The sequence below is a fragment of the Ascaphus truei genome, chromosome 1, assembly GCF_040206685.1.
Source record: "Ascaphus truei isolate aAscTru1 chromosome 1, aAscTru1.hap1, whole genome shotgun sequence".
Classification (NCBI taxonomy): Eukaryota; Metazoa; Chordata; class Amphibia; order Anura; family Ascaphidae; genus Ascaphus; species Ascaphus truei.
Window position 1 is genome coordinate 499,668,187 of NC_134483.1, and position 72,089 is coordinate 499,740,275.

The 72,089-nt window shown below is 44.7% G+C and overlaps 1 protein-coding gene across 1 annotated transcript; it reads right to left on the reverse strand.

Moving 5' to 3' along the window:
• Positions 1-22,410: 22,410 nt before the first annotated feature.
• Positions 22,411-50,827, reverse strand: LOC142504012 (uncharacterized). Its single transcript, XM_075617136.1, has 6 exons — positions 50,586-50,827; positions 28,073-28,983; positions 27,782-27,994; positions 27,341-27,436; positions 23,880-23,957; positions 22,411-23,516 (listed from the first exon to the last, which is right to left on the reverse strand). The coding sequence occupies exons 1-6, from the start codon at positions 50,825-50,827 to the stop codon at positions 22,411-22,413; spliced, it is 2,646 nt and encodes an 881-aa protein (XP_075473251.1).
• Between the last annotated feature and the right edge of the window lie 21,262 nt (positions 50,828-72,089).

Genomic DNA, 72,089 nt, shown 5'->3' on the forward strand with positions numbered 1-72,089 from the left:
TGTGTGAGAGAGAAAGGGAGAGAGTGTGGGAGAGAGGGAGAGAGTGTGGGAGAGAGGGAGAGAGTGTGGGAGAGAGAAGAGTGTGTGGGAGAGAGGGAGAGAGTGTGAGAGTGTGGGAGAGAGGGAGAGTGTGGGAGTGTGGGAGAGAGGGAGAGAGTGTGGGAGAGAGGGAGAGAGGGAGGGAGAGAGTGTGGGAGAGAGTGTGGGAGAGAGTGTGGGAGAGAGGGAGAGAGTGTGGGAGAGAGGGAGAGAGTGTGGGAGAGAGGGAGAGAGTGTGGGAGAGACAGAGGGAAGAGAGGGAGAGACAAAGGGGAGAGAGGGAGAGAGACAGCGGGGAGAGAGCGAGAGAGACAGAGGGGAGAGAGGGAGAGAGACAAAGGGGAGAGACACAGAGGGGAGAGATGGAGAGACACAGAGGGGAGAGAGTGAGAGACACAGAGGGGAGAGAGGGAGAGACACAGAGGGGAGAGAGTGAGAGACACAGAGGGGAGAGAGTGAGAGACACAGAGGGGAGAGAGGGAGAGACACAGAAGGGAGAGAGGGAGAGACACAGAGGGGAGAGAGACAGAGGGGAGTGAGACAGAGGGGAGCGAGACAGAGGGGAGCAAGACAGATGGGAGCGAGGGTGGGTGACACACACACAGAGGGTGGGTGATACACAGAGAGATAGAGGGTGTGTGACACACACACACACACACACACAGAGGGTGGGTGATACACAGAGAGAGAGAGGATGTGTGACTGACTGGGTGGGTGGGTGGGTGACTGGGTGGGTGACTGGGTGGGTGGGTGACTAACTGGGTGGGTGGGTGAGTGACTGACCTTGACTGCCTTGACTGACTGACTGAGACAGAGGGGAGCGAGGGTGGGTGACACACACACAGAGGGTGGGTGATACACAGAGAGATAGAGGGTGTGTGACACACACACACAGAGGGTGGGTGATACACAGAGAGAGAGAGGGTGTGTGACTGACTGGGTGGGTGACTGACTGGGTGCGTGGGTGGGTGGTTGACTGACTGAGTGACTGGGTGGGTGAGTGACTGACTGGGTGGGTGGGTGACTGACTGACTGGGTGAGTGACTGGGTTACTGACTGGGTGAGTGAGTGACTGGGTGAGTGAGTGACTGACTGGGTGAGTGACTGGGTGAGTGAGTGACTGACTGGATGAGTGGGTGACTGACTGGGTTACTGACTGACTGGGTGAGTGACTGACTAGGTGACTGACTGGGTGAGTGACTGGGTGAGTGACTGGGTGAGTGACTGGGTGAGTGGGTGACTGATTGGGTTAATGACTGACTGGGTGAGTGACTGACTGACTGAGTGACTGACTGACTGAGTGACTGACTGAGTGACAGGGTGAGTGACTGACTGACTAGGTGAGTGACTGACTGGGTTACTGACTGACTGACTGAGTGAGTGACTGACTGGGTTACTGACTGACTGACTGGGTGAGTGACAGGGTGAGTGAGTGACTGACTGGGTTACTGACTGACTGGGTGAGTGGGTTACAGAGTGACTGGGTGTGTGTGTGAGTGACTGGCTGACTGGCTGACTGGCTGACTGGGTGAGTGACTGGGTGAGTGACAGGGTGAGTGGGTGACTGACTGACTGAGTGACTGACTGAGTGACTGACTGAGTGACTGACTGACTGGGTGAGTGGGTGACTGACTGGGTTACTGAGTGACTGACTGGGGTGGGTGACTGACTGGGGTGGGTGACTGACTGGGATGGGTGACTGACTGGGTGTAGAATGGGACAAATACATTAGGAATAACTGTAGACAGCATACAAAATTGTTACAGTCAACCAAACAATGTTTTATTTAACAGTGTATGTGGCCGGGAGCACCACCCCTTTGGCACCTCCCGTCCGGCGAGCCCCCCTTCCTCGTGGGCCCCCCACCCCCCAAAAGACCCACTTTATATTTTTAATTATAACCTGCCTTTTTATTTTTTTTAACTTTGGGATTAAAAAAAAAAAGGGGGGGGGGGAAGAATTCAAGGACAAAGCAATGAGGTTCTCTTATAAGTCACCACCCCCCCCTCTTATCCTAATAAATTATTGGGGAATGGATGGGCTAAAATCCTAACTGAGAAAGGCTGGGCAAGCCGGCATTCCTCCCACCTCCCCCCCCTCTCCCCCCTCCCCACCATACTTCACTTGGGCATAGTGGAAGCTTTGGTGAGGTGGCAGGGTGGGTGAGAGGCACGTGATGTGGTGTCCCCCAGCGGGCGCCCCAGGGGACAGTCAGCCCTGCCGTGGCCGCCACTGACCTGCTCCCCTCGCCAGCATGTCCCTCACGGCATGGAGCTAGTGGTCGGGTGGGCAGACCGGCATCCCCCCCCCCACACCTCATGCGGCGGCTGCGCCATCATGAAGATAGCTGGGCTTAGTGTAATCTTTGGGGAGGCGGCAGGGTGGGGGGGAGGCAGCAGGGTGGGAGGGAGGCACACTGTCCCATGCACACACACCCATGCACACACACACCCATGCATGCATACACACACACACCCATGCATACATACACACACACACACACCCATGCATACACACACACACACACCCATGCATACACATACATACACACACGACAGGGGGAAGAAGAGGAAAGGCCGCGCGACCGAGCACCACCACTGCCCGCTCTCCCCCCCCCCCCGTGACCATCTCCAGCCCCGCGCGGGGATCGGTGGGAAGCCGGGGTAAGCGGGGACAGGGAGAGAAGAGGGGAACACCCCCACTACCATCTCCTGCCCCGCGCGGGGATCGGCGGGAAGTCGGAGTAAGCGGGGACAGGGAGAGAAGGGGGGAACACCCCCACTACATCTCCTGCCCCGCGCAGGGATCCGGGGAGTAAGGGGGCTTGCAGGGAAGGAACAGAGGGGCCGCAAGATGGAGGATTGGAGAGTACTTACTCTCCAACAGATCTCCGGCCAGAAAAAATGGCCGCTCGTTGGGGGAGGGCTCATATAGAGCCTGGCCGCGCGCCCACGAAGCCTGGGAGCGCTCGCCAATCAGCTGTCAGGTAGGGGGAGTTTTTTGTTTTTTTCAGCGCGAGCAGGGAAAATTCAGCGCGAGCAGGGACAATTTCAGCGCGAGCAGGGAAATTTAAAAAAACAAACACGTGTGCTGCTTGGGCCAATATTTACTCACCCGAAGGTTAAATCCACTCGCCCTGGGCGTGTAAATGTATAGGATTGTCGAACACTGTATATATATATATATATACAGTATATATATGCAAATGTAAATACAACTGTATGCTCATCTGCGTGTCTAAGGCAGGTCTGCAACCCCGCCTTTCCCCATTATCACCCAGCAAATAGCACTTCCACTGCAGCAAGGGATATATATATATATATATATTTTTTTTTTTTTAAAGTTATGTTGGGTGAAAAAGGCAACAAAAAACCTCCACCATTAGCATATAGCCAATAAAGAATAGCACTTGTGAGCACATTCACATGTCTTAGACAGGTCTGCAACCTTGCCTTTCAACCATTATCACCTAGCATACAGTGCTTCCACTGCAGCAAGGAATTCTGGGAAATGACATGCAAATGAGCATAAAGTGTGTCACCTTTTTCCTTAAATCCATTTACATGGAACCCATTTAAGCAAATAGAGGTACATGAGAGTTGTGCAAGGTAGTGTTAGGACCTGCAGATTGGGCATGCCGTGATGTGGCTGCAGGCTTATAACCTTTTGGCCAAAGGGTTTAACAAAATGACCCTTTTTCATGAGCAGATAAGCACTGAGGTATTTCACTATATGCTGTGTCATTTTGTATGATGAGCTGGACTTTTTGTTTTTGTCCATATAAGCAAATGCTTTGCTGCTCACACAGCATTTAAGCACATCATGGGATTAAATGCAAAGCCAGTCAAACAACTCACCAACATGTTTCAACCTTAATGGGTCTCATCGGTGTGAGGTTTGTTGTACTAGCTTTGCAATTTTGAAGGCTGGGTAGGATTGCATGTTATTTCCCAGAATCCCTTGCTGCAGTGACCTTGATCCAATCAAAAATAATATTTGTGTGCTAATTTATTTTCTAACTGGCAACAGTTGTTTGGAGGTAAGTGGCCCCTCCTCCCAGAGCTCACCCCTCCCCACCTTTTTAACATGGGAGGTTTTTACATTTGGTTGTTTCTCTTCATACAGAGGTAAAAGGGAAAGGTTCACAGTTTAGTGTTAGAACCTGCAAAATGTGGTTATACCATGACGTTGGTATGCAGGCTTTTGACGCTTTGGCCAAAGGATTTAACTAAATAACAAAGAAAATATTATTATTGAAGTATTTACACATTGTACTTATTACCATATATGTTTTGTCAATTGGATATAGCATTGGCCTCCCCTGTTTTTTGTTACCAAGTTACCTCACATTTATTATTACTATTCTTGAATGAGACAATAATTCCTGTGAATTGTACCAATGCAGCATTATTAATCATACCCACTGTGACACCAGTAATTGATAAAATTCAGTTTATAGTTATAGATGAAACCATTTTGATTACTTTGTAACTGTCTCCATATATCTCTATATATTTCCAATTTATGTTAAAGCATAATTTTAATGATTTGTGAACATGCAATTATATATAGACTTCACTCCATACAAGATAGCTTTGTACTGTTATATAAAGTGTTTCTGCACGAAGATCTGTGATACTGTTAATCCCATACGTATTTAGATTTAAATATATTTGACATGCTAACATGATTGCTATATTTACAGATCAATTATACCAGGGGAGCACAATCTTTTTTTCCCTGCCCCCCCTGCCGATTGTATTTTATTTAATTGTATATAGTATTGTATGTCTTTATTTATATAGCGCCATTAATGTACATAGCGCTTCACAGTAGTAATACATGTGGTAATCGAATAAATAACAGATAATATAAATAACAGATCATGGGAATAAGTGCTTTAGACATAAACATAACATTAAGGAAGAGGAGTCCCTGCCACGAGGAGTTTACAATCTAATTGGTAGGTAGAGAGAACGTACAGAGACAGTAGGAGGGAGTTCTGGTAAATGCATCTGCAGGGGGCCAAGCTTTATGTATCATATGTTCAGAATGTTCACAGTGCTATTCGTATGCTTCTTTAAGCAAGTGTGTCTTAAGGTGGGTCTTAAAGGTGGATAGAGAGGGTGCTAGACGGGTACTGAGGGGAAGGGCATTCCAGAGGTGTGGGGCAGTCAGTGAAAAAGGTTTAAGGCGAGAGAGGGCTTTAGATAAAAAGGGGGTAGAAAGAAGACATCCTTGAGCAGAACGCAAGAGTCGGGATGGTGCATAGCGAGAAATTAGGGCTGAGATGTAAAGAGGGGCAGAAGAGTGTAAAGCTTTAAAAGTGAGGAGAAGAATGGAGGTTGAGATGCGGGATTTGATCGGAAGCCAGGAGAGGGATTTCAGGAGGGGATATGCTGAGACAGATCTAGGAAAGAGTAGAGTGATTCTGGCAGCAGCATTTAGGATAGATTGTAGGGGAGACAGGTGAGAGGCAGGAAGGCCGGACAGGAGGAGGTTACAGTAATCAAGACGGGAGAGAATGAGGGCCTAAGTCAGAGTTTTAGCAGTCGAGCAACAGAGGAAAGGGCGTATCTTAGTTATACTGCGGAGGAAAAAGCGACAAGTTTTAGAAATGTTTTGAATGTGAGGGGCGAATGTGAGAGAGTAGTCGAGTGTGACCCCTAGGCAGCGTGCTTGGGCTACTGGGTGAATGATCGTAGTTCCAACAGTAATGTGGAAGGAGGTAGTAGGGCCAGGTTTGGGAGGAAGTATGAGGAGCTCTGTTTTAGCCATGTTGAGTTTAAGGCGACGGAGGGCCATCCAGGATGATATAGCAGAGAGACATTCAGAAACTTTGGTCTGTATAGCAGGTGTAAGGTCGGGTGTTGTAAAGTATATTTGTGTGTCGTCAGCATAGAGGTGATATTTAAACCCAAAAGATTTTATTAGGTCACCTAGAGAGAGTGTGTACAGAGAAAAGAGAAGAGGTCCCAGGACAGAGTCCTGGGGTACCCCCACAGAGAGATCAATAGAGGAGGAGGTGTTAGCAGAAGAGACACTGAAAGTACGATGGGAGAGGTAGGATGAGATCCAGGATAGAGCTTTGTTCCAAATACCAAGAGTGTGGAGAATGTGAAGGAGAAGAGGGTGACCCACAGTATCAAATGCTGCAGAGAGGTCGAGTAATATGCGCAGAGTGTAATGACCTCTGTCTTTGGCAGCATGGAGGTCGTCAGTTATTTTAGTGAGGGCTGTTTCCATGGAGTGAGCAGTGCGGAAGCCAGATTGTAGAGGGTCTAGGAGAGAATAGGTGTTGAGAAAATGGAGCAAGCGAGAGAATACAAGACGTTCAAGGAGTCTAGAGGCAAAAGGCAGGAGGGAGACAGGTCGATAGTTAGAAAGACAGGTAGGGTCAAGCTTGCTGTTTTTCAGTAATGGTATGACTGTTGCATGTTTGAAGGAGGATGGAAAGGTTCCAGAGCAGAGGGAGGAGTTAAAAATGTGTGTGAGCTTAGGGATTATAGTAGGAGCAAGAGGTTTTAGGAGATGGGAGGGAATGGGGTCAAGAGGGCAAGTGTAGAGGGAGAAGAGGCGATCAACAGCGACATCCTCCTCTGAGACAGTGGAAAAAGAGTTAAGGAAGGCAGGAGGAGAGTTAGGAAGAGGTGTAGGATGGGAAGAAGAAACACAGGGGATGTTCTGACGTATGGATTCCACCTTTTCCTTAAAATAGTCAACAAAGTCCTGAGCGGAGATGGAGGAAGGAGAGGCAGCTGAGGGTGGTTTGAGTAGAGTATCAAAGACAGAGAACAGTCGGCGTGGGTTAGACTTGTGCATGTTGATTAGTGCAGAAAAGTAGGCTTGTTTAGCTTGCGAGAGGGCAGAGTTGAAACAGGATAGCATAAATTTGTAGTGAAGGAAGTCTGCGAGAGTGTGAGACTTCCTCCAGAGGCATTTAGAGGAACGAGTGGAGGAACGCAGCATGCGCGTGTGGGAATTTAGCCAGGGTCTAGGGTTAGAAGGGCGAGTGCGTCAGAGAGAAAGTGGGGCATGTAGATCAAGAGAGGAGGACAAGACAGAGTTGTAATTCCTGACCAGGTTGTCGGGGTCTGTAGCAGAGCTGAGAGAGGAGAGGGAGGAGCGTAAAGTGGACTCAAAGTCAGGTAAGTGAATAGAGCGCAGGTTTCTGCAGAACCGGGGGGTAGATGGAGGTGGAGAAGGGGAGAAGCGAGATAGAGAGAATGAGATGAGGTGATGGTCAGAGAGAGGAAAAGGGGAAATGGAGAAATCAGAGAGAGAGAAGTTCTTAGTGAAAACCAGGTCTAAGTAGTGGCCATCCTTGTGGGTGCTGGCTGCAGTCCACTGTTGAAGGCCAAAAGAAGAGGTTAGAGAAAGAAAGCGGGAAGCCCAAGGGAGAGAAGAGTCATCAATGTGGCAATTGAAGTCCCCAAGGAGATAAACAGGGGAGTCTGAGGAGAGGAAGAAAGAGAGCCAGAATTCAAAGTGAGAGAGAAAGGCAGAAGGGGGATGAGTAGAGGTAGGTGGGCGATAGATGACCGCCACATGAACAGGGAGAGGAGAGAAAATCTGGACAGTGTGAGCCTCAAAGGAGGGAAAAGCAAGAGAGGGAGGAATAGGAAGGGTTCGGTAACGACAGAGAGAGGAGAGCAGGAGCCCCACACCTCCACCCCTGCCATAAGTGCGCGGAGTGTGGGAGAAGGAAAGGCCACCATAGGAGAGGGCAGCTTCCAGAGCAGAGTCAGACTGAGTGAGCCAGGTCTCAGTTATAGCAAAGAGAAGCAGGGAGTGAGAGAGAAAGAAGTCATGCACAGAGAGGAACTTGTTAGAAAGGGAGCGATCATTCCAAAGAGCACAGGAGAAAGGGAGAGAGGAGGGAGGGTGGCAGGGGATGGGTATGAGGTTGGAGGGGTTGACACCAGAAGGAGTAGAGGTTGCAATTGGCAGGCGAGGATGAGCGCATGTAGGAATAAGACAGGGACCAGGATTGGGAGAGATATCCCCAGAAGCAAGGAGGAGAAGCATGGACAGAAAGAGGATGTGTGAGGATGATTTGTAGGGGTGTTTGTTAGTGCAGGGGATATAGCTGTGTGGTGTCAGAGGACGCAGGTAAGAAAGGTGTTCATGTGAACTGAGATGTGGTGAAGGAAGGAGAGATGGAGATATATGAATAGAGTTAAAGACATACTGAGGCTGGTAAAAAGAAGTGCATAATTTGAGAAGAAGTGAAGTCACAGCAAATATAAATGGTAAAGGCAGCATCACAGCAGTAATGATGCTGTCTGGTATTGATGATATCCTCCTTTCCAGCGTAGTTCAAATGCAGGAATCTGGGCCAGATGGGGTATCCACTTCTTCCTCACTTCTTTTGAACTTCCTTTTAAACTTCAGTTGTTCAGTAAGCATGCCACTTATAATGTGCCACTTGGATATGGGCTGCAGGCAGACTAGCTGTTCTGAATGGGTTTATATAGGCCTGAAAAGTCACCTGACAGTGTGGTTCTGTCTGCTTAATTAGCACATCTGAGGCACATTCAAACAAATGGTTTTCTACACAGGGTGTTCCCTGCCTAGGTGGCAACACTTAATTTGATTAGGGGTAGACAGAAAACAGCATTCAAATATGTTTTTTACCTAGCATTGTATCACTTGCATATACTATATAATATATAATACACGCACATTGAAAATCAATGTATTTTTTTGGCAAATATTTGCTTTTATTGAAATCTAATATTTTATATTGTGGTTGTTTTTTTTAGGTTGCCCATTTATTGCCATTGCGGCAATACATGAACATATGTGGGGATTTTTTTTATCACAGTGACAATCAATAGGTTTATTGGCAAATGTTTGTTTTCATTTAAATGTAATGTATTTCATTTGGGGTTGTTTTAAATTTGTAGGCTGCCCAGTCATTGGAATTGTGGCAATCCTTGCAGACATGGTTTACCACATTGACAATCAATGGGTAAAGGAGATGTTACCCATGGGAGGGTGGTTAGACTCCCAGGTTTGTAATGGGTGGGGTTAACCCCTTAATTACTATAGTTGTTACTAAACACTAAGGTGATTAAGGGGTTAGTGGCCCACGGAGGACGAGGACAGATGAGGATGAGGCTGACATTTATCCTGCCAGGGGTAAGTAGAACTTTAACTTATTATACACTGGATGGATAATGTTTTATTTTTAATGGCAAATGCCCTATTATTCACATCTGGATAATATAAATTTTGCCCATTACTGTAATGTAGATGCTGCAGTAGGGAGGTGTTGTTGGAAGTAGAGCGGGTGGTTTGTAGGGTTCTCATTCATTGCCATTGTGGCTATCTTTGCTCCCATTGAGGGCATACTGTAATGCCTATGAGTATTCTAAAACAAATCTGGGGCAATCACCAACAAGACCCAAGTACATACTGGGTACATGCTGAAAACATGCTGGGTACATGCTGCAACATTTCTGCAGACAGACTAATGGCCCATTGGATTAACAGCGGGGGTCCCTGGCAGTCCTATTCAAACTGAATGGGACTGCCAGGGACCCCTGCTGTGTTAATCTGATGGGCCATTAGTCTCAATAGTAGGCAAGGTGGTCTGCCAGCAAATGAATGCAGCAGAAAAAACTCTGCTCAAGCACTAGGAGGGAGGGAAACGCCAAACAGTGGATAAGGGCGGTGCTCACAGGGAATGAGGTATTAACAGGTATAGAGAAAGGAAAGAGTCCCTATTGTGTGGCACTGAAGAGAATACACCCTAATTAAAACTTAAACTTTATTATAAACTGGATTAAAATAAACTGTTTGGAAGAACCATATACATAGAACAAACACAAAATATTTATTAAAAGACGGGGAGGTGTGGTAGGGTGTTTAATGGGGATATTATATATATTCCCTTTTAATTAAACCTTAGTAAACCCTAATCCTGGGTGGTCTCTAGCAATGGATCACAAAAAAGCCCCTATAGGCAATGGGGTATGTGTAGTGAGATGCAAGCCTGTCTGTTGAATAGAGGACAAGGTTGCACTTAATGCTAATTGATATGAAGCAGCAACAAGTACCTTGATCAGCATATAGTCTGCTATTAACAGTACATGAATGCCACTAATGACAATGAGGTATATGCAGTAGAGTGCAGGTCTATATGTGAGATGTCAGGCAGAGCTGTGCTTGACTGTTACCGGAATTGACACAAACTTGAGCACCTCAGAGCCCCTTTATGCAGTGGGGTGTATGCAGGTTGAATGCAGGTCTGTATTTGAAGTGCCAAGCAGAGCTGTGTTTGGCAATTACCGGAGCTGAAACAGATTTCAGTGAATAAAATTGCACACAGGCTGTACACATATATTAGATAGAGATACCTGAGAGACTGACCCTAGAGTCTGAGTGCTTTTGCTGCCCACGGACGCAGTCTACGAAGCACTCAGACGGAGTATAGCCCACACCTCACCGATGAGCTGACGTCACGTGACGGTGACGTCAGACGTACCCTACGTACGTTTCACAGTAACTGGCTTCATCGGGGGGCCCGTCTTTTAATAAATATTTTGTGTTTGTTCTATGTATGTGGTTCTTCCAAACAGTTTATTTTAATCCAGTTTATAATAAAGTTTAAGTTTTAATTAGGGTGTATTCTCTTCAGTGCCACACAATAGGGACTCTTTCCTTTCTCTATACCTGTTAGGGCCATTAGTCTCTGCAGAAATGTCACTGAAATGTTTGCAGCATGTACCCAGCATGCAACTGGATCTTGTTGGTTATAGCTCCAGATAACCACACATACTGGAGCAACTACAACCTTCACCTGGCCACTCTACCCTCAAGTAACCGGGCACTGGTATTTAATCCCTTCAATACCTTAGCGGTTAGCTGCTAAGTTAATGAAGCTGCCTGTAAATTTATTTTTAAGACATAGGATTGAAGCAGGGAGATGATATTATTTAGTGTCAGCAACAGTGCATGAATAGGCCCAATAGAGTGTTCAGATTTAAACCTGATTTGAAATATAAGCATTTAAATAGCTATTTATAAACTTAATTTTACTAAATCGACAAGTGGCATCTGCCAGTCTTCCCCCAACGCACAAACATCCCTCCAGCTTCAAACACAAATTATCACACACTCTCACATTGCTTCATTCTGATGTGTCTTTCTCACAGGGGTGTAGCTTGGCTAGGGCCTTAGCGGGAAAGGACTGATGTAAAAGTGAAAACTAACCCCCCGCTCTCCCCCCCCCCCCACTGCTGCATACTGTGCATACATCGCCTCCTGCGTTATACACTGCTTCCCCATGTCACCTATTGTCCTCATGTCACTCATGGCCTGAATGTAACCCACTGCCCCCAATGTCACCCACTATCCTAATTTCACTCACTGTTCGATGTTATCCACTATCCCTCATGTTGCCCACTCTCCCCTTAATGTCACTAACCACCCACTAGTTTATCCACTGCCCCATGTCAAGTGACTGATATCTCTGACTCTGATGAGTGACTGATATTTAAATCTGACTCTGATTTCTAATTCTGATGAGTGATTCTAATATCTGACTGATGAGTGATGGATATTTAAATCTCAACCTATTTTAGTATGGACACTAATAAAGTATGTATAAAAATTCACTTGCAATATTTTTAGTGAGTCTGGATTTTTGTTTTGAAACTAATAATGTAAATTTTAATTTATAATAGTGAAACGTTGAAGAGAACTTAAAATATGATTATGTTGTATCTTGTATTACTAAAGTACAGTAATGTAGGACGTCCCAAAATTATTCATCCCAAATTGTGTAATAAATATTTTCTTCTGGATGAATAATTTTGGGACACCCTGTATTTTTGATTTCTAAGCTTACATACGGTGTGTTTTGTAAAAGATCGGCTTACAAATCCTTTTCCCCATTTAAAAAATAGGAATGAGTCTGAATTTGTTGATTGAAATAATTATTCAAAGTGACAATACTCAAACAAAGAGGGCTGCCATAACACAAATACTTGTAATGTGTTCTTGGACCCTAGTGCAAGTTAAGTTAATCAGCCATCTGAAATTACTTTGTATTTTTGTATCCTAATAGTCTTATAATGATTATTATTCCTGCATATCCCAGCTAGTTGTACTAAATGGCAAAGGCTGTAACATCAAAACTACAGGGTATACCTCATCATTCTAATTATCTGTTATCTTCTACAATGTGATTTAAACCCTTTGGGGTAGATCAACAGAGGTGCAATCAATTTTTTGCATTACATTATGACCATTTTATGTATCATTATCCGTAACGCATTCCATTGCGATATAAAGAGCCATTGCATTATAATGTACTTGCATTTTCATAAAAAATAGTGAATTGATATATTTTAACGGATGTTTGGCTTGCTCATATTCAAATAATATGGTAATGAGCAGTTTACCTAACGATGGATATCCTGAGACCTCCGTTCATGTTAGCGCATGGGAATTTACCATATTTAAGACCTTCTAAATGCTGGTGTTGCTCACATCCAGAACCTGATTATCGGTGTATTATTTCTACAAACAGCCTACAAGAGAAAAGAGCAGGTCTTAAGTGGTATCCACGTGAATTTATTGAGTGCAGGACTTTACCCTCTCATTATATGTGTCTGATTCTAGATATGAGAACAAGAATTTCCAGGAGACAGAAGCAAACTAAATTGTAATCACACAAAGTGTGTTGAAAAAAAATCTAAACAAATCTTAACAAAAGATACAATCAGAAATAACTAACATAGATACAAACAGAAACAACAACAATATACAGTACACAAACAAAATAAATCAGTGTCTCTTTTTTGCAGCAGGGTTGCCTGGCTAACTTGGCTAACACAGGTACCGCTTGACTACGCCTCAATGTCTGCACCCATGGGGTAAATATCATGGGCATCTCCATATATGACCAGAGACTGCATGGAGGCACAGGGGGTAGTGAACATGATGGGGGCACGGAGTCTCCAGCCCCTGTTGCCCAAGTAAGACCATTATTGGTGTTGTTATCTGCCTGTCAAGGATTGGACTTCGGCTGAAGTGGATCCCAGTGGCAGGAACAGCAGGGAGCGAAGTCAGGAAACAAGCAGGGGTCCGAGGCAGGCGGCAGGTAGCGAAGTCAGGAAACAAGCAGGGGTCCGAGGCAGGCGGCAGGTAGTGAAGTCAGGAAACAAGCAGAGGTCGGCAACGAGGAAACTGGAACAGGATGATAGCAATAGCTAGCACAGCAGTAAACACAGGAACCTTGCAGAAGCTAAGGAACCAGTATAAACAGGCAAAGAGGAACAGGAAAGGGAGATTTATATAGGCAGGCTGAGAGGTGGAGTCCAGATGCAGAGGTATCAGGTATCAGAGTCTGGAATGTTCCTTAGTTTAGCAGCATCACTCCCGGTGGGCAAGTACAGGTACGGCAGGCTAGAACCAGACATTGAGAGTGGCAGCATTCCCGGTGGCCAAGCATGGGAACAGCAGGCTATAGAATATGACATTACTCCCCCCTCCCTAGAGCGTTCTCCGGACGATCCTTGCTAGGCTTGTCTGGATATCTCCGGTGAAAAGCTTTGACTAGTCGAGGAGCATGTACAAAATCTTTGGGTTCCCAAGACCTTTCCTCTGGGCCATAGCCCCCCCAGTGAACCAGATACTGTAGTTTCCCTCGGTGTAACCTGGAATCCAAAATTCTCTCCACAGTGAATTCCTCTTCGTTATCCACGAGGACGGGTTCAGGGGGAGGAAGTCTCCGTCCAGAAAACGGATTCTCACGGAAAGGTTTCAGCAGAGAAGAATGAAACACAGGGTGTATTTTGATGGTCTCAGGAAGCTCTAATCTGAAGGACACTGGATTTATTAGTGCTGAGATGCGAAATGGCCCGATGTATTTTTGGCCCAATTTAATGGTTGGAACCTTTAGACGTAGATTTCTTGTAGAAAGCCAGACTTTATCCCCGACTTGAAATTCTGGGGAGGGTCTGCGGTGTTGGTCTGCTGCTTTTTTGTACTTTACTTGAGTCTCACGAAGTGTCTCTTTGAGGGTCTCCTGGATGTCTCGCAGAGTCTACAGTTTCTCTGTAACTGCCGGAATGGGGCCCGAAGATGGAAAACGAGGAATAAAGGTTGGATGAAATCCATAATTTGAGAAAAAGGGGCTCTTCTGAGTCGTAGAATGATGTGAATTGTTGTATGAAAACTCAGCTAATGGTAGGAAATCAATCCAGTCATCCTGGAGATGACAAACAAAACATCGTAAGTATTGTTCCAAAGTCTGATTGGTCCTTTCTGTCTGGCCATTGGATTGTGGATGATAGCCAGACGATAAATTTAAACGAATTCCTAGAGAGGAACAGAAGGTCTCCAAAATTTTGAAGTGAATTGTACCCCTCTATCGGATATGATCTCATCAGGAGCCCCGTGAAGCCGAAACACCTCTTTCACAATCAACTTGGCTGTCTGGTCTGCAGAAGGAAGATTCAGTGCTGCAATGAAGTGAGCCATCTTTGTAAGTCGATCCACCACTACCAGGATGGTATTATGTCCACTTGATCGGGGCAGGTCAACAATAAAATCCATTGATATGAACCCCTAAGGACGAGTTGGAACCGGAAGGGGCTGCAATAAACCCACAGGTGATGCTCGAGGGGTCTTGGTCCTAGCACAAGTCTCACAGGAGAGGACATAGGGCCTCATGCAGTAAGCGTTGATAAGGGAAATATGGCCATGTTATAGCCAAAATTGGGTTTGAGATTCAGTAAGCGCCGATAAGTGCTTCATATCGCCAGGTTTCGGAGCCGATAATTTGGTTATGGCCAGTCGCCTGCCGATAAGCCTGTTTTCGACACTGATCGCCACTTTTTTAAATCGGCTGGATTCAACAAAAAAAAACAGCTTATCGGGGCTGATCGGCACTACGAAATTGAGATGTTATGGCCGATTTCTCCCGCCAACTAAAGTTGGCAGTTTGGACGGGAGAACGATCGCTAAGGCTGCCGGAACGGCACTTAGAAAAAAAAAATCTTCTGTACATCAATGGAAGTCAATGGAGCGGGGACGTATAACAGTATAGTACTGTTTACGTTTCATTGCTCACAATACAAGGGGGATTTGCATTACAGTGTGGGGGCATTCCCTGCATTGTGTCACAGCTGATGTGTCTTATTTGCATAACATTCGACTTTTACATGTTTTCAGCATTTGCGGGTCACATTACTCATCATATGATGATGTGGCAAGGGAAAATACTATACTACACTCTTAAAGGAGAACCTCACATCATATCACACATTTTACTCAACTCAGCGACAATTATTTACATGATGTTACACATGTCACACATGTCACACATACACAGTATATTCATCTTCCTTTACATTACACAATGCTTGTAATGTGACACGCATCTTTAAACGTTCATGTACATCTGTCTTCTCATGTTTACATATACTTTTGGGTCCTCCCTATTTTCATGACGTCACTTATTGGACGCTCAATCACATTGCATGTTTACATTGTAACCGTTGCATTACAAGCACTTCAACCTAACTTATACACACATGTACAGTAATTCATCATTGGGACACCTTGTAAACTCATTCTATACCAACTATCCTCCTTACACAAATGCATGCATATGCACACGACTATTCATTGTTGCCAACATGTCACAATAACATGGATAATTACACATGTTACACAAAACTTTTCCCACGTCAATCTCAGCCTTTTTGTCTCATTACATGACTGACTCTTGCGTTCACAAGTGTTACATGCATTGCACATGCAACTATTTATTTGCAAGCAATCTTTGTACAAAGCTTCACGTCACATCATTGCCAAATATCATCATTCCCTGCAGAATACACACAACAAATACTTAGAACAACAAGTGCACACAGCTTGCCACAGAAGTACTTTATTATGTTAATGTAACACCTTGCATTTTACTATGTCACCTGACATCATCACATACCTATTTAAAGGACGCACATTACCTGCTCATTCACAGCTACTCATTTCAAAATGTTGCGAATGTTTAGGAGACGCAGGAACATTCTTTTCTATGACATGCTTGCTGATCAAGAGAATGATATAGGGCAAGGTAGGGACACACCGAGGGACAGTGACAGAGACGCGGATACGACAGGGACAGGGAGAGGGACAGGCCGAGGGACAGGTAGAGGGACAGGAGATCAGAGGAGAAGACAGAGGAGACAACTTGTGCCTCGTCCGCGTCTGTACAGGGAGAGAACCCTGTTAGATGGGATGAGTGAGGAGGAGATTGTAAGTCGCTATCGTTTGAGTTCAGCAGCAATCTTAGCTCTTTATGAGGAGATAAGGGGGGATTTAGATTTTTTCACAGCCAGAGGTCGTGCAGTCCCTGGGCTTGTTAAAATGCTGTGCTCATTACATTATCTTGCTTCCGCGTCATACCAGACAACTGTGGGCATAGTGGGCGGGGTCTCGCAATCTACATTCTCGCGGGCCTTGACCCAGTTTCTCTATGCACTCAATAGACGCGCTAGGAATTATATTCATTTTCCTACAGAGGCAACAGAGTGGCTGGAAGTCAGGACTGGCTTTTATAATATAGCAGGGATACCATCTGTGCTGGGTGCAATCGATTGCACACATGTTGCTTTGATTGCACCTAGTCAGAGTGAGCATGTGTACCGCAATCGGAAGCACTACCATTCACTCAATGTACAGGTGGTATGTGATGCCACGATGAGGATAATGCATGTGGTACCCAAGTTCCCTGGTTCCAGTCACGATTCCTCTATCCTGAGGAACTCTTCAGTCTTCCATGCGTTCGAAGAGGGACATTTTGAACCTGGTTGGCTGCTGGGTGAGTACATATTTACATGTTCTAACACAAAACACATGTTGATTTAGGAATGTTGGCATTGTACAATTTGATCACTAATGTCAGCTTATGTGTGCTCCATTCATTATAGGTGACTCAGGATACGGAATTAGGCCGTGGCTCTTGACTCCGGTGCTAAACCCTCAAACTGAAGCAGAGGACAGGTACAATGCAGCCCATATATCTACAAGATCTGTTATAGAGAGGACATTTGGCCTACTCAAGACCAGGTTTAGGTGTCTGGACAGAACTGGTGGGGCTCTTCTATACAAGCCTCAAAAAGTGTCTTATATTATCCTTGCCTGTTGCATTTTGCACAATGTTGCACTCAGGCACAATGTACAGTCAGACCTAGCTGAGGCTTTGGTAGACGAGCATCCCACCCATGTAGCTGCTGAAAATGAACAAACAGCCAGTGGTGGCCAGACACGACAGAATCTCATCAATTCATTTTTTTCTTGTAAGTACAAACTCATATGTTCCTAGTACTACTTTTATAGTTTAATTATGTTATATTAACAATAATGTTTCTTTATATAACCTTCTGTTAGGACACAGATGAATATGGGTTGCACACCTTTCTTTTCTCTGCTGTGTGCACAAAGGGATGTGGCACCGGTATGTTATTGTTGCACAGGTTATATAATCCCTCTTCAATTGTACTTTAGTTGTGTGTATGTGAATACAACTTGGGTAACAAAGCAATAATATTTTAGCATTGTGTTATTCCTTATGCTAAGACAAAACACATATTATGCCCATAATCATTCATGCTTCTAGTATGCTTACATACAATGTTATTGGTGCAGTGTAACATGTACATCCATATGATGTGTACACCAGGCTGATTTACATTTTGAATGTCATGAAATATACATGGTGTTGTACATTTAACACCAAATACACACTTTGCTGTGTTGTTTACGGTACTGAAGATGGCATGTCAATGTTTGCAATTTATATATTGTTCCTTTGCATTATAGGTATATCTCCAGTATGACTGATCATGGTATGTATATTTGCTGACATCTCACTTAAGATGTGGCTACCTCAATCTTCCTATAATTATTGGAACTAAAAACCCAACATATTGGTTTAAACACAAATGTTACATATATGTACTTTCTGTATCATGTATATGCATTTAGCTACTCTTGAGCTTTCATGTGCATTGTATTACAAAATGATTACTCACATTTCATCACATTTTATGTATGTTTCCTTATAATTTCCATTAATGTAATATAGAGGTGGTTGGAGAAAAGGGGATAACTGTACTTATTTGTTTACTTACGGGAGCACATTCATCACTAGCATAGACACACTTTTTAAGACAACTGTTTGTGTCTCTATCAATTGGTGTAGGATCCATGTATAACACCGACAAATGATAACACCAGCTTTATTATGGTAGCTTATATCATCATATTGACTATACTATGTATTTCTAAACGATTAATAAACACAGTAAACTATAGTTAGTTAGGTTAATGAAATATACACAGAAACGTACTTCATAACATGATGGTGATGTCATATTCAGAACATCATGCATTGGAGGGGACCATAACATCTGGCCAGTAACATTATTTGCTACAGTCCCAAACCATTTTATCTACATACCCATGTAACAAGAGATTTTAAAAATAAATGGCTACTTGGTTGTAAGTGTCCTTTACATTGGGAGAAGGAGTGGCTCACTGAGTAAAGACACACACTGGCACTGATAGTTTGAAGCAGGGGAGTCTGGTTCAATTCCCGGTGTGGGCTCCTTGTGACCTTGGCCAAGTCACTTTATCTCCCTGTGCCTCATGCGGCAAAAAAACATTTGTACGTTCCACGGGCCAGGGACCTCAGGCTGAAACATGTGTCTGTAAATCGCTGCGTACAACTAGCAGCCCTATACATGAACATGCTCATATTATTATTATTATTGTTACATAGTTTCGACAGTCATACGTTCCATTACATATTAGAATACACAAATGTGTTAGCAGAGTGGGAATGGTTGTTATATATAAAACACACCATGTCATAAAATGTTAGTAGTCATTAAAGAACACTCAATAAAAATTCATGAGGCACTCTTTTGCAACATCATTATGTTAATTAAGTGCTTATGCAATATAGGCATAAGGGTATCACATTTTTAATTGTTTGTTAATAAGCGCTGCAAGCAATATAAAATTAGTTCCATATGTAGTATAGTAGTCGGTGGCTCCTCCTCACAATCATCTCATATAAAGGTAGACTCTTCTGAAATCATACATTGATCCGATTGTATCTTCCCCGACATCTCTGAAATACAGCAAACACATGATGGTCAAAGATGGCACCTTACTAGATATGCATCCGTGACAACGCGTTACGCAGCTCTATATGATTGTGTAGATACACACGTCAGTCACTTATATGTTAGAAGTAAAACTGTTCATCAGTATGTAATGTTTCTTTAAATTTGTAGCAGGCATAACTATGTATAAGAAGTGAACGTTGCCTGTATACTGAAAGATGTGCGCGCACATCTTTGTGTGCGCACGCACTTCACGCTTGGCTCCACTAACTGTTAGCGCATGCGCAAAACAAAGCGTACGTTGTGCGTTCAATACATGTTGAAAATACCAGTAAACATAACATCTTTATTTCAAATACAATGAAGACGAAACTACATTCGTTCTAAACGAGTACATCTGTATTCTTTTTAAACAGACGTGTTTGAACAGAAAGCACGGCCGATAACACAATGCGCAAATGCAATACGTGTGACGTCATGTTAAGCCAGCGTGAAACGCACGCTAACACTCCTCCCACTAAATTAACATTCGGCTAACGCCCAGGGTACGCCTACAAACACTGAGCCGCACGCATCACACACTGCAGTTACCGTTACTATAACAAAACATGACAGCCAATAGGCTTTGAGGCGCGCACGTCACTTGGGGGCGGGACTTACATCACTAATCCTTTTTAAGGACGCCTTGGCCCATGACAAGGGTCCCACGTCATACGTGGTGGACCCGGTTTTCAATGTTGTAGATGTTGCATGATAACAAAACAGGTATGTGTTAGAGTAATGGTAAAATGTTGCTAATATGTTTAAAGGGATAGGAAAGTACGTATATTTATTCCGTCAGCAATGTGTACTACTCTTTCAGGTCCTACTATATTGTATTAGGAAACAATTTGTTTGTGATCGCTACATGTTATGCAGTCTGCAATGTTACGCTGTATCCACGCATTGAAAGTGAAAATGGTGGTTACAAAAAAAAAAAAAATTTAAACGCAGAGTCAACGCATAACGATTGTTATATTTACCATTCTTCTAGAATTAACTCTTCGCCTGGCTGCAACTGGTCGCTCCAGAAATGCAAGGCATTTTCATCCACGCTTAACCCAACCGCTGAATCCAGTATGGCACATATCTCCTCCAGGATGCGCTCATAGGAATCGCCACTGCTTTCTTCAAATAATTGGTCGGGAGGTAGGTTCATTTCTTCGGGTTCCCATTCCAATGCATTTTCAGCTGAAAGGCTTGGTACATAATCATAGTACTTTTGTTCTTGTACAATGTGGGTTTCAGGAATGGAGGCTGCAGATATTGCAGCACGTATCGATTCAAACGGATCAGTAGTAGCGGATACATTGCTATTGCCATTAGGAATAAATATGCCTTTCACGACAATATAAGTGCCGTCTTTCAGGAGAAATTGTTTTTCCGGGGCAATCTTCCAGAAACCATAGGTGTGTTGTAGCTTATCCTGGTCACGTTCAAAAAAGTCATTACTTGATAAAGTGAATCTTATTGAGGAATTAAAATTCCGTGCATGCTTACGGTCTTGGTAATAAGGATATTTTGCTCGAATGAAATCATCGATTTGGCGTGTGCTTGCTTTCTGTCCGCGACTGTTCAAGATGGCTTCACAGATCATGTACTTATACCCTAAAAGGGGATTAATATTGTTAACGAATTCATCAGCCATGTCTGAGTAGCACAAAAGCTGTGTGCAGGTCTGTGTTATTTGCTCATCAAAATGAATGTGCTGAATGGCTAACAAACTCCTGTTTTTCCTTGTCAAGGTCAACAAAACTAACTACTTTGACTCCTTATTTCAAACGCCAATTGGATTTGTTTGTCTAATTGGGTTAACAGTTGTGGTTCGTGATATGGGACTGTGGGAGAAACATTTCTCCTTCTTTTATCTCGTTTGTGAAAAACATCCCTAGACTTTGAATGCGTTCACATAGTGTTTTTTTGAAAACTAACAAAGACCAGTGTGTGAAAATATTTCTTAGCCAGGCATATCAGTAAAAACACACCTGCAAAAAGAAATGTTTTTTCCCCGCTTACATTTCTGTGTGTATGTGAAAGTCTGGTTAACTCCCTGTCTGCATGAGTTTAAATACGTGTGTATATATATATATATATATATATAAATATATCTCTTATAAAAATATATATATATTTATATATTATATTTTATTTTTTTTTATATTGCAGGAGTACACACAACATTGATGGCATTAAGTATACCTTGTATGAAACCTATTTAAATGGTGAGAAACATGATTGAATTAAGTAATAAACATTTGTTTAAGCACAATACTGTTAGAGTCTCATACTTAGGATATTTCTCAAACATTAGGCCTGTATTATTAAAATAGTGTTTTCACAAGGAAGCATGAAGTGTATTAGTTTGTGTATACCAGTTTATATAGTACTATATATATATATATATATATATATATATATATATATATATATATATGTATATGTATATATATATATGTATATATATATATATATATATATATATATATATACATATACATATATATATACATATATATATATATACATATATATATACATATATATATATATATATATATATATATATATATATATATATATATATATATATATATATATATATATATATATATATATATACACATATACATATATATATACACACTCACACTCACACTCACTCAGTGTGTGTGTGTGTGTGTGTGTGTGTGTGTGTGTGTGTATATATTATTATACATTCTGAGATGTTATAGAAACGAACACACAACTGATTAAAGGACAAAATTACAATGGCCAAGCAAGGCAAAGGTAAGTAATAATTTACACATAATCCTGCTGTACACGTACAAGAAAGATGTTTGCACTTACTTAGGTGTTTTAATAATTGCATGTGACTAATATGCATATGCAATTCTTACATCAATTAACACACCCAAATGCAATGTTTTGCTGCAAAGTCAATGGCAGCTTCTCTAAACTTAGCAACTGGCTCCTGGTGGACCATTACTGAACAGACGATTACAACATAAATATTTATAACACAATCAATTATGAGTGTTAACATTTCCAAAACTTCACGTGTACAAGAACATAGTTGAAAGTTTGGAAACAACACAGTCTTCAGCATACATACAATAGTAATTAGATAATCTGAAGTCAACAAAACAAGGCCAAAGACATATTTTCTGAATTATAACATTTATTTTTTTTGTTCCTTTTGCGAGCGAGTAACAGGCCTGCTTGTTGTCTCTTGAATTTTCCTTTTTCTTTTGCCACCAACTTTAGGCACAACAGAGCCACTTTGAGTGGCCTCTGGCACTTCACGGGCAGGGCTTGTGGCCAGTGACTGTTCACCTACGGGGCTTGTGGCCAGTGACTCACCTACAGGGCTTGTGGCCAGTGACTCACCTACAGGGCTTTTGGGCAGTGATTCACCTACAGGGCTTTTGGGCAGCGATTCACCTACAGGGCTTTTGGGCAGCGATTCACCTACAGGGCTTTTGGGCAGCGACTCACCTACAGGGCTTTTGGGCAGCGATTCACCTACAGGGCTTTTGGGCAGCGACTCACCTACAGGGCTTTTGGGCAGCGATTCACCTACAGGTCTTTTGGGCAGCGACTCACCTACAGGGCTTTTGGGTAGTGACTGTTCACGGACAGGGCTTGTGCCCAGTGACACATGTGAGCAAGTTGGTAGACACTGCACAAGTGATGGTTGGTCTGTTTCATGTGTGTCTTGTTTTGTTTTTGTCGCCTCCTTTGTAGGTGTCTGCTGCTGAATTTGTACAGATGGCAGCGGTAGGATGTCATCAGGAACCTGCACAGCAATGTCTGCTACTTGACCGGTAACATTTGGGCCTGGTGAATGAATATCAGATGAATGTGGTGAAAACTGACCTGCATGAACAGATCCTGGCTGGGAGGTGTTGAATTGTGGTACATTAGTCATTCTCCAGTAATTAGCTTGTGTTTGCTGAACAACTAATGCTTCGAATGAGGTGTTGATTTTTTGCAACTGTTTAGGCACTTCAATGAAGACTCTGTGGAGATGTGCCAATTGTGATACTGTTTCTTCCTGCAGTCCAATCATCCTTTCCAGCACTGTCATCATGTCTGAATGGCGACGATTTTCTGCGTCCACTATTTTTCCCTCTGAAGCTACAATTGCATCGTATGTGGAAGTTGATGGACGATTTGGCGGTACAACAGTTTCTATTGGCACCTCTTCATGGTCACATGATTGTATTTCAGTCTCTTCTGTGGCGTCATCCTCATCATACTCATCATCCTCATCACCATGATGTTCTAAAAAGAAATGTACACATTATTAAATGGCATGTTAATGTATGCTGTGTTACTATGTAATTGTACTGTGTCCTAAGTAACACCTAACATGTTAGCATACGTTTTATAACCTCATTAAAAACTACCTTGACTTACGAATAATGTTTGGACTCAGTATGAAATATGAATGAATGAAAAGTTGCTCTAAACTCAGAAGTCCTACATGATAATTAACATCACTAACACAATACATGTTGCCTTACACTTAATTTTCACTGACACTAAGTAATCCTATTTAAAGAAGATGTGCAAAACAAATAATGCACATGACAACATAACATATAGAAGAGCACATATTATATGGCCAGCAAATGATACACTCACCTTCTAGTAGTGTTGAGCTGGCTGACCCAGGTGAAGACACTTGTTCCATCTCAGGTGACACATGTCCTCCAGGGGCAACTATATATAACAATAACATAAGTTTTACATTTACATGTGTAAATATTGAACAAACACTTATTGTATGTTCTGTATTTATGATTAACTAACAACATCAGTTCCTTAACCGAAAATGTGTGTGAAAGTGAACATAAATAGTTGTAATAACACTGTACATGCCTGTGTACTTAGAATTTTTGAGTTCCCTAACATACAACATACTATGTTTCTGCAGTAATGCGTGAGGATAAATAGATTAAATGAGTACATAAAAATCATATGTTGTGTAGTGATATCAGTATCATAATGTACATAACTATCATGAGATGACCATTCACAATGGTTATCATGAAGGTGGTCATATTGCAAAAAGTGTTGTTTTTGGTAGAGGATATGTGTGGTACATTAATCGAAGATGTGGCACACCTGAATGTGGCTGTGACTCAACAAGACAACACATGCCGTGTGTGATAATGTGTCTTTCATAGTAGTTCAACTATAGATATGAGTGAACTAATGTGTGACGTACGCTTTGATAAGTAATGAGTTGTTGGGGCATTTAGTAGCTAGAGTTAAGCTTTCAAATGAGTGTGATTAACTTCAGTTGTGCTATTCAGGTTGTAAGAAAGGTATTCCCTTCCCCAAAAAGCCTAATCAGCCACACCTTTCAATGACTTGAAACAGGTGCAAATGGTGTGAACTAAGTTGACCGTGAAATGAGGCTGTAATTAGTGTGTGTGCTGAACCCCACCCCCTCTGTTGAAGTGTATGCTGTGATGAGATATTAATTGCAGCTGCTTTAACACAATGGTAGATGAGCTAAGTAGTCATCTGCAGTGTTTAAGTTATGAAAACAATGACATAACATATGATACGTGTGCCTCATTATGCTGTCTGTATATGACATAAAGCAAAAATGGACCTTTTCATAAGCAACTATAGATGTGTTAGTGCCAGTAATGTTTGTAGGCCGTTACATGCAATTTCTTTGATGCATGCTTAAAATAGGCAGTAATGTCATGTTTGTCGGAGTAAAATCAATAAAATACACAATAATATGATACATATTTCTGTTCTGTACCTGTAGCTACTAATAATTTCTCATGAACATGTGTTACACATGTGTACTACCCTGTTGTTCCCCATCTTCGCCCACCATCAATTGCTTCCACTGCAGCTATGCATTTTGGGAATTCACATGTAAATGAGCACGCAATGGCACGTGCTATATTAGTTACTGCTTTTAGTAGGACTACTACATATATGTCTATTTTGAGATATATATATACAGAATCAGACATATACATATATAGATGCAGGTATGCTTATATTGTGAAGACAGTATAAAAAGCAGTGTAAATATGCAAAATAACTGTAAGCAACGACACGCCTAGTACAGTAATATTTATCACCTGCTGGAAATTGTGACGGATAAATTCCAATGTCACGGTCACCAGCCAAGCCTTCCACGACGACGGTAAGTAATTTTGGCCGAAGCAGCTCCTCCAATGGAGTCAATATGAGACGTTGTGGTGTGGGCCCACCTCCAGTGCCAGTAGCATGCACGCGTTGGTCTTGTATTTTCTTTTTCAATTTGGACCTAATATCATCAAATCTTTTCCGACAATGATACTTGTCCCTGACACTATTCCCACAGGCATTGACACCAATGACTATTGTGTCCCACATTTCTTTTTTGCTTGCTGCACTTGTCCGCCCTTGAAAAACATATAAAAGATATGAGGTAAATGAATAATAATATAAGCACCAGTTTCCTACACTGCTAGCTGTTCCAAGAGATAGCAAACATGCTGTTTTATGTGTAATATGTGCAGCACATGAGCATTCACTACTAAACCTATACATGTAAGCAAGGTTGCATTCATATTGTATGCAGTTCTGGCAAATTGACCGCCTGTGTTTATTTGTCCTTGTAAGGCATGATAAAAAGCTGTGTTTCCACACTAATGAACATAGAAAGATATTGTGTACCCATATTTGCATATGAACAAAACTCAGATGACCTAGGATCACATGTATTTGAATAATAAATGTAAAGTTACACTTACCTACTAAATGTCCATAGAGACTGTCATAGTGCTCCAGAATGCCAGTGACAAGAGCCCTATTTTCCTGGTCATTGAAGCGAGGATTACGTGGCTTCTCCACACGTTTTTTCCGAGCAGGTTTAGGGTCAGAGCTTGGCTGGTGCTGACTGGACTCTCCTTCTTCCAATGGAAGAGCCTCCAAAAGCTGGCCACCAGCAAGCACGCCACCACCAGACACCCCATCAGCAACTGCGCCACCAGCAGCACTCCCAGCACCAGCACTCCCACTCCTAGCACCAGCACTCACACTCCTAGCACCAGCACTCACACTCCTAGCACCAGCACTCACACTCCTAGCACCAGCACTCCCAGCACCAGCACTCCCACTCACAGCAACAGCACTCCCACTCCCAGCACCAGCACTCCCACTCACAGCAACAGCACTCCCACTCCCAACAACAGCACTCCCACTCCCAACAACAGCACTCCCACTCCCAGCAACACCACTCGCAGCACCAGCACTCCCACTCCCAACAACAGCACTCCCACTCCCAGCAACACCACTCGGTGCACCAGCAACATCACTCCCCTGAACAGAACGTTCACTCCGACGCGTACTCCCAAAATAGTGGGGGGATTTTGAGCAACGCGTTTCGCCCTATGGGCTTCCTCAGGCTCAGGCTAACTACGGAGCCTGAGGAAGCCCATAGGGCAAAACGCGTTGCTCAAAATCCCCCCACTATTTTGATCCTTTGCGGCCACCGTCGGGAGCAGGAACAGGGAAGTACAGAGCTCCATCCGGACGCGGAGCGAGCGGCTGTAGCACCACGAGACTGCTAAACATCCCAGAGACAGGCCTCCCACCCCTTCCCTTACCGCAGCTCAAGAGTTGAGCAAGCGGAGGGTTTGTCACATACCCCTGTTTTTATTATTTTATTTGTTCATTTGTCTACTACTTCAATAAAGTTTCTGCCTGGTACCTTGGACTTATATCCTCATTTACCTACCTGGGAGCCAGAAATCCAGGACAGGAGTGGTTAGAATTTCTCCAGCACAGGACAGCAGGACCAATTCAAGATACCTTTCCAAGTGTGCACTCACACTTGGCCGTGTGAGTAACAATACTTTATATTTATTATTATAATAATCATCATTCACTTGCCACTTGGAACAGTGGGACTAACCCTGGGAGTCAAAAGATACCCTAGCCCTTGAGTACACCCACACATGTCCGTGTGAGTGTTTGATTATTCACCGTCTACCTTATAGATCACCCCCACTTAGATTGTTCTCATTGCATGTTATCTCATTGTCGCTCAACCTGTGTTCTTTAATTCCGAGGGTAACAACAAATACCAGAAACAGAAAAACCAGCCCGGACGAGAGGTGGAGTACTCCAGAACAAAACAGGCGAATCCACACCAACGAAGAAGAAAAAGCACAGACGAGATCCTTAAAGAAAAGAACATAGGACGTAAATATACCTTGATGCACATGCATTTGCACAAGGCCGTGTGAGTGTTTGAGACTTTATATAGATTCACATCACCCACACCAGCAGTTCAGAGTCTCACATACCTGAATTCAGATTATACACCATTCCACCTGTGCTCCCCCATCCCCCTTTTTCTGTCTCCTCTAGCTTTGAAGGATCCTGGGTAGATCCTCCTTTGGGGTTTGAGTCGCAGGAGGAACAGCAACAGAGGGACACTTTGCCCACTCTCAAGGTGGATAGTATACCCCAATCTAACTCCAATTTAGTTCCAGGTAGCGCCCGGGTTTCTCTGTTCTATTCACGGTAGGAGATGTGGAACTGAAATCTTGCAAAGAAGAGAGCCCACCTGGCTTGTCGCGCAGACAGTCTCTTTGCGGATCGAATGAATTCTAAGTTCCTGTGATCCGTAAAGACCGTAATTGGGTGATTGCCCCCCTCCAGTAGATGTCTCCACTCAGAGAATGCAGCTTTTATAGCCAAGAGTTCTTTGTTTCCGATGTCATAAATTCGTTCAGCTGTTGACATTTGGAATGAATAAAAGGCACATGGATGAAGGAGCATCTTGGGTCCAATTCTTTGTGACAGAATGGCACCAACAGCGGAGTCGGATGCATCCACTTCCAAGATGAATGGTAATTCTGGATTTGGATGGATGAGGATAGGGGCAGATGTGAAGAGTGACTTCAATTGTTCGAATGCCGCATCCGCTTCAGGAGACCATTTGAAGGGGAATTCCTTCTGTGTGAGTTGGGTGATTGGGGCAATAATGCCAGAGAAATTTTTAATAAAACGTCTATAGAAATTGGCAAAACCCACAAATCTCTGAATGTCCTTTTCATTCCGAGGGATTGGCCATTCCACCACGGCTTGAATCTTGCCTGGGTCCATACTCAAACCCTCGGGAGAGATGATGTAACCGAGAAATTGCATGCTGGTTTTTTCGAATTCGCATTTTTCTAACTTGATGTATAATTTGTACTTACGGAGACGCTCAAGGACAATTCGGACATGTCTCTGGTGATCCATGATGTTATCTGAGAAGACTAGGATGTCATCCAGGTATGCCACTACGAATTGGTCCAATAACTCTCGGAGGACATCATTGATTAAATGCTGGAAGGTAGCAGGGACATTACAGAGTCCGAAAGGCATCACCAGATATTCATAGTGCCCATAACGGGTTCGGAAGGCTGTTTTCCATTCGTCACCAGGTCGAATGCGGACTAAATTATACGCTCCTCTGAGATCTAATTTGGTAAAGATTTTGGCTGACCGAATTATTTCCAATAGTTCAGGAATCAGAGGTAATGGGTACCTATTCTTCACCGTTGTCTTATTTAGTTCCCGATAGTCAATGCAGGGGCGTAGAGAACCGTCTTTCTTTCCCACAAAGAAGAGCGCAGCGCCTGCTGGAGAAGTAGAGGGTCGGATAAAACCCTTTGATAGGTTCTCCTGTAGGTAGTCATTGAGGACCTTCAATTCCGGCACTGAGAGGGAATAAATTCTTCCAAACGGAATAGCAGCACCCGGTAATAATTCAATGGGACAGTCATAAGAGCGATGTGGGGGAAGCGTATCCGCGTTCTTCTTGTCACACAAATCTAAAAACTCAGAGTAAGGAGCCGGCAGAAGATTTTTTTGAGACGAGGAAATCTTATGTATTCCTACACACTCTGGTATAGGAGTTTTAGGTAGACAGGCTAGCTGACAGTGCTCCGAGGGAAACGTGAGTGTCTTGGTCTTCCAGTCAATTAGTGGGTTATGGATCATGAGCCATGGAATTCCCAAAATCACTGGAAACAAAGGTGATGGAATGAGACCAAATGAAATCTTCTCCTGGTGATTGGGCTCCATGATTAGTGTTAAGTTACTGGTTTCATGGGTAACAGGTCCAGAGCTCAAGGGAGAACCGTCAACGACTTCCATCCTTTCTGGCCATTCCTTGGCTACAAATGATACCGAATTGTTCTTGGCGAATTCTATGTCCATAAAATTCCCTGCCGCCCCTGAGTCGACCATTACTGTGGTTGAAAAACGATGTGTTCCTTCCTCGATGATAATAGGAACCAGGAGGTGAGGGTGTAGCGAAGGAGGGTTATTTTTCCTTTGAGAAGCAGAGAGAACAGTTTTTGAAATAGCATGCAGCTGATTTCTTCTAGGGCTCTGGAAAGAAGACCGCCTGGACTTGTTTGGGAAATCAGCGAGATAGTGCCCATCATTTCCGCAATATAAAAAGAGATCTTCTGTTCAGCGTCTATTCCTTTCCCCGGTTGAGATGGGTCCCCGCAGTGTATTTACTTGCATCGGCTCCTCCTCAGTCTCCCTGGAACGTCTTGGGGTACTGACATCTCTAAACCCGGGGTTGCTTGGCATGAACCCCTGTCTCTCCAATCGTCTTTCCGTAAGCCTGCGATCAATTTGGATGCATAAACGGACAAAGTCCTGAAATCTCTCTGGGGTCTCCACCCGGGCTAGTTCGTCTTTAACTTGCTCCGAGAGACCCTGCCGAAAATGATATTTCTGCGCGGCCTCATTCCACTCAGTATCGTTAACCCATCTGCGGAATTCAGCAGCGTACTCAGCTGCCGAGCGTCTTCCTTGACGAAGATTGTTCAGAGTTGCCTCAGCGGTTGCACTACGATTTGGGTCATCAAAAATAAGACTCATGGCATCGATGAACTCCTCCAGGTCCCTTAGTAGTGGGCTATCCTGTTCTAACATAGGGGAGACCCAAGCAAGGGCCTCATTCTTGAGCAGGGTTATGATCAGTCCAACCTGGGCTTCGTTGGTTTTATAGATGGTAAGCTGAAGCTTGAACACATGTCTGCATTGATTAAGGAAATCCCGAAAAGATTGTCTTTTTCCTCCAATTTTTTCCGGAAGGGTTACACGGGGCGCGGTTTGCACAGTCAGAGTCTTTTGAACAGATGCGGTGATTAAAGCTACACGTAGTTCGCGGTTTTCAGCTTCTGCGGCGGCAGCTCATTCCTCTGAGCGGAGGGCACATCCTTCCGCGCGGACGACACATTCTTCCCAGCGGGCATCAAGTTCTACCTGGCGGGCATCCCATTCTTTCCGGAGGGTATCCTGTTCTTCCACGTGACCAAGACGTTTGATAAGGTGTCCTTGTTGTTCTTGGAAACCAACCATGATACGTTGTAAGTCCTGCAGTGTCCGAGCCTGGGCCAGGTCTGTTCCGGCGGAATCCATGGTAGGGCCTGTTTATTCTGTCAAGGATTGGACTTCGGCTGAAGTGGATCCCAGTGGCAGGAACAGCAGGGAGCGAAGTCAGGAAACAAGCAGGGGTCCGAGGCAGGCGGCAGGTAGCGAAGTCAGGAAACAAGCAGGGGTCCGAGGCAGGCGGCAGGTAGCGAAGTCAGGAAACAAGCAGGGGTCCGAGGCAGGCGGCAGGTAGCGAAGTCAGGAAACAAGCAGAGGACGGCAACGAGGAAACTGGAACAGGATGATAGCAATAGCTAGCACAGCAGTAAACACAGGAACCTTGCAGAAGCTAAGGAACCAGTATAAACAGGCAAAGAGGAACAGGAAAGGGAGGTTAATATAGGCAGGCTGAGAGGTGGAGCCCAGGTGCAGAGGTATCAGGTATCAGAGTCTGGAATGTTCCTTAGTTTAGCAGCAGCACTCCCGGTGGGCAAGTATAGGTACTGCAGGCTAGAACCAGACATTGAGAGTGGCAGCAGTCCCGGTGGCCAAGCATGGGAACAGCAGGCTAGAGAATATGACACTGCCCCATACTGTTTGTCAAAGCACTTCTGTGCTGGCACATCATGTGCATGATGACCCGGTGGTTGAGCTGAGCAGCTTGATAATGCCATTGAGTTGCTGGCTCCCATCGGTGTGCTGCTTCCTCCATGCGGTGAGAGTTGACCTCCCTTTCATGTGCCTCTGTGTATCCAGGACACCGAATCCTGCTCTCTGTATTTCAAGCAGCGCAACCTGCTATTACATCAGCAAGACATGAGTGGGGTTGGGTCGGTATCTTTGCTGCAGCCGGAGTGGAAGCACGGGCAGCGGCGGGTGCAGCTGGCAGGGCTGCCGAGAGGGAGTGACAGCTGGGACTGCTGTCCCGGACCAAGACAGTCAAGGGGCCCGGCCTTCCTTCCGGCAACACATAGATTCCTCTCTGCAGGCAAGCTAGGCCCTCCATTTTTTCTCTCCCCTCCTGCAGGAAAGAAGTGCCCTCCCCTTTCCATGCTGCCGCCCCCCTCCCCTCTCTCCTGCAGGACTGCAGGTCCCACCCCTTCTCTCGGCACCACCTATCTTTCCCTCCCTCCGCAGTGTAACGGGTGTGCTTGCCACAAACCCGGTCCATGAGGCAGAAGTGTGAATAGGTAAACCATGACCTGAGACCACGAAGCTGGGTCCGGATTGCGGATTCTGTCATTGTGGGTAGCCAGGTCGGGGTTGGAGAAGGCAGGGTAAACGTTATCCAGTCTGGGGTTAAGGCAGGTGGCACAGGATCGAAGGTCAAGATCACAGGCCGGGGTGAGTACCAGGAAGGCTTCAGCAAAAAGCTTCAGTGTAGGGCTTCAGCGTAGGCGCTTCAGCGCAAGGGAAGGTCTCCGGAACAGAGCAGCTACAGTGCAGGGGATCCAGTGTAGATTCTCCAGCATGGGAGATCCTCAGGAACAAGGGAACAAGGTGACTGGAAGCTTCAGCAAAGGGTTTCAGCACACAAAGGCCAAGCGAGCCAAGCAGGGTTGCAGGGCACAGATGCAGGGCAGGAAGGGATGAAGGCCTCTGGAAGCAGGGTAGGCAGACAGGCCACAGGAACCAAGAAGCTTTAGTGCCGGAGATCCAGCACTACAGCACAAGAATGAAAAGACCCAAGGTAGGCCAAACAGAGATGCTTGTAGCAAGCACAGGTTACCAGGAATACAGCGATTTCAGAATTATGCTCAGCTACTTCCTGATGGAAGGGCTAAACCTAAATAGCACGGCAGCCACTATGGGCAGCGCTGAATATAAGGCAGAATGAAGCAGACTGCAGTGTTAGTCCAGAACCAATTGCCCAGTACAGGGAGGGATTTTTCTGGAAGCTCTATAGCCCTGTAAGGGTGAGTTCCAGCCAAAGCCAGGAGCGGAACCCTTACACGAGGGCCTGCTGGGCTCTGCCTTGTACTGGCCATGCTGCTCCAGCAGGCTCATATAAGGATCCCAGGTAATCTCACATGCCCAAGCCCCCTTTATACAACCCTTCCAGGCAGTGCGTGTCACTATGTGTGGGTGGGTGTCACTGTGTCTGTGTGGGCCTATATTGGGGAAGGAGGTTATTGAGTGTGGGGAGAAATACATGGGGGTGGGAGAGGTGGGGGTGTAAGAGAGAAGGGGGAAGGAAGTGGTGATGGGGGAGTGTAAGTGGGGGGTGAGAGCAAAGAGGTGTGTAAGAAGGGGGAGTGTAAGAGAAAACGGAGGTGGGGGGCTCTCGCAAGGTCCCCAACATGTGGATGGGGGGCTTGGTGGAAAGGTTAGTCCTGGGCCCAAAGAAACCTGTCTGCAGCCTTGGCAGCTGGTACAGCTGGGGGTTGGGAGCTATGGGTACATCTGAGGGTTAAGCTACTGGGGCAGCTACAGGTGCAGCTATGTAACGGGGCAAGGTTCAGGTGCATTGGGGGGGCTGCCATGGGTGCAGTTGGGACAGCTGGAAAAGAAGCTGTCACCTCCTCAGTCACATCCATGAGGAAGAGGGACACGGTATCCTCCTCAACAAGGGCCCCCCCACAGTCACTGGACGTCTGCATGATGTTCCTGAAAAAAAAAAATACATGATTTCATCAAATACATTCATACAGAACGTAGGTACATGTAAGCACATATGGATAGATTTGCTTTTACCTACACTGGCGACACACTTTATTCGAGCTCGGCTAGTCCCACGAATTCGGGTATACCCGGGTGTATTGAGGTTTGTGACTGTTTTCTGCCCGAGTGCATTGCGTTATTTTCCAGGCAGGGATTGAAGCATTTTATTCCCGCTGGCTGCAATACTGCACAGTATATATATATATATATACTGCATTACAATTCATGAATTTATGCCATCTGGTAGACACGCGAAGCATTGCAGCCTATTAAATCCTAATCATTATCATTTAACAGATCAGCCGCCCGTCAGCCAGACATGAACCCAGGCTGGGAAGGCAAATGCAACGGGGCTTGTCAGAGGTGAGGAGCGGCGCATTCCAGGTATCTGCCAGGTACATACTGGGTATTTGCTCGAATAAAGTGTGTCGCAGCAGTAACAGCAATTTTTTAACATGTATCTTTATTTCTGTAACATTTTACCAGAACAATAAAAAGATCCCACATACTGTTGCTAAACTTTTGAAGGACTTTACTCCCATGCTCTTGAATGAGAGCTGTTCAGTTTATCACCCGTTTGTGGAGCAATAACATGTTGCTCTGGGAACTAAGTTATGTTAAGTATTTTACAAGTGACTATTTCAAAGATGTATGCAATGGCTAACACCAAAAGTCTGAAATGCATTTATACAAGAATATGATTTGAGGGACACCGATAGATAGGTAAAGCATTGGGATGAACATCATTAGAAGAAAGAGCAACAAGACTAGATGCTGATGCTGATTATTAAAAGAAAATTGCTACTGTAGATACATTGGACATTTAGATACCTTTTATAAGATGATTAATCAGGCATTTTTTTTAGATACTGAGACTCTTTAAGTGTTGCTTATGTAACGGGTATTCCACCCCACCCAATCGCTTATATGGTGTGGGTGAGTAGAACATGCGGTGTTACCGGTGTGGTGCGTATACCTGCAGGCTTACAGGAGGTCTGAGCCTCCGCTAGTGAGAGCCTGGGGTGAATCCTCTGGAACGTATCTTCTTTCAGCGCCTCCACCTATGTAGGATTCTATGGGAATGTAGAATGATCCTACATAGGAACCCACTCAGAAACCACACACACAGTGATTATATAAGTAAGGACTTTACTAACATATAATAATAACCTGTGTCCCTCTCATGAGGAGACACTGACAGTGACGTCTCGCAGGACGATTCCCCGACACCAGGTGATCCCACCCAGTGTCCCAAGAACCCCACCCAATGTCCCGTACTCCTACAGAGATAGTCAATGGGTGATAGTCAATGGGTCACTAAGAACCTCTAGGCCTGTTGGTGCACATATGATGGTATAATACCTGCCGAGCACTCCGGTGCTCGGGTCAGCAACAATCTTCTCAAAGGATCAGTCGGGCGATGCCTCCTCCTGATCCTCCAACCGCCTCCTTGTACGTGGACCGCTAGAGCGGTCCCACTCCGGAACAGTCTATGTGGACCCCAACGTGGGTCCAACTGCTTCACGGGAACAGCGATACTTCTCTGTGTCCCTACCTACATAAGGGGCACGTGCTGCACTATAGGCCGTCCCTATAATACAGAAACCTATGGTGGCTTGGGATACTCCTATGGCCTAAAGGGTTAGGACCTGTCCCACTCCCCTAACTACCCACGTCCCTAAGCCTCTCTAACGCTAACAGCCAACGTGCTGCACAACAAGGTGCCTGCCTGTCAGACCTCACAGCACTGCCCGCTGTGACTCTGACAAGGCAGCACTCCAAACTAGGGGCCGCGTCCCTATCTAGGACCTCCCTAAGCAATTACCCACTCAACTAGTGGCGAGTTGGGGCCTACCTGGGGTGTAGGTACCTATATGGGGCAGAAGCTGCACTCGCTCCCCGCACCCTTCCTTCCCTACAGCTCCCTGACTCCAACTCTCTGTCACCTTCCTTTCCCAGCTCCCACTAATGTAAGTGACAGGGTCCCTAACCTGAGGGCTGCCCCTGGCAACACTCACCTTACTGGGGAGCTGAGCTATCTTGGACCAAGGGGGTGCTGGCCTAATACAGGGGAGTCCCTCTCTCCTGCACCCTACCTCCTTCCCTTGTCTGTTCCTTCCTCTGACCTTGCTCTAACTGACTCACGCAGCTCTCTGCCCGCGAAATGTATCCAATTCCTCTTAGACTCTTGGCCCTCATTGGCCACACTGTACCACCTGGTGTGCCTGGCCCTAAGCCTCATGGGAATTGTAGTCCCGAGGCCCTTACAATAACATTGGGGCTGCGTGCGCTCCTCCCCTCTGCCTATACTAACCCCTTAATGGCCGTCACAACCTCTCACTAACTATCCCTACTCTCGTGCGACTCTCCTGCACTTTCCCTGCCCTCACGCAACTGTTCCCTGCCTCTCGCAGCCTCCCTACGCATGCGCGAGCTATCGGGGCCGCCTGGGACCTACTGCGCATGCGCGAACCGAAGCGCAATGGCGGCGCCCTATCCGCCCGGCTCCGGGAGTGCCGGGAGCCCTGAGACGCGCGTGCGGCCTTGGCAACCGGCCGCACGCGTCCCCGGCAACCCCCGAGCCGGGACCTAACCGCCCTCTCCCCTGCCATCGCCGGATGGAGCCACCATTGGACGCGGCGTCCCCCGCGATCGGCAGTCAGGTGAGGGGGGTGCTGGAGTGCTGGGGAGACCTGGCTACACTTATGTAGCCCTTTTTCTGACGCACCCAAAAAGAGACTACGGGTAACTGCACGCACCTGTGACTTCAGGAGATCTGAGTCTCTGCTAGCTGGGAGCCTGGGGTAACACTTATAGCGCAGGCCTCCACTTACCCAGGATCCCTGTGATGTGAGATTCCCCTGGGCAAGAAACATATACATACACATATGATTTTAACTGGTTTACTGTAACGCAATAATACCTTATCACTTTATCATATCAATTCACGCACAACATATAACCTTTTGATAATGAACCGTGGCAATAACATATATCACATTACTTATAACACTATCCTTGGCAGCAAGGCCTAACACCCTAATAACTGGTACCGTCCTTATAACGGTAGTGGCTCAGCCACGCTCCTAATGAGTACTGTCTCTGTCCTGCCACCGCGTGCTCCAGACCGTGTCCATGTATGGTACTATATTTGTATAGGCTCAGTCCTTTGGCCACTTCACTAGTGGCCCCAAAGAGTTACGCCTAAGGCGGGATCAGCGCCTGTTGACCGGTGTTGGTGCACTTGATGTAAATAATACCTTCCGGTCACGGAGCCTTCAGCTTCAAAAAGTATCCGTCGATCCGACACGTGGCCTCCAGATATCACGGTGTCCAGCCGTCTGATCCCAGATGACTGCAACCGCCGCAACTCTGTGCTTTGTCCCTAACCTCTACTCAGTAAGGGGTGATGCTCGCTACCACTATGGGATGTCCCTGCAGCACTGCAACCTACTGTATGGTGACTTCAGGGATTCTCCCAGGGGCCTGCGGGGAATAACTGTCCTATGCAGGCAGTCCCTGACCCTCTGCACCCACACTACCTCTTTCTTCACCTCCCGGATCCCCTCTCACTAGCTTCTCTGCTTAACCTGCGACAGCTGCACTGTACACAACCCTGTGTCCTTCTTGTCAGCGCACACAGCACTGACAGCTGTGTCACTGACAATACTACACCCATACACTCACCTAAGGGCAGGGTCCCTACCTTAGGGGCCTTCCCTCAGCACCTACCAACTACCCTAATAGGGATTGGGGCCTGCCTGGGACCTGGGGATTACCTTACCTGGTGTAGGAGCCACTTGCTCCCTACACCCTGCCTCCCCCTTTCTGCTCCCAGCTCCAACTGACTCGCTCCTAAGCCCACGAAAAGTATCAATCTGCTCTCTCAGTAACCTTGCACTCCCATTGGCCGCCCTGTAGCACCTGGGGTACCTGGCCCTAAGCCTCATGGGAACTGTAGTCCCGTGGAGGCTGCTTTTGCCTTGGGGCCGCGTGCGCAATTCTCCTGTGCATGCGCGACTCCCTAATGGCCACCGCAACTCCCTAGCTTCTCCCGCGCATGCGCAATCATGGAGCATGCGCGTGCAACTATAATGGTGGCCCCCGCTAGCCGGGTGCGTTGCAGAGCCTCGGAGTGCTCCCTGCTCCGGCCCCCACCTTCTCGGCATGCCGGCGGGTCCGTCTCTGCCTCCGGCGGCACCCGCGACCGCTTGGCACGCAAGGGGGGGGGGGGCACATTTAAACTACTGTTCTTGTAATTAGTGAGCAGCTATATGGTCCTTAAATAGGCAAAGGATCACTTTATACTGATTGATCCCTTAATGCAACATGGAAGGCATGGTATGTTGTAATTTTATATGGGCACACATGTAAGCATGTCACATACGTTATTTAGCTAAGTGCTCATCACATGTGTGAGTACACTACAAAAAAGACAGTAATGTTTGTTCTGATGTTTAAGTTTGTGCTTAAAGTGACATGTACAGTATGCATGAGATTGAAATCTAGTGTATTATATATGTATTATATATGTACTATATTGTGACTTACCAGCTCTCACTGCATTCTGAGAGTCCACAAGGCCAGGTAGCCACCTCCCAGATAGTGGGACTATCATGGAGCTGAGACGCTTGTCCATATGGGTCAGGTGCAATAGGTCAGGTGGTCCCCTTTAGTCTTCCGTGCTTGAGCTGCTTGGTCAGACAACTTATTTTTTATGTACCTTTACTTTCTTTATGGGAGTGTCCAAAGCATACAGGAAAGCACTTGAGCACTCGGGTCACGCTTCTTACCTATCCTATACTAGTCATATACTGTAGCAATCCACAAAATCCACAGAAAATGAGCACATACATATGACATAGCTACTACATAAAGGGGCCTCTAGAGTGCCAGACCTTATGACAAGGTAGCTACTATAAGTAATGAGGAACTCAAATTGTTACGTTCTAGGAGTTCTATATAGCATATAAAAACAGTTTACCTGATATTGACATTATTGTGTGGATTCAATCAATTTAGTGTGATGAGGCACCTCAGACATCAGCATTAAATATAAGAAATGTTACTAGGAATATTTTTATATATGATACAAATTGCCCAGGAAATTGCTTGCACTATGTCAAGGTGAAAACTATATCCGTTTGAAAAATGTCACTGTACTGTAAGTTTCAAAATACCTAGTATGAGTTGGTAGTCTGAATGATGAGATGTAGTGGCATTAAATAAAGATAAAGAACACATTATGTAAAGGATACAGTATTTCCATATGATGCAGTATCTTTGCATGCATTTATCAAAAGACATCTGGCATTTAAAACAATTATACAAACTATCTGGTTTTATTATGTATGTATGTATTTCTTTATTTATATAGCCCCATTAGTGTACAGAGCGCTTAGTACTACACGTGACAATCATATAAATAACAAATAATACATATTACAGATCATGGGAATAAGTGCTTCAGACATAAAAGTAACATTCCCCACATCCCTCTCTCTCACCTCCCCCACATCCCTCTCTCCCCCGTTCCCCTTTGCCTCTCTCTCCTCCGCCCACCTCTCTCTCCCCTCACCATTCTCTCTCCCCACCCCTCTCCTTCCACCCACTACACAATCTACCCCCAAATCTCTCTCCTAGCCACCTCTCATCTTCTCCTAACCCATTTTTCTCCCCAACTCTCCTCCACCTGCTGGCCCTATGTCTATCCACCTCCCCTCTGTATTTACAATTCCCCCTCAGTTTTTACGTGCACCCCATCCATTTTTACATCCTCCCTCCTTTTATTGCATTCCCCTTTCTGTTTTTACACACCCCTTCCCCCTCCCCTCCTCTGCCCCCTCCCCTCCACCTGAATAGCAGTGTCCGCTCCTACAGTAATTCCTGCTACAGTGGAGCACGGCAGAGGTAAGCAGCCTTCTTTACTCCCAGCCTCCCTCAAGTCGTGCCCCTCCCCCCAAAAGTGCCGTTCTGGTTAATGCCTAGTGGCCGTACCGAAAAAGAAGATGGAAAGGTCTACGCATTTGATAAGATGCTCAAAAAACAGAAAAATATTCAATGTAAACTTTTTTATATTAGAAATGTATATTTATTAGTTCAATAATACAAAAAAGTGGATCTTAATGAATGTGTTGATCTACATTAATACACTACCTCAAGTCGTGGCCCCCTCACCCCAAAAGTGCCTCCCTAGGTAGTAGCCTAGTTCGCCGAGTGGCTTTACCAGCCCTGGTGTACAGCTCATCAAGAGAAATACAGAAAATAAAGTGTTCTTTACAAAGAAACCTAAACATCTAAAATAAGATAAGATGCTCAAAAACAGAAAAAAATTAGACATGTATATTTATTAGTTCAATAATACAAAAAAGTGGATCATAATTGTAGCTCTGGTAAGAAATGGGGCTATATGTCTTTCCTCCTACTGGTATAAGCCATGTTAAGGGCAGGCTGCCAGTAGTTATCATGGGTTTCCCCAACATCAAGCCCTGTTCTGAGTGGTGGAAGTAGGTCACCTGACCCTGTGTAGAAGGCATAGACACAGGGGCGGTACCTGCTGATGTCATGAAGGCGAGGGCTGTCTCTATTTAGAGTGTGCTTGTTCCTGTCAGTGACAGAAGTTCAGTCCTGGGTTCAGCCCTGTGCAGTAGTGTTGGAGTGTCTGACTGGACAGTCAGACTGTGTGAGCTAGCTAGGTTCCTGAGGAGTAGGGCCTAGAGAGCTATAGGTGGACCAGTGCCTCTCACCCTGCCTAGGGGGTGAGGGAAGAGCTAGCCCCACCCTGAGTGCCCGTGACTTGGGGTGGAGGCAGGGAACAAAGAGCCCAAGAGACCACCCTGAGGGTGTGCAGTCTGGTGAGAGAGAAGACCCTGTACATTGAAGGCAACTGTGTTGCTGTTGTCGCTGCTATGCTGCTGTGTGCTGTGAATAAAGAGCTGCTGCTACTTCTTAAGTAAGAGACTGTGTGAGACTCAAATCTCTCGCATCTGAGTGGGGCTCTCTGGAAGGATTTCACCCTACTGTGCTAGGGCTTACCAGAGATGGAGGCGTTGCACACTGAGTAAAGATGGAGGCATCTACCCCAATAACCTGGCCCTGTTATCCCCCATACCATCGCGGGAGACTCAGGCCCTCCTGTTGCCAGCAGGTATGCACCACCCAGACACACGTAGCCAGACCCTAGTACAGAGGGGGGGGGGGCAATCTGCAATTGGCCCCGGGAAGAGGGGCTACATTGGAGGCGCTGCTGAGATATAGAAACAGGCCAGGTTTTAGCAAAGCAGAGCTGGAAGCGCTAAGTTCACCTTCCATGCCAGTACTGTAGAAAGTAGGGCGCAATTGCACATCAGGGGTTGTCAGGGGAGCATGGACTCTCGCACAGTATGCCCTGGGTGCCCTAAGAGGGTGTTGTAAATTGGGTGCATGGCTATAGCTGTTCTAGTCCCTTGAGGCAGATAGTGTGAGGCAACTTGGGGGATTAGTCTGTTAACTAGTCCAGGGACCATGGCCCAGGGCCCGCACTATGAGAGGCCAAAAGTAGGAGATGCCTAGTACTGAGGAGATGCCCAGTACCCTAGCCAGCACCTAGAAAACGCACCACAGAGTACTTGTACTGCTGCGGCAGCTTTTATTCTTACTAATAACTGGCATGTACCTGGCATGTTCCTGGAATGTGACACTTTTCACCCGGAGCATGCCGGGCTACTTTTGCCTTCCCAACCAGGAGCGTGCCCGGCTGACGCTCGCTTGATGTGTTAATTAATAGTATTGACTCCTACATCAGAGACAGTAGTCATCTTATTAGTTGCCTGGAGGGCTTCAGATGGAGACCCAATCTGCTGTGGGTGACATTGGATGTCACCTCCCTTTATACCGTTATTTCCCATGAACATGGATTGACAGCTGCTGAGTATTTCCTCAATCGGTCGGACTTATCACCTGCACAAGTCACGTTTATTTTAGATTCAATTCACTTTCTTCTCACTCACAATTTTTTTCTTTTTAATGGGGTTCACTATCTCCAGACGCATGGAACGGCCATGGGTACGAGCTTTGCTCCCTCGTACGCCAACCTCTTCATGGGCTGGTGGGAGCTGTTCCACGTGTTTGGAGCAGTGAACAAATATAGGGAGCACATTTTATTTTATAGACGTTACATTGATGATTTGCTTTTGATTTGGGAGGGTGATGTCACACTTTTAGATGAATTTATTCTGTCACTTAATACTAATAATTTTCACCTACAATTCACTCACACTTACTGCTGTGGCCGAGTTTATTCGAGCATTTGCCCGTTCTCGGCCGCAGCAGTAACCTGCCGTGCGCCGGAGGGTGCCGGGCGCGTGCCGAAGCAGCGGAAGAGCGCCCTCCGATCGGGGCGCTCTCCCTCCCGCTGCCGGGTCCGGCGGGTCCCCCGGAACCCCCTGCCGCCATCCCCTACATCGCGGGACACAAGGGCTCCCTCGGGGAGCCCTGGACGCGCGTGCAGGGGGCGCAGGCACCCGATGGCGCGTGACCGCGCATCGGTGATGCACGGCACGCTGAGGGAGTGCGGCTAGCACGCCGGGGCATCCCCCGGCTTGCGGTGCTAGCCGTGCTCGGATTAAACGTGTCGATAGTGTATAATGCACAGCACATTAACTATTTAGACTTATGTCTATATGTAGACACCACTCTAAATATTCAAACGACACTGTATCGTAAACTCAATTCACACAATACCCTTTTGAGGCCAAGCAGCTGTCACCCTCCCGCCATGTTCAGAGGGATACCAAAAAGTCAATTCATGAGGGCACGCAGAAACTGTTCTAATGAAGAGGACTTTATGATACAAGCATCAGACTTACATACACGCTTTCTACAGAGAGGGTATAACAGAAGGGACCTAGATAAAACACTTTTAGAAGTGTCCTCTATGAAAAGGAAAAAACTATTGGTTAAACAACCTAAACAACCGAGATCTAATATGAGTCCTTCCTTTATTACCCCCTTTAGTAAGCAAGCTGGAGCTATTAAACAAATTCTTAAAAAACATTGGGACATTTTGTCTCTGGATCCCGTGTTAAAACCTTATATAGCTACAGGCCCCAATGTTATCTTCAGAAGGGCCAAAACCCTGTCAAACCACTTGTCTCCTAGTCTCTTTGAATCCATTAACAAAGACAGATCTAGGAAACCACATGGAACATATCCATGTTCCCATTGTAAAGCATGTTCAAAAATGAGTAAAAATAGAATCTTTACCTCTACGAATACTAGAAAAAACTACACTATAAAATCATTTATAAATTGTAACTCTTCTTATGTTGTTTACTTACTGAAATGTGGATGTGGCCTACAATACGTGGGACGGACAACTAGATTCTTAAAAGTTAGAATTCTTGAACATTTAAGACTTATCAATAATGCGGATCAGAACCATCCAGTTGCAAAGCATTTCTCTAGTTGTCCGAACGGCGGTATTGGCTCATTCACATTTCAGGGTATAGAACATATTCCTATACCTATAAGAGGAGGAGACAGGACGAAACAACTTGATAGACGAGAATCCTTTTGGATCTTTACCTTAAGAACAAGAACTCCTTTGGGCATGAACACCGACTGGGATTTGAGTCACTTTCTATAAATTCATATATCTAAATATTTTTAGTTTTTGTTTATCATTAAACTTAATAATCAATTGCCATTAGTGATACTTATATTTTACATTTTTTCTATAGATCACTTTTTTATATATTAACCTTATTGCCATGTGTAAACTACAATATACAGTAGCTCACTACTTTATTATTTATATATTGGTTATATTATCACTGAAGATGAATTGATAGAATTCGGATTTCCCACTCGGTGTTCATCACATTAATATTATTAATAAGTCATGTGAGCGAATCAGTCTTTATGTAACATATATCCATTCATAAATGGGATATAATTTCTATTACATTCGTATTCTCCTCTGCTAATTACAGTACAGATGTCAATATTCTATATTGTATTTTATGTGAATCTATTACTGCAAGGATGCCACTATTGTTATGAATATATGTCAATTGCATTACATGATTATTATGCTGTGTACTGTTCTGTCCTCTGGATAACAAGGTGTTTTAATTCTTGCCTATGCATATTTAGTGTATGGGTACACTTTAGGAATTAATACCAAATATATGTATTTAAAACAGTTGTTGATGGATCATGGGATTTATTAGCTATAGTTCACTGGACTTGCATTGCTAAATTTTAGATACTTAACGGTGTTTATAAAATCCATTTATTATATTCCATATTAGTATCCCTTTATGATCCATTCATCACTTTAATATATATAGGTTTTTGAATGTACCCCTTTTCTATAAGTTTGTTTTATTTTGTTTTCCCCATACCAATGCATAGGGCTGCTGTCTATATAGCATTTAGTTGTTTGTTAACTTCCTTATTGTCGTTGTATACATTTTTCTTCATATATTTTCACTTATTTGTTTGCACATTTTTTGTCTAATAAAGTTACTTGTATTGTAAAAAACTGTTCACTTGAGTTTCGGCCGGTCTCCTGTACGTGACGTCACGCGGGCGCGCCCACTATGTTTGGCACGCGGCTGTGACGTCACTCGGTGGACCGAAGCCGAATTCACAGCCATGTTTGCACTGATTTGCCCACACTGCCCTCCCTCTAGGTGCGCGCGCAACGCTCTCGCGAGATTTCGCATGCACTGACACTGCGGGACGCGCGAAGGCTGCGCGTTACCCTATTGGCCTGGCAGGGATTTAGATTAGTATAAAGCAGCAGCTTTTTAAGCACCATGTCACCTTGATAAAGTACATTAAGTACGAAACGCGTAGGTGCCTTTTCCTGTCCACTTTGTGTGTTTATCAGCATGCAATAAACTTCACATCACTTTTTTCATCTTTTGGAGTGGCCTGGCTATTTTTTTGTTCCTGACTTATCTTCTCAGGACTTTCTGGCAGTGAGCCATCAACGCTCTCTATATAAGGATTTACTAGGCTGCAATGCTTCGCGTGTCCGCCAGATGGCATAAATTCATGAATTGTAATGCAGTATATATATATACATATATATATATATATATATACTGTATAACAACAACCCCTATAACCCCTAACATAGAGTACTGTACATTTTTATTCAAAGTGTACATGTACAGGGGGTCTCCGGAACTGAACCGTGTTGGTTTCATGTCGGGGGACCCCCTGCTCCCCGAGATACAGCCCCCTTTATGAGGTGCCAGTATCCCTCTGCGTTTCAAGGTCCCGATCACGTGACCGCGGCCTGAAAACCAGGCAGAGGGATACCGGCACCCCCTAAAGGGGCCTGTATCTCAGGGAGCAGGGGGTCCCTGGACCTAAAACCACAGCGGTTCTGCTCCGGAGACCCTCTGCACATGTACAGTATGAATAAAAAACATATATAAATAAACACTCGTTCTTTACCTTAGCGGCTATGTGCTATGGTAACGAAGCAGCATTTCTGTATTTTAATAATATTGTACAGTGAGCAGGGGGTTCCCTGAGCCAGAAATTAATGCTCAGGGGACCCCCTGCTCCTGCACAATATTATTAAAAATACAGAAATGCTGCTTCATTACCTTAGCTGATAGCCGCTAAGACAATGAAGGGGTTAACTCACCGTGCCCGCTTTATTGTGGGTAGCGGGGGTGGGTGAGGGGGGTATTTGGCCCTTGGTGTGAGTTTACGACTTGCGGGGGGGTTGCGGGTGCACTTAACCCCTTCACGGCCGTAATACCGCTACGGTCATGAAGGGGTTAAGTCCTCCCGCTACCCCCCGCAAGCCCTAAACAGCCACCGTTGGGGCTAAATACCCCCTTCACCCACCCCCACTACCCACAATAAAAAATTATCACACACAGCAGCTGCCAAAAAATAAATAAATAAATCTAAATAAATAAATAAATAAATGACTATAAATAAATACATTTGAAATACATTTTTATTTATAGTGTAGATGTGCAGGGGGTCTCCGGAGCTGAACCGCATTGGTTTCAGGTCGGGGGACCCCCTGCTCCCCGAGATACAGCCCCCTTTATGAGGTGCCGGTATCCCTCTGCGTTTAAAGGTCCCGATATCGTGACCGCGGCCTGTAAACCAAGCAGAGGGATACCGACACCCCCTAAAGGGGCCTGTATCTCGGGGAGCAGAGGGTCCCCGGACCTAAAACCAACGCTGTTCAGCTCCGGAGACCCTCTGCACATGTACAGTATAAATAAAACACAAAATCGTTCTTTACCTTAGCGGCTATGTGCTATGGTAACGAAGCAGCATTTCTGTATTTTAATAATATTGTACAGTGAGCAGGGGGTTCCCTGAGCCAGAAATTAATGCTCAAGGACCCCCTGCTCCTGCACAATATTATTAAAAATACAGAAATGCTGCTTCATACCTTAGCTGATAGCTGCTAAGGCAATGAAGGCAGAATAGCATGTTTATTGGGGACATTTGATTTGCCCCCAATAAACATTGCAATAAATTACATACAGTACACCCCCTGTGTATTTAAAATACATAAACAATAAATACATGACATACTGCTGCGGCCAAGTTTATTCGAGCATTTGCCCGTTCTTGGCCGCAGCAGTATCCTGGCGCGCGCCCGAGGGTGGGTATCGGGCCTGTGTGGCTTAACCCCTTAATCACCTTTGCGGTTATTATCTGATAAGGTGTTTAAGGGGTTAATTGATATCTGAATGTACTTGCAATGTATTGGCTTTGTATTTGCTATGTATGTTGTGGGCAAGACAAGGATTTTGCTGGCGACGGACACTTCATGTTGATGAGGTCAGTAGTACTTTATTTATTTGTATATGCTAGTTAATGTTTTTAATAATGGGCAATTAATCTATTATCCATATCTGGATAATAGTTATTTTGCACATTATTGTACTGTAGGTGTTGGGGGGGAGGGTGTATGTATTGAATGTATAGGCCAGGTTTATTTTTTTTACATTCAGGGTTGGTTCTGTGGTTCTGCGTGGGACCTCTGGAGACCACCTGTGGGTATCCTCGGGTATCCCAAGGGTATCAGGCTGGTGGTTCCACGGGTGACACATGCGGGGATGATGATGTGTGGTCCCACTTCTGTGGGGGCACCGCGGACCCGTAGTCTGCGGGGATGACGATGTGTGGTCCCACTTCTGTGGGGGCACCACGGACCCGTAGTGAGCACCCGTGAGTTCCCCAGACCCCCGAGGGAACCACCCGAGGCCCCGCAGACACCTGTGGGTCTGACCCGGGGCTCCCAGACATCCGCGGGCCTACCGTGGGGACCCAATTGTGGCCCAAGGAGACCACCTGGGGGCCATGGTGCTGGCGGGATCCACCAGCAGGCCTCCAGAACCTGTGTAAAAAAGGCTGCTGGTAAACTGTAGGTCTGTCCAGGTGCCCCGCCAGCCCACCGGGGACTCACGTGGGGCTGCGTTATGAACCCTGTATGGAAAAGAATAAATCATGTATTTATGGGGGGGCACAGGGGGTGGGTAATGTATTTAATAAATAGAATGATGTGTATTGTGGGTCACTGTGTTGTTTTTATTGTGGATACTGGGGGTGGGGGGGGGGGTGTTTCCCCAACGGTATGTGGGTAGGCCTCCCTTGTGTGTAGTGGGTGTGTGGTTAGGCCTCACGGGTGGGGGGGTTAGTGTGGGAGGGTATGTAGGCGTCCCGAGTGGTGGGTGAGGGTGTGTTGACCCCTTAATGACGTTAGAGGTTAATAACCGCTATGGTGATTAAGGGGTTAGGGGACATTACTTTGTATGTTTTAATTTTTGTCTCTTTTTTGCAGCAAGCAGCGGAGGGGCCGTGGGTAGTGGGTAGTTGGTGTGGGTGTGGTTATTTACACGGGATCCCCCTCCCCACATTTACATACAGTATACTGCACTCACAGAAACACAGGCCAGGCAGATTTTACTGACACAATAGGGGAGGGGGGCTTACACAGATTAGTCAAAGCAGGGAATCTTAGCAGGCACAATCGGGGGAGTTTTTTTTACATAGATTACAGTGAAGGCAGGGAAGCTTCACACACAATAGGGGGAGGGTTTTTTACATAGATTACAGTGAAGGCAGGAGGTTTAAAACACACAATAGGGGGAGGTTTTTTTTACATAGATTACAGTGAAGGCAGGCAGGTTTAAAACACACAATAAAAATATGTATGTCATGTATTTATTGTTTATGTATTTTAAATACACAGGGGGTGTACTGTATGTTGTTTATTGCAATGTTTATTGGGGGCAAATCAAATGTCCCCAATAAACATGCTATTCTGCCTTCATTGCCTTAGCGGCTATCAGCTAAGGTAATGAAGCAGCATTTCTGTATTTTTAATAATATTGTGCAGGAGCAGGGGGTCCCTGAGCATTAATTTCTGGCTCAGGGAACCCCCTGCTCACTGTACAATATTATTAAAATATAGAAATGCTGCTTCGTTACCATAGCACATAGCCGCTAAGGTAAAGAACGATTCTTTATTGATGTGTGTGTTTTATTTATACTGTACATGTGCAGAGGGTCTCCGGAGCTGAACAGCGTTGGTTTTAGGTCCGAGGACCCCCTGCTCCCCGAGATACAGGCCCCTTTATGGGGTGCCGGTATCCCTCTGCTTGGTTTACAGGCCGCGGTCACGATATCGGGACCTTTAAACGCAGAGGTATACCGGCACCTCATAAAGGGGGCTGTATCTCGGGGAGCAGGGGGTCCCCCGACCTGAAACCAACGAAGTTCAGCTCCCGAGACCCCCTGCACATCTACACTATAAATAAAAATGTATTTTAAATGTATTTATTTATATTGATTTATTTATTTAGATTTATTTATTTATTTTTTGGCGGCTGCTGTGTGTGATTATTTTTTATTGTGGGTAGCGGGAGTGGGTGAAGGGGGTATTAGCCCCAACGGTGGCTGTTTAGGGCTTGCGGGGGGTAGCGGGAGGGCTTAACCCCTTCATGACCGTAGCGGTATTAACTGCTACGGCCGTGAAGGGGTTAAGTGCACCCGCAACCCCCCCGCAAGTCCTAAACTCACACCAAGGGCCAAATACCCCCCTCACCCACCCCCGCTACACACAATAAAGCGGGCACGGTGAGTTAACCCCTTCATTGCCTTAGCGGCTATACGCTAAGGTAACGAAGCAGCATTTCTGTATTTTTAATAATATTGTGCAGGAGCAGGGGGTCCCCTGAGCATTAATTTCTGGCTCAGGGAACCCCCTGCTCACTGTACAATATTATTAAAATACAGAAATGCTGCTTCATTACCATAGCACATAGCCGCTAAGGCAAAGAACGAGTGTTTATTTATATATGTTTTTTATTCATACTGTACATGTGCAGAGGGTCTCCGGAGCAGAACCGCTGTGGTTTTAGGTCCGGGGACCCCCTGCTCCCCGAGATACAGGCCCCTTTAGGGGGTGCCGGTATCCCTCTGCTTGGTTTACAGGCCGCGGTCACGTGATCGGGACCTTGAAACGCAGAGGGATACCGGCACCTCATAAAGGGGGCTATATCTCGGGGAGCAGGGGGTCCCCCGACCTGAAACCAACGCGGTTCAGCTCCGGAGACCCCCTGTACATGTACACTATGAATAAAAATGTACAGTACTGTATTTTAGGGGCTATAGGGGACGGCTTTAAAGACAACAGCTCGCAAACGCCCCCATGCGTTTTTACACGGCATTGCAGTATTGCAGCCAGCGGGAATAAAATGCTTAAATCGCAGCCGCGAATATAACGCTATATACCCCGGGAGAAAACGACACAAAACCGCACATCACCGGGGTCCTCTGAAATTCGCGGAGCTAGCCAAGTAAGAATAAAGTTGCTCGCCAGTGTAGGAACCGTCAACGACTGCGGTGTACTAAGAAGGAGTTCTGCCTAGCCTGTGGTATGCCATACGTCCTATTTGTGGGTAAAGCATGCAGAGAGTATTTAGAGAACATTCAGAGAACAGTCAGTGTCTAGGAATGTGTTGCAAAGTAGACACTGAGAGCACTATTGTGGGCTCAGAGGGCTCACTAAAGATGGCGGCCGGACATACATGTGCTCTGCGGGGCAAGGAGGATGTGAAAATGGCGACAGCAACGTCATTCGCGGCAAAGCAGGTTGCAGCCGATCCAAAATGGCGACTCCCGCCAAGCCTAGATCACGCATGTGCTGCGTGCAAGCAGGCTGCAAGAAATATGTGGCGAGAGATGTGCAGAGGTTTGGCGCCAAAACCAGATCCCCAGCAGACAGAGCGGAGCGGAGCAAAAGCCGAAAGCCCACCCACCTGTGCAGTGACTGGCCGACAGACAAAGCCACGTCACGCAGAGCGAGAGAGTGCCCCTCCTCTTGTTTCCACCAGAGGGAAGGGGCATGACAAGAGCCAATCAGAGTTGTCCTCTCTAGAGAAAGGAGGGACAGGAAGTGAGAGCGAGGAACTTCACTTCAGCTTGACTATTGAAGAGAGAGGAGCTAAGAGTGAGCTGAACTATTCAACCCCTGCGCAAAAGATGGCTGATTTGAGCGTGACCCCATTTCAGTTTCCAGGAGGCCTCCTGGTTGTGGAGGTTGATGGCCGAGAGTATCTCCGTTGCCTGTGCGTACACTGCAGGATACCTGGACCGGCCCCGAGCATGACAGCACGATACCCTCAATGTGGCACGTTCTACTTGTGGCCTGTCGAGCCATGGCCTATGCTTAAGACACCGTGAAGTGCCTCTCCGGGAACCCTAACAGAGGTGGCGGAGACAGAGGAGAAGGCTGTCCTGGTTCCCTGTATCCCTGCTGAAATGGGAACCGAGGCCCAGCCAATCAGAGATGTACCAGAGAAGAGCGCGACCACAGTGGAGGTACCGGAGCAGGCCCGTTTCATACCACTACCCACTGGCAGTGCGGCAAGAGATCCAGGTGACTCCCAAGCGGAGGAACCGTTAAAGGCGTCTTCGGTGGAAGGAGATGGCCTACCATCGGTGGCGATGTGCCTACCGGTGAACCACCCCAGCTGTAACAAAGATGGTGGTCCACTTACCGGTGAGAAGGAGCAGACGAGTCCGGAAACCCCCCGACGGCGAGCGCTGGTGTGGCCTGAGCCGCGTAGAAGTCCCCCGACGGTGGCGACTCCCAGTGCGGCGGAGACGGGATCCAAGACGGCTCCGGAGGAACCAACGATCACCAGCCAGCAGCTGAGCGGTAAGGAGACACCCCCACCCCCTTACTCCCGCCAGGTGAAGACGGAACATGCAGAGGGAGAGAGAGAAAGGTTTGCGGCCTACCTGGCCGTCCGCGAGTCGGATGGTCCACCACCGCCACTTCCGGTCCTCGACGCACTTCCGGTGCGAGACCACGGAACGGATGGAGATTCCCCCTGGAGACGAGGCTCGGAAGCTTTGTTTTCTTCCAAGAGAAGAGCGGCTATGGAGGCAGCGCTCGCGACACTCAAGGCCCAAGCCGCCACAAGAGGAGCACGAAGCACGGCGGACCGGGCAAGTCGTAAGATGCCCACTGGTCGTGGCATTGCCCGACTCATAGACACTGTACCGGACATTGCTGATCCCCTGGTCACCGCCCCTAGCACCATTGCCCCGGCCACTGCCTCTGCCTCGTCACGTGTCAGGTCACCGGGTCCTAGCGGGGCATAAGCTGAGCAAGACACCCAAATATTCTAAAGATTGGAGGGATTGGGAACTTAGTGAAGAAAGGGTCTGATGTTGAGATACCATATTCAAGTGTGATACATGTGTCTAACCCTGTTGCTTTTTCTCCTGTACCTAGAGGTAGGGCCCGAGGGTCCCAGACATCTGTTCAAGCGGGTTCAGTGAGTTTGATAGTGCATAAAATGAATCCCACGATCTACACCAATGAGACACGATGTGGAATCAAAGGCTCACACTCTGCTTAGGCTTTGACGTCAGGTGTGTCCTCACAAGCAGAGTCAGATACCGATATGAGGGTGGTATCAGGGTATGAGCACCAAGATAAGTGGTGGGCACCGCTGTTTACAGGGTACCATGCAGGTATGGACCGTACCCGGTTCTTACTCATTAAAAACAGTATAGTTGACCATTGGTGGGCTGTAGGCACCTTTTCTCCCCAGGATGTTGCTAATGAGCTAGAAAAGAGGTATATGGAAATTGAGCAGAAGATTATCATTCCCAAAGGTCCCGCCATTTTGTATGATGATGTTGCCCCAGAGGAGCCTCAGTTTTGGGTACTGCCAAGCAGGGCAGTAGACCGAAGACTGACCAAGCTCAGTAGAGCAGACAGGGCCATAGTGGCCAGGTATAGGCAATCCCATGGCTATGAGTTCCCCTATGTACCTGAGCCCATTATGCAAGAAATAGAGGAGCAGAGAGATACCTGGCTCCGGGAGGCTGTTATGGAATACATTCGGACTAAGTTCGGTATTGTGGCCTATCATAATGATGACAAAGGGGGCTATGCACTAAGCTCCGTTAAGTCACTTTTAGACCGCAAAGTGCTCTTCGATCGTGATTTTTTGCTCAACCCGATGCACTAAGCAACGCAAACAGGCACTTTGCGATCTAAAAATAACTTTTTCTGGAATTTTTTCTAAGTCCAACTTTGTTTGATCGCAACCCTGTTTGCGTTAAATTCTGCCCTTAAGCGGGATGCACTAAGCAACGCAACCTTAGCAAACGTGAAAGTTGCGTTGATCAGAACACGTCAGGTCAGAGTAGATGCAAAGAAATCTGCACTTAGAAAAAATTCTTACTTTTTATTTTTGCATGCGCAAAACAGATACAGCAGGCTGGCGGGTGTCCCTGGCTGACCCCGCGGCCGTCCCGGGGTCCCCGCGGCCCCGAGGGAGTCGCGGGGTACCCGCGGGCCTGCGGTACCAATGTTGCATTTCCAAAAATAATAAACAATAATTTTAACTAAATACACCACCCTAACACATACTATACAGTAAGGGCCAAAATTACTATTATCCAAATATAGATAATAATGCATTTGGCCATTTTAAATACATATAACATTCAATAAATACAGTAAAAACATTTTACACTTACCTTTAACAGCCACCCACGATGAAGGCCGTCTTCATCCTCATCTTCATTCTGCCCATGCCCCTACGGTGCTGCAAAACATGCACAACAATTACAATAGCCAATGTAATGTCCCCTAACCCCTTAATCACCATAGCGGTTATTAACCGCTACAGTCATTAAGGGGTTAACCCACCCTCACCCACCACTCGGGAGGCCTACATACCCTCCAACACTAACTCCCCATTCCATGAGGCCTAACCACCCCTCACCCATTACCCACAAGGGAGGCCTACCCACATACCATTGGGGCCAATACCCCCTCTCCCCACCCCCAGTACCCACAATAAAAACAATACACAGTCCCACAATAAGCATCATTCTATTTATTAAATACATTACCCACCCCCTGTGCCCCCCATAAATACATGATTTATACTTTTACATACAGGGTTCATACCCCAGCCCCACACGAGTCCCCGGCAGGCTGGCAGGTCACCTGACAGACCTACAGGGTAGCAGCAACTTGTTTCACACACAGGTTCTGGAGGCCTGTTGGTGGGTCCCGCCAAGCGCCATGGCCCCCAGGTGTTCTCCTTGGGTCACCGTGGGCCACAAATGGGTCCCCACGGTAGGCCCACGGATGTCTGGGAGCCCCGGGTCAGACCCACAGGTGTCTGCGTGGCCTCGGGTGGTTCTCACGGGGGTCTGGGGACTCACGAGTGCTCACAACGGGTCCGCGGTGCCCCCACGGATGTGGGACCACCGGTTCTTCCCCGCACACTACGGGTCCGCGGTGCCCCCACAGATGTGAGGCCACCGGTTCTTCCCCACAGGTGTCACCCGTGGAACCACCAGCCTGATACCCGTGAGATACCCGAGGATACCGCATGTGGTCTCCAGAGGTCTCACGCAGAACCAAGGAACCAACCCTGAATGTAAAATAAATAAACCTGGCCTATACATTCAATACATACACCCCCCCCCCAACACCTACAGTACAACAATGTGCCAAATAACTATTATCCAGATATGGATAATAGATTATTTGCCTATAATTAAACACATAAAACATGCATAAATCAATCCATGCATTTTTAATCTTAAAATCACCACATTGCATGTTAAAATAAATCCAGCAGTCATTGTAAATATAAACCAACAAAAATGCAGCTACACTGGCGACACACTTTATTCGAGCTCGGCTAGTCCCATGAATTCGGGTATACCCGGGTGTATTGAGGTTTGTGACTGTTTTCTGCCCGAGTGCATTGAGTTATTTTCCAGGCAGGGATTGAAGCATTTTATTCCCGCTGGCTGCAATACTGCACAGTATATATATATATATATATATATATATATATATATGAACAACAAGAAAAGAAAGCGCCCGATCCTAGTGCAGCATGAAAAAATACAATTTAATAAAAATGAATATGAATAAAACCAACAAATGCGAACTCACAAACACAGGATAAATAAATGCATATAATGAGTATACTCATTCGCCAACCGCCCACGTTGTGCCTTGGATGGCGCGCCCTCTCTCTGTCTGGGTTTTCTCAGCTCTGCTGAACCGACATCCAGCAGGGGATACAGGAAAAAGCTCACCACAATGTGACCCGGAAGTCCTCCACAATGTTAGTGTATCCGGATATGAGGTCTGTAGTCCGTGACCCCGCGATGCAGGGGCTGATCAGAGAAGTCTCTCTGCACTCCCAAAGGCAGTCCGTAATGAGGTGGGCAGTGAGGATAGAGTCAAAATATATATCACAGTGTGACAGCAGCTAAAAAACGCTCTTCTCTACGCGTTTCTTCACATAAAGTGATTTCATCAGGATCCTGATGAAATCACTTTATGTGAAGAAACGCGTAGAGAAGAGCGTTTTTTAGCTGCTGTCACACTGTGATATATATTTTGACTCTATCCTCACTGCCCACCTCATTACGGACTGCCTTTGGGAGTGCAGAGAGACTTCTCTGATCAGCCCCTGCATCGCGGGGTCACGGACTACAGACCTCATATCCGGATACACTAACATTGTGGAGGACTTCCGGGTCACATTGTGGTGAGCTTTTTCCTGTATCCCCTGCTGGATGTCGGTTCAGCAGAGCTGAGAAAACCCAGACAGAGAGAGGGCGCGCCATCCAAGGCACAACGTGGGCGGTTGGCGAATGAGTATACTCATTATATGCATTTATTTATCCTGTGTTTGTGAGTTCGCATTTGTTGGTTTTATTCATATTCATTTTTATTAAATTGTATTTTTTCATGCTGCACTAGGATCGGGCGCTTTCTTTTCTTGTTGTTCACAGATTTCTGGGAGTTCGTTGGTCCTTGATGAGAGCAGCCAGATCCTAGCATGGACCCTTGGTTTGGTTGATATATTTTTACATTTTTCACATTTTTTATTTTTATTTTTATCTTTGACACACTTAGTGTCATTTTTTCTGTATTTTTCCATTCATCATTCATTTAGTATCATTCAGGAGGGATTCATTAGTGCAGTAGTCATAACTACCAACACATGCCATTTTATTATATTTGTATTGTTCACTGGCATATATTTGTGTTTACAGCAGCTTTTTAAACATTGGCACTCAGCATTTTATTATAACATATTGCATGTATTTTTATTAGTGTGAGTCAATCATCCATAATACTGTTGCATTCACTTTTGCCATTCACCTTTGCTATATCCATTTAATACAATCATTTGGTAATTAGTCTGATTTTACACCTGAGGAGCGCAGTCTATTCTTTGTTTGTTATATATATATATATATATATATATACTGCATTACAATTCATGAATTTATGCCATCTGGTAGACACGCGAAGCATTGCAGCCTATTAAATCCTAATCATTATCATTTAACAGATCAGCCGCCCATCAGCCAGGCATGAACCCAGGCTGGGAAGGCAAATGCAACGGGGCTTGTCAGAGGTGAGGAGCGGCGCATTCCAGGTATCTGCCAGGTACATACTGGGTATTTGCTCGAATAAAGTGTGTCGCAGCAGTACACAAATGTCTATGAAATGTCACACAATTGCATAGAGTGTGCATGATGCAATTAATCTGTGCATCATGTAACACTATGCAAAATATATGTAACAATAAAATACAATATGAACAATGTCCCCTAACCAGCAATGCCATCATGAAAATCAATTATAAACTAAGAAACATCAATACAATTAGCATCAATCAATTAATCCATTTCCTCAAACAATTACAATACAAATCAATTATACAATTCCCTATTCAATTCCTAAAGCCAAACCATTGCCAAAACAATTCTAATTTAAAGTAACCACCATCATTCTAATCTAAGTACCATAAAGAAGCCATTACCTAAATACAAATTACATTATTCACAACAATTACAAAATAAAGCTGATAAATACATTAGCCATACATGAAAAGAACATAAACATTAGCAAACCAATCAATTTTTATCCCTGTATGTCTATCCATACAGATAGATATACATAAAATACAGGGGCAATAATACAGCATAAAAAACAATGCATTTCCATACAAAATTCACATACAATACACCCATTCAGTGTCCGTGATTGGTGATCTAATGGTGAGAAAACAAAAGAAAAGTATATTATTTTTACTTTTACAGGTTTTTATGATTTTTCATTCATGTCTTTTATTTTTTCAGTCCCATTTAATGCCCGTTAATGTATCTATGTATATACATACATTCACAGACACTGAATGGGTGTATTGTATGTACATTTTGTATGTAAATGCTTTGTATTTTATGCTCTAATATTGCCCCTGTATGTTATGTTTATCTATCTGTATGGATAGACATACAGGGATAATAATTGATTGTTTGGATCATATTTAGGTTCTTTTCATGTATGGATAATGTATTTAGCATCTTTATTTTGTCATTGTTGTGAATAATGTAATTTGTATTTAGTTAATGGCTTCTTTATTGTAGTTAGATTAGAATGATGGTGGTTACTTTAAATTAGAATTTTTTTGGCAATGGTTTGGCTTTAGCAATTGAATAGGGAATTGTGTAATTGATTTGTATTGTATTTTAATTGTTTGAGAAAATGGATTAATTGATTGATGCTAATTGTATTGATGTTTGTTAGTTTCTAATTGATTTTCAGGATGGCATTGGTGGTTAGGGGACATTGTTTATAGTGTATTTTATTGTTACATATATTTTGCATAGTGTTACATGATGCACAGATTAATTGCATCATGTACACACTCTATGCAATTGTGTGACATTTCATATACATTTGTGGAGCTGCTGATTTGTTGGCTTATATTTACAATAGATGCTGGATTTATTTTAACATGCAATGTGGTGATTTTAAGATTAAAAATTCATGTTTTGATTAATGCATGTTTTATGTGTTTCATAATGGCCAAATAATATATTATTCATATCTGGATAATAGTTATTTTGCACATTATTGTACTGTATGTGTTGGGTGGGGGGTGTATTGGCCCCAAGGATATGTGGATAGGCCTCCCTTGTGTGTAGTGGGTGAGGGTGGTTAGGCCTCACGGTGTGGGGGGTAGTGTGGGAGGGTATGTAGGCCTCCCGAGTGATGGGTGAGGGTGGGTTAACCCCTTAATGACTGTAGCGGTTAATAACCGCTATGGTGATTAAGGGGTTAGGGGACATTACATTGGCTATTGTGATTGTTGTAAATGTTTTGCAGCACCAGAAAGGCATGGGCAGAATGAAGATGAGGATGAAGACGGCCTTCATCGTGGGTGCCTGTAAAACGTAAGTGTAAAATGTTTTTATTGTATTTATTGTCATGTATATGTATTTTAAATGGCCAAATGCATTATTATCCATATGTGGATAATAGTAATTTTGCCCATTACAGTACTGTATGTGTTAGGGGGTGGGGGGGATGCGTGTTGTTTATTGGGGGCAATTGTCCACAATAAACATGCTAATGTGCCATAACCCCTTCATTGCCTTAGCGGCTATCCGCTAAGGTAATGAAGCAGCATTGATGTATTTTTAATAATAGTGTGCGGGAGCAGGGGGTCCCCTGAGCTGAACCGCATTGATTTGTGCCTCTTAGACCCCCTGCTTCCCGAGTTACAGGCCCCGGTTTGGGGCATCGGTGCCAGTGCGGACGCCATCTTTATAGAGCCCACGTCGCGTCTTGGATGCTATAAAGATGGCAGCGGCACTGGCACCCAATGCCCCATACCGGGGCCTGTAACTCGGGAAGCAGGAGGTCTCTGAGGCAGAAATCAATGCGGTTCAGCTCAGGGGACCCCCTGCTCCCGCACACTATTATTAAAAATACATTAATGCTGCTTCATTACCATAGCATATAGCCGCTACGGTAATGAATTATTGTATTGTTATGTGTGTTTTAATACTAGTGTAGATGTGCAGGGGGTCTCCTGAGCTGAACCGCATTGGTTTCAGGTCCGAGTACCCCCTACTTCAGGAGATATAGGCCCCTTTATGGGGTGCTGGTATCCCCTGCAGAATGTAAATAACCCGGTCATGTGACACGGGAGCTTTAAACTGCAGGGGATACCGGCACCCCATAACGGGGCCTATATCTCCTGAAGTAGGGGGTCCGCGGACCTGAAACCAATGCGGTTCAGCTCCGGAGACCCCCTGCTCATGTACACTATTATTAAAATGTATTTATTTAGTGTACGATCGCCTGTAACAGTCTTGCATGGAGATGGCAAATCTCCATGCAAATGTTACATGCGGCTTTTTTTTCTATCAGCTAGCGTACGTGAAGGTTAAGAACGCTAGCAGGGGGGAAAAAGAAACACATACGCTGTGGCTGTTCTGAGCTATTTTGAGCATGTACGTAAAAAAATGGCCGCAAGGCCTTAGTGCATCGCGTCCCCGGCTTCACTTTTCAACGAACATGCTTTTTGGCCAAATCAGAACGCAAGGCCATTGAGCTTAGTGCATAGCCCCCAATGTGTACGATGTCATACGGGCATGGAGTACTGGGAGGAGTATTTACATGAATAGCGTGGTGTATAGGCCGGAGTATGGGTCTGTACAGCCCTATTATGTTAAAGTTATAAACCACAATGGGCGGGAAGTTAGAAAGCCTGACCCGCGCCATTACTACTAGTTAGGTTCTCCATGTTGGGAGGTACCTTATCTTTAATTCGCCATCCGGGTGGGACGGTCTGATGTTATGCACTAATCAATTGTGTTGTATTTCCAGATTGCTCACCTGCAGGATGGTACGTAATTAGGTCCAAGTGGGGACCATTGGATTCCACCTGAGGGAGAGTGTAGCCCTGGTAAGAAATAGGGCTATATGTCTTTCCTCCTACTGGTATAAGCCCTGTTAAGGGCAGCAGCCAGTAGTTATCATGGGTTTCCCCCACATCAAGCCCTGCTCTGAGTGGTTGAAGTAGGTCACCTGACCCTGTGTAGAAGGCATAGCACAGGGGTGGTACCTGCTGATGTCATGAAGGGGAGGGCTGTCTCTATTTAGAGTGTGCTTGTTCCTGTCAGTGACAGAAGTTCAGTCCTGGGTTCAGCCCTGTGCAGTAGTGTTGGAGTGTCTGACTGGACAGTCAGACTGTGTGAGCTAGCTAGGTTCCTGAGGAGTAGGGCCTAGTGAGCTAGAGGTGGACCAGTGCCTCTCACCCTGCCTAGGGGGTGAGGGAAGAGCTAGCCCCACCCTGAGTGCCCGTGACTTGGGGTGGAGGCAGGGAACAAAGAGCCCAAGAGACCATCCTGAGGGTGTGCAGTCTGGTGAGAGAGAAGACCCTGTACATTGAAGGCAACTGTGTTGCTGTTGTCATTGCTACGCTGCTGTATGCTGTGAATAAAGAGCTGCTGCTACTTCTTAAGTAAGAGACTGTGTGAGACTGAAATCTCTCGCATCTGAGTGGGGCTCTCTGGAAGGATTTCACCCTACTGTGCTAGGGCTTACCAGAGATGGAGGCGTTGCACCACTGAGTAAAGACGGAGGCATCCACCCCAGTAACCTGGCCCTGTTATCCCCCATACCATCGCGGGAGACTCAGGCCCTTCTGTTGCCAGCAGGTATGCACCACCCAGACACACGTAAAGGACCCTAGTACAGAGGGGGGGGGGGCCCAATCTGCAATTGGCCCCGGGAAGAGGGGCTACAAAATGAATAGGTGTTGATCTATATTGATATCTTCTCGTATGGAGCTACAGTGTATTTTGACAAGTATATTTCTTTGTGTTTTGCCATTGACTCAAGAGTTTAGTTAATTTGAAGGGAGACTCTCCGAAAGTGTGTTACCTTATTAAATGCTTGAATTTTCCAAATGTCCTTTAAGACAAGCTGGAATAAAATTATTTTGACTTTTGCAGTTTTTGCTTTTAGTGCAGACAGATGTAGAACATATCTATTTATCAAGGCTAAAAAGCTTGTTGTACATTTACAAATTAAATATTTTAAAAATATGTATTTTAATGTTTCCCCCTCTGGATTTTCCCCGGTCCCTTCGCTTACCTTCGTTAGAGCGGTGACCTTGCTGGCAGTCAGGGAGGCGAGCCGGTCGCATCTTGAATTACGTGCGCATGTGCAAAACGATTTCATGCGCGGCAGCAATTAGAGCACTTTGCGCATGAGCAGAAGGGAACTACAAACCCTATGAGGCCTAGGGGATTACACCACCTGATCCCAAACAGCCAATTTGGCTGCAGCATCCCCTGCAACCAGGAATTGATACCTTTGGCGCACCAGGGACCACGCCAGTCAGAAGAGGGACTTCAGAGAAGCTGGTAGTGTCCCTGGACAAGGCCAGATCTTCCCCTTTAGGCCCCAGCTAGGCCCCGACTCACTGTAGCTTGTGGCTGTTTGTGCTTGTGGCTGCTATAGGGAAAGTCCATAGTCAAGGACCTTTATCCTGTAGCGGCATTTAGTCAGGTATAGCACCGGTGAGATGCCACGCGGTCACTGCAGCCTGTGGTCAGGGACCAGACCAGTAACGCGGTAAAGACGGTAGGGTGATATTATCCATGCCGAAATTCACCCCCATGCTGAGGCAGACGCCTTCGCAGACAACAACGTTGGATCAGACGGATTCTTCTTTTTATTCTGCAACACCCGGGTGCGGGAGCCTCGGGCAGGTACCTAAACAAGTTCACTAACACTTCACGGGATAGCGCTATCTCCAGCACTTTGGGTGGACCTTGACATTGGGGAATGGACATCAGGGAATTGGTGCCTGGCACCCAATGAACTCTGGGGACACTCACTGTTGGTTTCAGGTTGGGGCCTATATGACTGTGTGGTACAGGTTACCACTATTATTATTGTGTATAGTTAAGGTTGTTAGCATATATTTGTGTGCGTGCATCATTAGTATTGTTCCTGTAAGAGGATCATCCTATCCTGTTGGGATCCCTTGCAGGTGGAGGCGCTGTCACCCGACGAATCAGGTACACCCCAGGCTCCCAGCGGCGGAGGTTTAGGCTTTCTGTGAGCCACAGGTAATGCACCAAACACACAGTAGCCTCCACATCTTTCACAGGGGGTGGGGGGGAAGTGTGTTACATAAAGATTAAAAACTTTAATGACTAATCATTGCACAGTTACAAGCACAAAGCAGTTCTTGACAACAAAATGTTAGAAACATGAAGTTAAGTTAAGTTAAGTTTACTTAGTTTGTCTTCCTGGGTAATAAAATTAATATGTTCTTGTCATCTTATAGCCCACTATCTCATTTGCTAAATTACAATTAGAAAACACCCCAAGAATTATTTGTCTAAATGTTGCAATCACGTATGAAATTAAGTATTTCTATAAAGTATAAATACAAAGTATAAAGCATGATCTCAATAGACCCTATAATAATAAAAGGCCTTACATTTTGTTGTTTCAAGGTAAAGCATATACTTGAATGCCATTATCTATAATTATTATAAATAAAATGAGCTACTACAGATTTGTTATTTTTATTCAAAATACAGTATGATTGCAAAAAATATGCAATAACCACATATAATGTGCTTATTTCAAAATAAATTAAACAAAGATAGTTCTTTACAAAGTATGCTTGATAACAATGAACACTTATATTTCACATATTTTTCCAAATTGCACTGTAATTTAAAAGACTATTAGCATTTAAAATGAAGAATTGAAAATATAATTATATCTCATTATGTCAGCTGGGTTATTGAGATGAATAACATGCGCTACTGGATAGCTATGGCGGAGTGTAATCATATGATGTGACACATTAAGCAGCATCTTGATTACTGGCTGCATGGGATTTCTATATGACTATTAACAGTAACAATGTACTTTATCTTTACTCCTGAGCTTAACCTGTAAAGCAGAATTTGACAATCCAGAACCCGATACGGTATGTTGTACATACTGATCAGATGGACAAAATGAGAGGTGCAAAATATGTTCTGCACCAAACTACTGTAGCTTGCAATATTTGTCAATAAACTACCTGCTGTACATAGGGTACATAGGTCAGAGGCAAAACCTTCTAGCCTCTGGTTTGACAGGAAATACCATTGATAGAATTGACTAGATTCAAGCCTCTAGGGATCCAGGTAATAAAAACCCTTTAAATAACAGGATATTGAGTACTGAAGAGTGGAGGAAAAATTTGTTTTAACTCAGGCCAACATTTTGCACACCAATTTGGAAATTAAACCCTTGTTTCGCACGCCTTTTTTCTTCAATGGAGCTTACTAAATCCTTACATGAGTAAGTGCAGGAAAATAATGGTGTTGGTTTCTGCAATGTATTTTGATCTTTTTGTTTCTTTTTCCTTCATTGAAGATTTTCAAATGACTGAAACATAGGTTCAGTACAATACATGTGTGCAAGGGGAATTAGAAGGATACCGAATTCACAACAGGAAAGGGGTAAGGAAAAAAGAGTTACAGCACAGTGATTGTTTACAAGATGTTGTTCAACAGATTTGCATTGTAGAAGTACATATATCTACTGTATATAAATAAATTGCAAGTTTGGAAAAATGTATAAGCTTACAAAGTATTATCAAATAGCAGAGGAGAGGAATAAACCTCAATGGTAGGCGCAACTAACCCCTTAGACAGACGCACATAGCGCAGAGACATCTACATTTAACCCTATAGATACTGGAGCCAGAAACACATAATCCCAAAGCACCACTGCAGCCGCGATGATTAAAGCCAATTAGGCGATCACAGAGGTTGGGGACAATCTGACCACGGCGATCGTGAGGTCCCCCAACGGGAACCAGCAGACCCACGTAATGCCAGAAAGACTCCCTTATTGATGCACAAAGCGATATAAAGCAGTCAACGGTCGGCGTACTCACGAAATCATTCACAGGTGAACCGAGGGCATCCGGTAGGTAGTGTGCATCCACAGGTAAGCAGTAACGAGATAGAAGTGTAGAGAGGACTAGGAGCACAGCAAAAAGGAAAGAGAGAACTGGAGGCCAATAGAAAAATAACACAAATGTAATCCTAATTAAAAAGAGAAATTTCTAACACGTTTCTCGCATGGGGCGCTTTTATCTTTGATAAAGCGCCCCTGGCGAGAAACAAGTTAGAGATTTCTCTTTTTAATTAGGATTATGCTGTAATACATTTTTGTTATTGTTCTATTGGCCTCCAGTTCTCTTTTTCCTTTTTGCTGTGCTCCTAGTCCTCTCTACACTTCTACAAAGTAATAACCAATTGATATTCCTGAAGCTCCAGAACCCATGTTATATAATGTCCAACCTTCTTCTGTTAGACAGAGGAGCCAGCAGCCAATCATCCCTTGAAGAAGTCACTCACGTGACGAAACGCGTCGGACGTCGTGATGCATGACACACTGACGTCATCAGCCGACCAGGAACTGTTTGTAGAGGAGTTTGCAGCATACACGTGTGGGCTGGAGTTGGTGATCTCTACCGGTCTGACTGAGAGGAGAGAGGCTATCTGTGTTACACTGCTGGGGCAGTGCTCTCACACTGGAGGTACAAAGAGTGAATACCAGTTCATACTGACATTTGGATCCTATCCTATGGCGCTATACGAGTGCTGTTTGTTTCCGGGTCCATTAACACCACCATTGATGTGAAGGAACTCCCCTTCCCCTCTCCTGGTCTGACATCCATTCATCACGGATAAGTACAGTATCTGCTTCTTATCACGCACACCACTAGCAATATTGTTTACATTACTCCTTGGCTGCAGCTTCTCCCTACAGTTCCTGGAAGCTAACAGATTGTCTCCCATTAATGTTTTTTATATATTTGAAGTGAGTGCATGTCCTCGCAGCCTCTCATGTTTCTAAATAAATTTGTGTTTTACTCATACAGTATTATGCTAAGGAGCAGGCGCTTCTTCTTTTCTTTTTCTTTTATATACAATATATATATATATATATATATATATATATATATATATATATATTATATATATCAAACACACATAGTTGGTGCCGCAATCAAAACCATCCCCCATAAATCAAAATAAATCACTAGGCCAGATGTATTAAATTTACCTTCTAGCGGTGCTAACAACCCAATATGATATACGAACACAAAAAGAAAAAGAGGGTTTGTTGAAAGCACACGAAAAATATGTGAAAGTACAAAATATTTTGGATCTGTACATTTTTATTGTGTACTCTTTGGTTCAGCAGTGTTCATTTAGTATGTGTTTAGGTATATTTTATTATTATTTTTGTGTTTTGTATTGCTAATAAAATCCATTTTGTACTTTCACATATTTTTAGTGTGCTTTCAACAAACCCTCTTTTTCTTTTTGTGTTCGTATATATATATATATATATATATATATATATATATATATATATATATATATATATAGAATCCAATGCACAGTCAGCACACCATATGCAAGTAAATAAGTTTTGGTGCTTATCCCATAAAGCAATAACAGACCATACGATACCGGTTGCAACACGACATCAAGGGACAGCACGCAGGTAAGTAAATCATAAATTTTCTATATTTGATAGAAGAAACAAAAACCGAAGTTTCGGTCCCCCAGTGGGACCTTTCTCAAGGTGGTGCTTGAGAAAGGTCCCACTGGGGGACCGAAACGTCGGGTTTTGTGTCTTCTATCAAATATAGAAAATTTATGATTTACTTACCTGCGTGCTGTCCCTTGATGTCGTGTTGCAACCGGCATCGTATGGTCTATATATATATATATATATATATATATATATATATATATATATATATATATATATATATATATATATATATATGCAAATACAACTGTATGTATAAATATATATATACATACAGGTTTTCCCCCACCCTCTGGGAGATTTCACTGTTACCTGTACTCTTGTTTTGCTATACCTGTGAGGCTTATTGCTAGTGTCCGCCGATGGTAGTGGGGAAGACATGATTACACAAATATAATGTAAAAACTAAATCTTTCATATTAGTACAAACTAAACATTTTGAAATGTGGCCCCAAGTACTGGACGATTCTTATATGGATATTTCTCTGCCTTAATCTCTCTCCATTTGCTTCTTAATAGTTTGCTAGATAGATCTGCCTTGTTCAATAGGTATACTGTATTTTTTAGATCAGCACCTTGGGAAGGGAATTATGATAACAAACTGTATTTTGGCATTTACATCACTAAGGCGGCTGGACAGCCTGTCCAATTACATTCTCCACCTTGTTAATCAGACAAGTGTAAAAACCTCCTGCTGGGAACAGACCTGGAGACTCTTGAGCACACAGGTATGACTGTGTGTTGATATCAAGATACCAGGAGACCAGACCTTGCTTCCAGTATGCAGAAAAACCAGGAACCTGCCAGAGGCTGGCCCCTCAATAGACACTACTCCAGACCCAGACACTGACATGAAGGGCCACCTGCTTTGTGGTACCTCTTTAGACTTTGGGGAGATAGGTTGTCAAGAGGCTTTTCTCCCAGCCTTGCAGATAGGAACTGGGAAAGTGAGTTAGCACTTATAAAGGGATAGGCTGTTTGTTTCTTTATATAGTATATATAAACATTGGTTTATAAACACACACATATATATATATATATATATATATATATATATATATATATATATATATAGATATATATATATATATATATATAGATATATATATATAGATATATATATATATATATATATAGATATATATATAGATATATATATATATGTATATATATACATACAAGCAACGTAGCATCCTGACGCGTTTCGTCACTGATAGTGACTTCATCAGAGGTGGTCAAGTAGCTCCATGGACTCCCCTAAATAGCCACTGTTTCTTAGCAACTTAACAATAATTGCCTGCGGCGCATGTTGCATCCAATCATAATAGTAAGGGGGAGTGGCTGTCACCCGTGGGTCTAAGTTGTGTAGAACAGACATTCATAGACACATAATGTAAAAGGATAATTTCAAAGATTTTAGAGTGATTCTAGGGGTAGGAAAAGTAAAGAGAATACCAGCCTATATAACCCAATGACTGGGTAATAGAAGGTATCATAATTGTAAAATCCATATTTTAATTATGCCCCTCTAAAGCACTCCAAAAAAATATATAAATTGACTGAGCACACATTAAACTTCAAATAATAAATGACAATGAGGAATTAAAAAAAAATATTCTGGTAAAATGTATGGATGAACACGTGGATGAAGAGGCAGGGGCAGAGTGGGCCTTGACAAAGTTCGTAATGTCCAGCACTGCGGTAGTGACAGATGGAGTGTTTAGTACTAGAGCCGATGACTAGGGAGTAAATACTGCCATCAACTGGGGCACAGAGAGGGGCTTCATTCTAGAGGCTGTCCCTCGGTGCCCCCTTCCCATTACTGCAGGGGGTGACACCGAGGCAGGAACGCACAGTTCTGTGATGATGTGGCTGGCGACATCTGCTGGAGACAGACCCACACTCACCACTTCAGAGCTCAACGGTGGTGCGGCCTGCCCGCGGACGCCATCTTAGTGACATCATAGCCAAGCGACAATCTCACAAGACCACTGGCGCAGCACACGCCCGGCACCTTTGATGACGTCAATTGATGACGTCAGACCGGAAGTTCGTCAACGAGCTGCGCACCAGACGAGGCCGCACACCCGGCGCTTCAGGCGAGTAGGCCGCGACAGGATCCGCTGCAAAGTGAGAACTGGGCGGCTCACCCACGGCAAGGTAGGAGACGTCCATCGGTTCCTCTGCAGGTGACAGGCAGATAGCTCCGACATCATCTGGTAAAGTGGATTTCGCCGGACACTCTGGAACCTCCTGGACGGACGCCTCTGGACCGGAACTCGTCTGGGATGAGCAGGTAAGCGGCGATTTCTCCTCCACTAGGGGGGACACCTCCGCCAGGATGCGATGATGGGGCAAGCCAATCGCAATGGTGACCATACTTATGGAGCCACCATGCTATGCGGTCACCCGGGGACTCACACCTCACACTCCTGGGGCAGTCAACTCACTTCTGTGGGCATCGGAAGGTACCGGTCCAAGGCCTGGGACTGACAGTACCATTTTAGTAGGCCGGACCGGCCATTGTAGGGCACACGAGCCAACAGCAGGGTCCGCAGCTGAGTTAGTTGTATTACTGGAACGTGACACCGGACCACCGGAGCCCCAGGCCACATTAATAAGGGCACACGGGCCCGCAGCTTCTGTGAAACCGAAGTTGTTTCAGAGCACACTGAATTCAATCCCCCTGCTCACAGAGGACCTTTCCGGACCTGTCCAGTGGCTAGAAGCTTCAGGGAGATCATTACGTCATCACGCAGCGCATTATCTAGCCGGATCACACGTGGAACAGACCGGAGGCTGCACGATCCAAGAAGCTGTATTGAAGTTCCATACAGACCTTTTGCAGACCTCCAAAAGGTGTTTCCAGCCCTCCAGTATACCGTGCTGAGTTCCAGATCCATTGAGTGAGACTGTGATTGCGGATCTGACAAGGAGATATCCGACTCGTGTTGAATTTATTCACAAATTGACTAAATTTTATTTACCCTTGTGAGTGAGATGTCTTCCCCTCCCCTCATCTTTCCCATCAATAAATATACTTGTTTACACAGTGGGGCGTGCGCTCTCTCTTCTCTCTTTTTCATATATATATATATATATATAGAATCCAATGCACAGCCGGCACACCATATGCAAGTAAATAAGTATTGGTGCTTATCCCATAAAGCAATAACAGCACCACCTTGAGAAAGGTCCCACTGGGGGACCGAAACGTCGTTTTTTGTGTCTTCTATCAAATATAGAACATTTTTGATTTACTTACCTGCGTGCTGTCCCTTGATGTCGTGTTGCAACCGGTATCGTATGATCTATATATATATATATATATATATATATATATATATATATATATATATATATATATATATATATATATGTATACACACATATACATACACAAATTAGTAACAAAACAGCTGGCACTCCAAGCAAAGCATCACAATTCACAATTCAAGGTGCATGCTCCATAGCAATAAAACAAACAACCAATGCTTTCCCTGGTGAGAAAGAAAGCAAAGAAGCAGCACTCAAATATTGCCTTAAACTGTTGTTACAGTGACAGGCTGAATAAAGCCATGGTTTAATTTCCCCCAAATCGGTCTCCCTGAGTGTACCTCTGCACATGTCTCTTACAACAGCGTTAATCCTTCTTTGCCACTTACTGCCACATGACTGCACGATCTATGGTCGCAATGCACCCACATCGGCCAGTGAAAATCACGGTACTGAGGACAGTAAGTCTTGCTACATCTGTATAAATGGCTGAAAAAAAAATAGAAGGAAGTAAGTCAAAGTATATAGTAACAGATAAGGTGAAAAGATGGTTACAACAATAATGTTATTCTATGGGTAATACGTTTATTATTATTATATTCTTTTATTGTTGAAAGGCAATGCTGTTATTGTATAATATTTTATGTTATGCATATTAGCTTTGTAGACTTGTGGTCTTGCTGTGTCAGGCATTTACTGTTACGCTTGAATGCTTTCCTATTTACAGTGTAACATTATTTTGCATGTTTTATGGTCTCATGGTCCCATCATGAGATGTCAGCTAGGGAGTTGAGCGGTGCGGCAAATTACGATTGGGGTGGGTCAGGAGGGTTTTGGGGAGCTTGAAAGCATAAGGGAGGGATAGTTATTCATTTACATTGTTTTCCTTTCTTTTTATATTTACAGTATTAAGTTGTAATTTTGCTAAATTCCAAGGTCAGTACATGTCTTAATTCTTCATTATTGAAGGTGCAATTGATGTATTTTTTTTTTAAGTGTTTTCAAAAAGGATGTAGCAGAAAAATGAAGACAAACAGGGAAAATGGATTTTAAGCGATAAAATAAATGGATTTTAAGCGATTCACTTTACGCTGCATATACTGTAGGACCAGGTTATTGTTTCTGACTGCATTAATTGCTATTGAGTAAGGTCGCTCTCTCCTTACAGACATTGAGTGCATTATGCAGGGACTTATCCGGGGGGTAGTGTCTTTGCTCCACTCGGTGTTTCTCTCTTCTGTTGTTCAACAGGGAAACACAGAAATAAAAAATTACAAAGCATTAAAAAAAAAAACATTGACACAGTTTGAGTACTTAATGCAATGCAGTGTGTGTATGTTTGGTACTGCATTTTTTATTGTATAGAATAACATTAACCTGTTAAAAATAAAACTCAGACAATTCATTAATTACAAAAATTAAACAATTATTTTAAAAGTTTGGATGGTATGTTGTTTTGAGGAAGAGAAAGCAAAGTGGTTGCTGATAGCGGTAATGATTGAGGTGGGAAAAGGGGCAAGTAAAGGGATATGGGTTGGGCTCAGATTCCCCCTAAAGGGGGAAGAGGTGGAATAGTTGCCCCCATTTTTGTCCACCTTGTTAGGGAAAAAGAGTGCACAATGTTCCTGCTGTGTAAAAAAAGAAACAGTTAACCCCTGGTTTGAAAACTCAGAAATGTGAACACCAGGCACATCAGACACATGCTACTGTATACAATATTGCACATAGACATTGATTACAGCTGTGCATGCTGAAATTCATTCTTCGGTAGACATAGCTACTTTTGATACAAAGCACCTTTAGGAAAATGTGCTGCTGCTGCTGGAATTGTGTGAAATTTCTACAGTAGCAGGAGAACGTGTAATTGGTGTTTGATTGAGCATGAACATATTTTAAGTGAGGGTAGTCTCACTATACAGATGTAGTGTCACCAGCCTAAGTAGTACAGTTCTGTTTTGTTGGATGACAAAACACATGCTCAGCTGGAGATCCTTCACGAGAATAAGAATATCAGTGCATGCAGTCAACTATGAACAGTTCAGTACAACCAAAACATTAGAGAACAACAAAGGAACACCAACTGAAGTCAGCATAGGCATGTACAAAATTGGAGGAGAGAGGTCTTACCATAGAGATGGAGTATCACCATTCTATGTAGTATAGTTCTGTATTGGTGGATGGGGAAGAAACATGAAGAGGTTGCTCAGCTTATGAGCCTGAATGACAGCATAAGACAACTAAAAACAAAAGTACATTGAGTTACGTAGGTAAAAATATATTCAGAGTATAGACAGATATACTCTCACACATAAATAAATTAAAGCTGACACCGGGCATGATCGGTACGGTACCTTTAAGTAAGACCTCAGAAAAGCAGTTATTGATTCTCTTCAGTCTAGAAAGGGTTACAAAATATTTCTAAGGATTGGGGCTCCCCCAAGTTCAAGACCACAGTTACTCTACCCAGGAGCGGTCATCCTACTAAAATCTCTGCAAGAACAAACTATCAAATCTTCAGGAGGTCACAAAGAATCCCAGAGTAACATCCAAGGATCTGCAGGCCACTCTGACCTTGGCTATTGTTCATGTTCATGACTCAACTACCAGAAAAAGACTGAACAAGAAGGAAGGAAGGATAGCCACGAGGAAACTACTGAAAAAAAGTGCATTGCTGTCCATTTAAAGTTTGTCAAAGAAAAAAAGAAAGGAGTAGCCATAATATTCAAAAATAAATCCCCCTTCCAACTAGAGAAAACAAAAAGGGACAGCAAAGGGAGATATCTTATCTTAGTAGGACTCCTACAACAATGTAGAGTAACCCTAGCTTGCATATACGCACCCTGCGAAAACGATCCGAAGTTCTTTGAGGAGTTTTTCCAGGTATTGCAAAGATGTGCCATGGGAAATATAATCCTAGCAGGGGATTTCAACAAAACAATAGACCCCAGGATAGATAGATCACCGCAGCAGCAAAAGCCTAGACACACAGGGAATGGGCCACTGCTGGAGGGCCTCAAGCAGGGGAGCCTGGTAGATATATGGAGGGAACAGCACCCCGGGGAGCGGAGCTATACGTTCTACTCACACCCTCACGACAGTTACAGCAGGATTGACCACTTTTTTGTGTGTAGTGGAATGGTCCCACAGATATCCGATTCCAAAATACACGACATTACGTGGTCGGACCATGCATAAATATAGCTGAGATGCGCTCCTGGGGCGGTTCACCCAGCTCTCAGGTTTCAAGATAAACCAATCAAAGACGGAGGCGATGATCTTGAACATCCCCGGGGACATGCAAAAACTATTGGAACTCAATTTTGAGTTTAAATGGCAGCCCAGGTCCATCAAATACCTAGGGGTGAATGTCACAAAACAGATAACATCCCTATACCAAGCAAATTATCCCAGTCTGATAAAGACCCTAAAAAAGGAACTACGGGACTGGTCAGCATATGGTATTTCATGGCTAGGCAGAATTTACAGTGTTAAGATGAACATTCTCCCCAGAATACTGTACTTATTTCAAACTCTCCCGATACCAGTAGTAAGATCCGAGATTAAGGACTTACAAAATTCAATAACATCATTTATTTGGAAAGGCAAAAAACCACGGATCAAAGCAGCAATTATGCAGAAACCCAAGGAGGCGGGGGGTCTGGCAGTGCCATGCTTGTTGTCCTATTATAAAGCAGCTCAGTTGTGCCAAATTACGCAGTGGCATGGGGACCCGGAGCTGCGCCGGTGGGTGTCTCTGGAGAGGGAGTTGTGCGCCCCATTAGAGCTCAGAGACCTCATCTGGTACCCCAAACAAAAAATTAAGGCTACACTGGCGACACACTTTATTCGAGCTCGGCTAGTCCCACGAATTCGGGTATACCCGGGTGTATTGAGGTTTGTGACTGTTTTCTGCCCGAGTGCATTGGGTTATTTTCCAGGCAGGGATTGAAGCATTTTATTCCCGCTGGCTGCAATACTGCACAGTGTATATATATATATATATACTGCATTACAATTCATGAATTTATGCCATCTGGTAGACACGCGAAGCATTGCAGCCTATTAAATCCTAATCATTATCATTTAACAGATCAGCCGCCCGTCAGCCAGGCATGAACCCAGGCTGGGAAGACAAACGCAACGGGGCTTGTCAGAGGTGAGGAGCGGCGCATTCCAGGTATCTGCCAGGTACATACTGGGTATTTGCTCGAATAAAGTGTGTCGGTGCAGTATAAAAGACCCTTTGGCATCGGTGGTCAACTCGCTCTCGGTCTGGGAGGTGTCCAAATATAGCTACTCATTGACCTCTGAACACACACTAATGGCCCCTTTATATAGTAATCCGGATTTTGCTCCTGGACTAGAGGTGAAGAATTTCCAGATCTGGCGACAACGGGGGGTTCACAGATTAAAGGACCTGGAGGCAGCAACACCATCAAATCATTTGATCAATTGAAGTCAGAAACAGACATTCCTAACACAGAATTTATTAGATACCTCCAGGTCCGGGC

Bases quoted from the DNA above. Each gene is read 5' to 3' on its own strand.
- LOC142504012 (XM_075617136.1), bottom strand. From the start codon at position 50,827: ATGCCACGACCAGTGGGCATCTTACGACTTGCCCGGTCCGCCGTGCTT. The intron at 28,984-50,585 runs GTAGGCCGCAAA...TCCGTTTGGAAG, and splicing joins TCCGACTCGCGGACGGCCAG to AATTTATTCCCTCTCAGTGC. The intron at 27,437-27,781 runs GTGAATAGAACA...CTTTTCTTTAAG, and splicing joins TCAGTTCCACATCTCCTACC to GATCTCGTCTGTGCTTTTTC.